Raw genomic sequence first — 72,089 nt, 5'->3', positions numbered from 1 at the left:
CCTGTGCACTAATCATGGTGTCTAATCAGCATCTTGATATGGCACACCTGTGAGGTGGGATGGATTATCTCAGCAAAGGAGAAGTGCTCACTATCACAGATTTAGACTGGTTTGTGAACAATATTTGAGGGAAATGGTGATATTGTGTATGTGGAAAAAGTTTTAGATATTTGAGTTCATCTCATACAAAATGGGAGCAAAACCAGAAGTGCTGCATTTATATTTTTGTTGCATGTGTGTGTGTGTGTATATATATATATATATATATATATATATATATATATATATATATATATATATATATATATATATGTATATATATATATATATATATATATATGTATATGTATTTGATTTTGCAAGTTCTCCCACTTAGAAATCATGGAGGGGTCTGAAAGTTTCATCTTAGGTGCATGTTAGTGAAGCAGATAAGTATGAGTTCTTGCCAGAATTGTTCACTTGGTGATGCAAGCATCAAATTTGGCATGAATGCTCTTCATAAATCAGTGTTTGAGAAAAAAGTACTGGCCACTTGAAAATCCAATATGGCGGCCAGGTAGGGGTCAATGAAGAATTACACGGGGTCAAAATCTAAAAATGCTCCAATCATATTGAAAAGTATAACACATTATTTGTCTGATCATAAATATTCCAAAAAGGTATAGTTTGGACTATCTATGTCTGACTGTTATGGGGTAGAATGTTGACAAAGGTCAGTTTCAGTTTGTATGGGGGTCAAAAGATAAAGTTGCATAAATTTTTGTAAAATGTAACAAATTATTGGTTGAGTTAATTGGGTTTTAAAAAGGAATAGTTTGCACCATGTGTCATGCTCAGTTGTCACTTTACAGGGTAACATCTGTCACATGCCATAAATTCCAGTGGACGTCGACATTGTTTGATAGTTACTTTGCAAACCAAACATTCAACACAGTCAAAACTATTCCATTTATTAATCCTATTAGTTCAACCAATAATTTGCACCACGTTTTACCAAAACTGGGGCAACTTTAACTTTTGACTCCTGTACAAACTGAAATTGACCTTTGTCACCATTCTTGTGTTTTTATCCCATAACTCCAGAACATTCAGTCATAGATCATCCAAACTATACCTTTTTGCAATCTTTGTGACCAGACACATAATGTGGTATAGCTTTCAATATGATTGGAGCATTTTTAGATTTTGACCCCTGTGCAATTCTTCATTGACCCCTACCTGGCCGCCAAATTGGATTTTCAAGTGGCCAGCACGTTTTCCTCAAACACTGATTCATGAAGAACATTCATGTCAAATCTGATGCTTGCATCACCAAGTGAAGGATTGTTTCAGTTATCTGCTGCACTATGTCCACTGTGAGAGACATAATCTAAAAAAAAAAAATCCGGAAATCACAATGTATGACTTTTTAAAAATGTATTTGTATGTTACTGCTGCACATATCTGTGAAAATCAATGTTAATATTTAGTACAGTAGCCTTTAATTTTTTAATTCAATTTAATTAGCTTATAATGCGCCAAATCACAGCAAAAGCCATCTCAAGGCGCCTTACATAAAACAAGTCAACATAAAATTTAATAAATAATTTAAAATGAATAAAAAATTCAAATACATAAATAAAAACAAGTAAAAGAATAAAACAAATAAAAATAAAAACTATCCATAAGAAAGAGAATAAAAATATGTTTTGAGTCTTGACTTAAAAATATCCACAGACTCAGACTACCTCACGGTCACAGGAAGACTGTTCCACAGGGTGGGTGCACGATACGAAAAGGCTCTTTGACCTGCTGACTTCTTCTTCACCCTGGGAATACAGAGAAGTCCCGCATCCTGCGACCGCAAAGCCCGGGCCGGTACGTAGAGTTTCACCAGATCAGCCAGATAAGATTGGTTCAGTCCATGAACAACCCTATAAGTCAATAACAAAACCTTAAAATCTGCTGTCACAGAGACAGGGAGCCAGTGCAAAGATGCCAAAATGGGTGTGATATGTTCAGACCTTCTGCTACGTGTCAGAAGTCTGGCGGCAGCATTCTGAACCAGCTGAAGACCCCTAATGCTGGACTGTGGTAACCCTGAAAATAGAACATTACAATAATCTAGTCTAGAAGAAACAAAAGCATGAATCAGGGTCTCAGCATCAGCCATGGACAGGATGGGGCGGATCCTCGCTATATTTCTCAGATGGAAAAAAGCAGTCCTAGCAACATCCCTGATGTGGTCGTCAAAAGACAACGTGGGATCAAAAATTACCCCAAGGTTCCTCATTTTGTCCGTATGATGTATGACACACGAACCCAGGCTGAGCGCCAGCTGGTCAAACTGATGCCGATGTCTCGCTGAACCAAGAACCATCATTTCAGTCTTATCAAAGTTTAAAAGTAGGAAGTTACTAGACATCCAACTTCTCACTGATAGAAGACAGTCCTCCAAGGATTTTATGGGAGTGAGATTTCCCGCAGTTATTGGCATGTACAACTGAGTATCATCAGCATAACAATGAAAGGCAATCCCAAAACTCTGCAGTATACGCCCAAGGGGTGCCACATACAGGGAGAAAAGCAAGGGGCCTAAAACTGATCCCTGTGGAACCCCAAATCTCATGTCAGCAAGATCAGAGGTAGTGCCATTATACAAGACACATTGAAAATGACTGGACAGATATGACGTCAACCAGGCAAGGGCACTTCCAGTAATCCCCAAAAAATTCTCTAACCTATTGAGCAAAATATGATGTTTGCAATTACAGAGGTTAAACATTTCCTGTAGTTTTTCACCAGGTTTGCACACACTGCAGCAGGGATTTCGGTCCACTCCTCCACACAGATCTTCTCTAGATCTTTCAGGTTTGGAGTTTCAGCTCCCTCCAAAAATTTTCTATTGAGTTCAGGTCTGGAGACTGGCCAGGCCACTCCAGGACCTTGAAATGCTTCTTACGGAGCCCCTCCTAGTTGCCCTGGCTGTGTGTTTGGGGTTATTGTCATGCTGAAGACCCAGCCATGACCCATCTTCAATGCCTTTACTGAGGGAAGGAGGTTGTTTGTTTGCAGAAGAGCAAAAAGTGTTTCCACCCCGATGCTGCATGGTTGGGATGTTTTTCTTGGGGTTGTTCTCATCTTCTAAACATGGTAAGTGGAGTTGATTCCAAAAAGCTCTAGTTTGGTCCCATCAGACCACATGACCTTCTCCCATGCCTCCTCTGGATCATCCAGATGGTCACTGGTGAACTTCAAACGGGCCTGGACATGTGCTGGCTTGAGCAGGGGGACCTTGCTGCCCTGCAGGATTTTAAACCATGACAGCATCATGTGTTACTAATGTAATCTTTGTGACTGTGGTCCCAGCTCTCTTGGGGTCATTGACCAGGTCCTCCTGTGTAGTTCTGAGCTTTCTCAGAATCATCTTTACCCCACAAAGTGAGATCTTGCATGGAATCCCAGACCGAAGGAGATTGACAGTCATCTTGTGTTTCTTCCACTTTCTAATAAATAATCATAACAGTTGTTGTCTTCTACCAAGCTGCTTGCCTGTTGTCCTGTAGTCCATCCCAGCCTTGTACAGGTCTCCAGTTTTGTCCCTGGTGTCTTTAGACAGCTCTTTGGTCTTGGCTATGGTGGACAGGTTGGAGTATGGTTGATTGAGTGTGTGAACAGGTGTCTTTTATACAGGTAACATGTTCAAACAGGTGCAGTTAATACAGGTAAAGAGTGCAGAATAAGAGGGCTTCTTAAAGAAAAGTTAACAGGTCTTTGAGAGACAGAATTCTTGCTGATTGATAGGTGATCAGATACTTATTTGCAGCAGTAACATACAAATAAATTATTAAAAAAAAATCGTACATTGTGATTTCCAGATTTTTTTTTTAGATTATGTCTCTCACAGTGGACATGCACCTAAGATGTAAATTTCAGACCCCTCCATGATTTCTAAGTGGGAGAACTTGCAAAATCGCAGGGTGTTCAAATACTTATTTTCCACACACACACACACACACACACATATATATATATATATATATATATATATATATATATATATATATATATATATATATATATATATATATATATGTTCATTCAGTTGTTTAATTTTGTAGAAAAAAAGCAGATCACAGACATGACACAAAACTAAAGTCATTTCAAATGGCAACTTTCTGGCTTTAAGAAACACTATAAGAAATCAAGAAAAAAATATTATGGCAGTCAGTAACGGTTACTTTTTTAGACCAAGCAGAGGAAAAAAATATGGAATCACTCAATTCTGAGGAAAAAATTATGGAATCACCCTGTAAATTTTCATCCCCAAAACTAACACCTGCATCAAATCAGATCTGCTCATTGACATTGACCCTATGTGTCTTTTTGCAAGGAATGTTTTCGCAGTTTTTGCTCTATGGCAAGATGCATTATCATCTTGAAAAATGATTTCATCATCCCCAAACATCCTTTCAATTGTCCAAAATATCAACGTAAACTTGTGCATTTATTGATGATGTAATGACAGCCATCTCCCCAGTGCCTTTACCTGACATGCAGCCCCATATCATCAATGACTGTGGAAATTTACATGTTGTCTTCAGGCAGTCATCTTTATAAATCTCATTGGAACGGCACCAAACAAAAGTTCCAGCATCATCACCTTGCCCAATGCAGATTCGAGATTCATCACTGAATATGACTTTCATCCAGTCATCCACAATCCACGATTGCTTTTCTTTAGCCCATTGTAACCTTGTTTTTTTCTGTTTAGGTGTTAATGATGGCTTTCGTTTAGATTGTCTGTATGTAAATCCCATTTCCTTTAGGCGGTTTCTTACAGTTCGGTCACAGACGTTGACTCCAGTTTCCTCCCATTCGTTCCTCATTTGTTTTGTTGTGCATTTTTCGATTTTTGAGCCATATTGCTTTAAGTTTTCTGTCTTGACACTTTGATGTCTTCCTTGGTCTACCAGTATGTTTGCCTTTAACAGCCTTCTCATGTTGTTTGTATTTGGTCCAGAGTTTAGACACAGCTGACTGTGAACAACCAACATCTTTTGCAACATTGCGTGATGAGTTACCCTCTTTTAAGAGTTTGATAATCCTCTCCTTTGTTTCAATTGACATCTCTCGTGTTGGAGCCATGATTCATGTCAGTCCACTTGGTGCAACAGCTCTCCAAGGTGTGATCACTCCTTTTTAGATGCAGACTAACGAGCAGATTTGATTTGATGCAAGTGTTAGTTTTGGGGATGAAAATTTACAGGGTGATTCCATAATTTTTTCCTCAGAATTGAGTGATTCCATATTTTTTTCCTCTGCTTGGTCTAAAAAAGTAACCGTTACTGACTGCCACAATCTTTTTTTCTTGATTTCTTATAGTGTTTCTTAAAGCCAGAAAGTTGCCATTTGAAATGACTTTAGTTTTGTGTCATGTCTGTGATCTGCTTTTTTTTCTACAAAATTAAACAACTGAATGAACATCCTCCGAGGCCGGTGATTCCATAATTTTTGCCAGGGGTTGTATATATATATATAATTTTTTTTGTTTTTTTGACACGCGGCATGCTGTTTTAATGCACAGCATGCTGTAAATCACAGATCTGATCATCCATATTCAGAAATGCAGAGTATTGAAAATGGCTCCCAATTTACATGGACATCTGACTGAATTTGAACAATATATAATCAGTATTAAGCTTATAGATGCCCCCAAAAAATATAAATAAAACTGTCATAAAACTGTCCATCTCTATGAGGAAGTTTTTAAAGAGAATTAATGTTGAAGAATCTCTTTAATAAATAAACTGTGTGTGTATATATATATATATATATATATCACGTGGCCTTGTTTGTCTGTTTGTGGCCCTGCGACAGACTGGCGTCCTGTCGTGGGTGTACCACACCTTGCGCCCTATGACTGCTGGGATAGGCTCCAGCTCCCCGCGACCCTTATATATATATAAATTTTAGCGTAGTGGTAATGTCGAGGGAGCGACGTGACCGGGGGGGTGCAGAAAGGGGGAAGCTTTTGAAAATTCAAGGTAAAAATTGGCCATTCTAGGGGTACCCAAAGGGGAAAAGCCAGGTATGACAGCCCAAGTCCCTTCATCATGTCCATAAGGCTGGGGAAGTTTGTTGAGTGGGCAGTCTCATTCTGGGTTAGCCAGTACATGGCCCTCAGTGAGGCAGTCGGAGTCCGTGGACATTTTTAAGTCAAGACTTAAAACCTATTTTTATTCTCTTTCTTATGAGTAGTTTTTATTTTGTTATGCTTTATTCTTTTACTTCTGTTTTAATTAGGTATTTGAATTTTTTTTATTTTTATTTATTTATTTTAATTTTTTTATGTTGAACTGTTCTGTGTGAGGCACCTTGAGACGGCTTTTGTTGTAATTTGGCGCTTTATAAGCTGATTAAATTGATTACAGACGCTGTATTGAAAATAAGCGTAACTGTCCAACATTATAGCATAACGGACCGTAACACAAGTTTGCGCTAGCTAGAACCCTGTATACACACACACTTTGGAATTTATCTGTGCCTCAGTTCTTAACGTTAGCAGCTACATTTCATTCAAACACACACTGAGACGCTTCTCGTAGATACGTTGCCACTGTTGGAAACACACAAGTACTCACAAGTACTTAGTTTTCAGAAGTCTCCGTAGCTTTTTGTTGCGCATGCTGTATAGTTTGAGATCGGTCACGGAAGTGCACAAAGTAATCGCGGTAGATCATCAGATGGTCACGAACAGACGAAATCTAAATTGCTATGATTTCGGTGCAACATGTCCTCTAAAATGCGTGAGTTGATGTTGAGTCAGTTTTCTGAATTAATTATTTCCATTAGGGATGCAAAGGAAGCAGAGACCACAAACTGTGCCAGAGACGGCTGCACACGATCACACTGCAAGTAAGATCTGTGTTTCTCACTGTTCTGGTTTCCATGACGATCATACTGTAGAAATAAAATGATCCTGAGATGTAAGTTTTGGATACTTTCAGCTCAGGTAAAAGTAAATTTGCATAAATTGATTATTCTCTTGCTTCAGGTCATATGTAAGTCGTACCCATAATTTTGTTTTCATTCACTGTGCAAAAACAGGGGTAATTAATGACAATTAATGAATACTAAGAAATGTATGAAAATAATTTGAAAAAAACAGTTATTTAAGAAAAATGTTTTCTAAATTTTGTGCAAAATGTTGGCCTGAGTCTGACTTTTGCTTATCAAGAGAAATAAGGGAGTGTTTGTTCAGCAGCCTCCGTGATGTCAGCGGGTGGATTATAGTACACGTTCTGATCAGACGATTACACACAAGTGTATCAAAAAATTTCACATTTCAAGTGACATGCCGTTGTTTGTCAGTATCTTACAATATATCACATTCAGATTTTTGTTACCAGGAGGGCGTGTGTTGTCCTCCTTGTGATTTTAGGGGGAGAAATGACTTGTACACAGCTGTGTGGGGCCTACCTAAAATCTAAAATTACAGTGCACTACTTGACAAATATATTAAGGAGTATCATTTGTGTGTGTTTAGAAAGTTGGTTTTTTTTTTTTGCACTTTTTGAAACTTATTTCCTCATTTACATTTTCAGATGAGAGGATGTTCACTATCCTTGAGAAGATCATCGAGAGGCTGGACTATCATGAGCAGCTGCTCCTGCAGATTGCAGAGCGCCAGCAGGTGGCACTGCCGGTAGATGTGGAGTTTGGTGAGGAGACTGTTCTGCCACCGTTACCCTGCGAAAGCAGGGAGGCTCTACAGGAGCTCAACACCCTCCTGGAGACTTCTCATGCTGCCAGAAAGCAATTGGTAAGCAAAATGTTTGAAAGTCATGTCTCTTAATGTGTCATTTTTCTGTCCTATTGACTTTTGAACTCTCTAATCCTATTTATCTAAATTATAAAAGCCATGTGGCCTGTATGTGTGTGTTTGTTTGTGTGTGTGTAGGGGGGCTTCAATCACGCAAAAACCGGGGCGAGCTGACATTTGCCGTTTAGTATGCTTGTGTATTTTGGGTCAAGAATGAACACTGTGAAAATGGAAAGTTGATAGGACAAATATTTTTTTAGAAATTGCCAATTTTAGCTAACCAGTAAACAATGGATGTTGTGTTGCAACGCACCATGGGAACTTGGAGTTTTAAATGTTGTTCTTGTGGTTCATGTTAGTTTAACAGTGTTGTTATTGTTATTGATTTGTTGTGTTTTGTAGTTCAGTTGGTTCAGTCAGTTTAGTATCTTGTTGGTACCATGAGTGAAATGTGTAGTGCTTTTAATGTCTTCTGCCACTGTCTCTGTTTGCCAAATTAAAAGCACCTGCATACAGCAGAATGCAGAGAAGACAAACAGCTGTACGTGCGTGCGTGCAAGTTTGATCCCGCACAAACTGGGGACAGGTGACATTTGCCGTTATGGGTCAAATAGGGTTGCGTATCGAGAACCGGTTCTTTTCGGGTATCATTAAGAATTGATTGGATCCACCAACAACAATAGCCTTTTATCTTTTCTTCAGACCGGCCATTGTTTTTGAGGGTGTTTGTCGGGAAAATGATCATTTCTCCACGTTGATTACAGACCCTGCAGCGGGTCTGTAATCAACCGCGTCTGCAGTGCGACTCCACTTTGAACCATTCTAAAAACATTCTGGACTCACAGGCCATCCATCCATCCATCCATTTTCTTCCGCTTTATCCGGAGTCGGGTTGCGGGGGCAGCAGCTCAAGCAAAGCCGCCCAGACCTCCCAATCCACACACACCTCCCCCAACTCCTCCGGGGGAACCCCAATGCGTTCCCAAGCCAGCCGAGAGATGTAGTCCCTCCAGCATGTCCTGGGTCTTCCCCGGGGCCTCCTCCCAATGGGACGTGTCCGGAACACCTCTCCAGCGAGGCGTCCAGGGGGCATCCGGAAAAGATGCCCGAGCCACCTCAACTGACTCCTTTCGACATGGAGGAGCAGCGGCTCGACTCCGAGCTCCTCCCCCTATCTCTAAGGGAGCGCCCAGCCACCCTGCGGAGGAAACTCATTTCGGCTGCTTGTACTCACAGTCTTGTTCTTTCGGTCAAGAAAAGAACGAGACTCACAGGCCATTCCAACTCATTATAGAAACTTTGCATAATTTATTACCACCCTTGAAAAACACAACCCAATCTAGAGCCCGTGGATTCCCACGGACAACACGACAGTTATATGTAATGCAGTAAGTTTGAAGATGACAAACATACTGTGAATATGAAATTCATTGACACAAAAGCTGAGAATATGGTTTGAATTAGTGTGCCTTTATTAGAGAGAGTGGCAACATGATGAGTCAAAAAAAAATTGGTCATGTGACTCGTGTTGCCATCTTGGGTCCAAAATAGCGTTGGCTGTTAATGTGTCTGCATGTAAAGCCAGCTGTTTTATTTATTTATTCACTGAAAATGTCGGGTTGTTGTGTATTTGGACGCACAAATAGACACAACAAGGGCTTCAAGATGTACAGATTCCCTTCAGATCTGAACAGAAGAAAAATTTTGGAAAATAAAGTCACCCATGTGGGATGGAAGCGACTTCGTCATCAAAACTTTGAGAGGTAAATTTATTGTTCAGTCCCATGTACAGTAAAACTCACCTAAACCATCATCGTATAAACCAGATATTCACAGTCACCGGACAAAAAAGTCCAAAAGTTTTTGTAGTGTTTTCCATGTAATAAACATCGTATATAACAGATTTTTTACAACGGATTTTTCGCTCACATCCGATAAAATGTCCCATCTCATCTCAATGTATTTCCATTAAACCCCTCACATGTGGAACTGATTAAAACTGTGATTAAAACTGTGATTCTGTGATTAAAAGCCCGACCGTTTTTTTTTTTCTTTTTTCTTCACACTGTGCTCAGACTCGGACCTGCAGCCTGATGTGCACCTGTTAAATCAGACACAAAAGGCTGTGATTTGACAATTTGCTGCTTTCAGTCCTTTCTCTCTCATCATATTTTAATAGTTTTTACAGTGCGCATGCAGTGCGCATGCTGATTACATTTTGATAATGGATCAAATACATTTGGCAGAAAAAAAATTCAGAGGAAATTTTGACCCGGTCATTAAATGAGGTGCACGTCCCGATTCAGGATTCCCGTAGATGTTTGACACCTCTTGACTAACTAATCTGTTAGATACATCTCGCTCACATTGGATAAAATGTCCCGTCCGATAGCAATGTATTTCCATTAAAAACCCCGAGCAGTCTGGACGTGCACAGTAACAGAGGTACAAATTAAAGTTCAGCTCTGACACTTGCCAATTTGTGGAAAGTGGGATCGTTGTCATTTCCCCGATTAAAAGTCTGACTGTTTAGTTTTTCAAACGGTGTTCAGACTCGCACCCGCAGCCTGACATGCACCTGTTAAATCAGACACAAAAGGCTGTGATTTGACACTTTTCTGCTTTTAATCTTCATCTCCCATCATATTTTATAGTGCGCACACTGATAAATGGATCAGAAAATTCTGCAACTTTACAGCACGAAGTTGGTAAAAGAGGAAATTGTCCAGTTTACCTTTGATTTGGAGGTGATGATTGTAGAAAGAAAAGCTTATTGAGGGTCAGATTAGTCCAGAATAAAGTATAATCCAGAGACGGAGAACTTTAAAACTGTCACGCACGTCATTGTATGACATGGAGTTACAGAGCTACAGCTGCATAAATCAGGCTTTAAATTAATTAAATAAATCATCATAAAATGTAAATTTATCTAAATTTGATAGCTTAACTATTTTTCTATTTATTTTTGATAGTACCTGTACCTGGATGTGTTGCTGTATGTGGGTAAAAGATTTTTAAAAATGTTGAAAACATTAAAGGTTCATTCAGTAGTTCAGCGCAGTTCGACCCAAAATGGCGCCATGTTCTGAGTTGACGCCACTCTCTCTATTAAGGCACTCTAGGTTTGAATTATGATCCAACAGATCAGAAGTCAGTCGTTTGTGGTGCTGATACCTGAGCAGTCAGTCCTCTTATTTAAGCATGTGATCTTTTTGACCTGTGTTTTTCAGGTGCGCATCATCAGCCTCGTTGGTGAGACGGGGCAGGCGGTGTGTGCCAATGCTCTGAAGAAGATCGTGGGCCATGAGGTCAGTAAGACCTACAACCTGATGGGCACCAAGGGGAAAGCTTCATTTGCAGAATTAAGAAGTCTGCATGCTGCAGTCACAGGTACATCCCATCTGCTCTTCACAGTGGGCTTCATTTAAAGTACAGAACCCTTTTTCTATTTACATCTTCAGTGTTTTTTTTTTTTTCCTTTGGTGAGCTATAAATTAAGTACTGACACTACTGAAACCATTTGGTTTTGTTAAACCTGTGGATATGACATTGTCTTCGATGAAAAAAGAATAATAAGTTTAATACAGTGAGAGCTGACTACAATATATAAAAGAAAAGTGGAATTATTCCATTTGGAATTCCCACAGGAGCATTTTTTATGGCTAAGCCATGTTAAGGTGAAAGAGGTATGATGTTGAGTTGTTTGCCATCTGTGTTTAATCATTTGTAATACATGCCGTAATTTAATTATATGTCAAGACATCTTGGTGAGCGTGTGTATCATGGAAATAGAGACCTGGAATGGACGTCACATGACTAGCGGCATGCCGCACGGCGGCCATTACTAAGGGTGGACAGAGCGCCTTTAGCCGGTTAAGGCACCTGTTAAACAGAAGCGAAATGAGGGGGAAAAGGCAGCCAGTGCTTCACCATCAACTGCACCAACTACAAAAACAAATTCTCCAAATACTAAAATGAACTGTACAAGAGCCTTAATGTAATTATGTAAAAGAAATATCTATTTTAAAGTCGTAATTTAATATCGATATACTGAGACTATAACTCAACGCCAGAAGTTCTTTTCATTAAGCTGCGTTCACAAGCATACAAATATGGAAACAAAAATGTTTAAATATATTTATGTCTATGTACTTGCAGTTGTTGTTTAATATGATTTGTACATGGTGGTTACAGGCAGCATTTAAATTTTAACAGTGTGGTTGGAGGAGATGGAGGAGGTACTTTTTACCCTGACTGAGGGTCAAATGTTAGTAAAAATCATATATATAATCATATATATAATCATATATATATATATATATGTTGTTGTCATTAAAAGACTTGCAGTAATATTACAGTGGAAAAAGCAGTAAGGTAAATGAGCACAATGTCAAGACATACTTCAGATTTATATTTTAATACATAAGGATTTTTTATCCAGACATGTTTGGGTTCATTAGAGCTTTTAATCAGCTTGAATACAACTTACAAGGCCTCATTTATAAAAATCCATTGAGAATTATGATGACAAGAAAATAAACATCACAGTAAATGAACAGAATGGCATATTTTCCCCAAATTTCCACACTTTACATAAAACATTTTTTTTTCTGCCCAGACATGTATGGGTTCAGTAGAAAGGGCTTTAAAACAAGCCTACATTTATTAAAATCTGTTAACAAATAGTGACAATAGAGAGAGAAAAGCAGCACAGTTTGTCATAATTTCCCCAAATTTCCGCATTTTACATAAAAGCTTTTTTTCACCCTCACATGCATAGGTTCATTGGAAAGAGCTTTCAAATGGCTTTAAAATCCGTTAAGAAATAGCGACAGTAGTGCGAAAAAAGCATTCAGTTTATTATTGATGATCTGCACATCTCCACCCTGAGTAATGGCGCCTTCCTGTCCTGAGCAACGCTAATAGATTGAGGCGCACACGTGCATTCCAGTCTATATTTCCATGGTGTGTACAACCAAAGGGAGTCGACAAATTGACTCCATTTTGGGGTCATTACAGCTTTTTCTTTTCCTGACGTTCTTGTTCAGTTTGACTTAGAATGTGGACGGATGGATGTCAGATTCAACTGTCCAGTTTGCAACAGTTTTTTTTTTTTTTTTTTGTGGGGCGGGGGGGGGGGGGGGGGGTCCTCTTTCAAAGAAAACAATTTGTACTATTAGGACATGATTAGTTTAACATAGTGAAACCTCAACATCAGATGGACGTCTGGACCAGCCCCCCCCCCACACACTGGGTCTCACTAAGAAATCCAGTGTCATCCATCCGTCCATTTCACTAGCTAATCCTTTTTTAAAAGGGTCGAGGGTCATGTGAGGTCACATATCAATGTTACCATGCGAGTTTTGTAAATCAAGAACTAAGATACTTGTCTGAAAAATTACCATGGTATTTCAGTTTTGGATACACCAGATGTGAATGTACACTGACATCATTTCTTTCTCATTTTCTCCATAACTCCAGAGGGGATACGCACCAACAACGGGATGCAAGATACAAGTGACAGAGACATCGCAAACTGGGCTGGCCGTTGGTTTACAAATGCGCGTGACCGTCAAGGAGACAGACAGGCAAGGAGGCAGGCAAACACGGCGCAAAAGTCACCAGCCAGATATGAAAATTATAGACTGTAACCTAGATGATTCTAGACTGTGTGGTAGGGCATTATTCATTTTTCAGTGATTAGCAGAGGACCCACCCATTGAGTCTGTGACCAGGAACTTGATATTGTAAACTGTGGCTGCTATTTTCTTGAGATGTGTTATAAAGAAATGGAGATTTTGATGATTGACTTACTGTAGTTATGATGGACTCACTATGTAAGAATATCGAACTCACATGACTTGATATATGCCTGATACTGCCATTCTTGTATAAGTTTCAATGCATTATTTTCATTGTGAAATGTGACTTTTCTTGTCATTTAAATCAACTGGAAGTACTGTTATGTATTCAACACACACACACACACACACACATGCATACACACCCATATATGCTGCTTGCTTGCCTCTACTGGTGGTTGGCTCTCACTGCGGTATTGTATCACTTCCTGTTCCGGAGCACAGCGGTGTTTTTCTGTATCTGTTAGCTGTTTAATCTGTGCAGTTAGATTGATCTAGTTATCTAGATTACGATTTGTTTCCCAGTGTAATCTTTACGTGCCTTAACTAAAGCACTCCTTCTGCTGAATCACCTCTAAATTATTTACACATTATTCACTTTGCGTGTTTTTAGGAATCCGCTAGCTTAGCGTAGCTACTAGCTCTTAGCCGATTTAGCATGGCGGCTTCTCCTGTCTCTCCCACACTTTTCTGCTCTGGGTGTGAAATGTTTAGTTATTCCTCGGCCTCCTTTAGCAGTAACGGTACTTGTAATAAGTGTAGCTTGTTCGTAGCTTTGGAGGCCAGGCTGGGCGAATTGGAGACTCGTCTCCGCACCGTGGAAAATTCTACAGCTAGCCAGGCCCCTGTAGTCGGTGCGGACCAAGGTAGCTTAGCCGCCGTTAGTTACCCCCTGGCAGATCCCGAGCAGCCGGGAAAGCAGGCTGACTGGGTGACTGTGAGGAGGAAGCGTAGCCCTAAACAGAAGCCCTGTGTACACCACCAACCCGTTCACATCTCTAACCGTTTTTCCCCACTCGACGACACACCCGCCGAGGATCAAACTCTGGTTATTGGCGACTCTGTTTTGCGAAATGTGAAGTTAGCGACACCAGCAACCATAGTCAATTGTCTTCCGGGGGCCAGAGCAGGCGACATTGAAGGAAATTTGAAACTGCTGGCTAAGGCTAAGCGTAAATTTGGTAAGATTGTAATTCACGTCGGCAGTAATGACACCCGGTTACGCCAATCGGAGGTCACTAAAATTAACATTAAATCGGTGTGTAACTTTGCAAAAACAATGTCGGACTCTGTAGTTTTCTCTGGGCCCCTCCCCAATCAGACCGGGAGTGACATGTTTAGCCGCATGTTCTCCTTGAATTGCTGTCTGTCTGAGTGGTGTCCAAAAAATGAGGTGGGCTTCATAGATAATTGGCAAAGCTTCTGGGGAAAACCTGGTCTTGTTAGGAGAGACGGCATCCATCCCACTTTGGATGGAGCAGCTCTCATTTCTAGAAATCTGGCCAATTTTCTTAAATCCTCCAAACCGTGACTATCCAGGGTTGGGACCAGGAAGCAGAGTTGTAGTCTTACACACCTCTCTGCAGCTTCTCTCCCCCTGCCATCCCCTCATTACCCCATCCCCGTAGAGACGGTGCCTGCTCCCAGACCACCAATAACCAGCAAAAATCTATTTAAGCATAAAAATTCAAAAAGAAAAAATAATATAGCACCTTCAACTGCACCACAGACTAAAACAGTTAAATGTGGTCTATTAAACATTAGGTCTCTCTCTTCTAAGTCCCTGTTAGTAAATGATATAATAATTGATCAACATATTGATTTATTCTGCCTTACAGAAACCTGGTTACAGCAGGATGAATATGTTAGTTTAAATGAGTCAACACCCCCGAGTCACACTAACTGTCAGAATGCTCGTAGCACGGGCCGGGGCGGAGGATTAGCAGCAATCTTCCATTCCAGCTTATTAATTAATCAAAAACCCAGACAGAGCTTTAATTCATTTGAAAGCTTGACTCTTAGTCTTGTCCATCCAAATTGGAAGTCCCAAAAACCAGTTTTATTTGTTATTATCTATCGTCCACCTGGTCGTTACTGTGAGTTTCTCTGTGAATTTTCAGACCTTTTGTCTGACTTAGTGCTTAGCTCAGATAAGATAATTATAGTGGGTGATTTTAACATCCACACAGATGCTGAGAATGACAGCCTCAGCACTGCATTTAATCTATTATTAGACTCTATTGGCTTTGCTCAAAAAGTAAATGAGTCCACCCACCACTTTAATCATATCTTAGATCTTGTTCTGACTTATGGTATGGAAATAGAAGACTTAACAGTATTCCCTGAAAACTCCCTTCTGTCTGATCATTTCTTAATAACATTTACATTTACTCTGATGGACTACCCTGCAGTGGGGAATAAGTTTCATTACACTAGAAGTCTTTCAGAAAGCGCTGTAACTAGGTTTAAGGATATGATTCCTTCTTTATGTTCTCTAATGCCATATACCAACACAGTGCAGAGTAGCTACCTAAACTCTGTAAGTGAGATAGAGTATCTCGTCAATAGTTTTACATCCTCATTGAAGACAACTTTGGATGCTGTAGCTCCTCTAAAAAAGAGAGCTTTAAATCAGAAGTGCCTGACTCCGTGGTATAACTCACAAACTCGTAGCTTAAAGCAGATAACCCGTAAGTTGGAGAGGAAATGGCGTCTCACTAATTTAGAAGATCTTCACTTAGCCTGGAAAAAGAGTCTGTTGCTCTATAAAAAAGCCCTCCGTAAAGCTAGGACATCTTTCTACTCATCACTAATTGAAGAAAATAAGAACAACCCCAGGTTTCTTTTCAGCACTGTAGCCAGGCTGACAAAGAGTCAGAGCTCTATTGAGCTGAGTATTCCATTAACTTTAACTAGTAATGACTTCATGACTTTCTTTGCTAACAAAATTTTAACTATTAGAGAAAAAATTACTCATAACCATCCCAAAGACGTATCGTTATCTTTGGCTGCTTTCAGTGATGCCGGTATTTGGTTAGACTCTTTCTCTCCGATTGTTCTGAGTTATTTTCATTAGTTACTTCATCCAAACCATCAACATGTTTATTAGACCCCATTCCTACCAGGCTGCTCAAGGAAGCCCTACCATTATTTAATGCTTAGATCTTAAATATGATCAATCTATCTTTGTTAGTTGGCTATGTACCACAGGCTTTTAAGGTGGCAGTAATTAAACCATTACTTAAAAAGCCATCACTTGACCCAGCTATCTTAGCTAATTATAGGCCAATCTCCAACCTTCCTTTTCTCTCAAAAATTCTTGAAAGGGTAGTTGTAAAACAGCTAACTGATCATCTGCAGAGGAATGGTCTATTTGAAGAGTTTCAGTCAGGTTTTAGAATTCATCATAGTACAGAAACAGCATTGGTGAAGGTTACAAATGATCTTCTTATGGCCTCGGACAGTGGACTCATCTCTGTGCTTGTTCTGTTAGACCTCAGTGCTGCTTGTGATACTGTTGACCATAAAATTTTATTACAGAGATTAGAGCATGCCATAGGTATTAAAGGCACTGCGCTGCGGTGGTTTGAATCATATTTGTCTAATAGATTACAATTTGTTCATGTAAATGGGGAATCTTCACAGACTAAAGTTAATTATGGAGTTCCACAAGGTTCTGTGCTAGGACCAATTTTATTCACTTTATACATGCTTCCCTTAGGCAGTATTATTAGACGGTATTGCTTAAATTTTCATTGTTACGCAGATGATACCCAGCTTTATCTATCCATGAAGCCAGAGGACACACACCAATTAGGTAAACTGCAGGATTGTCTTACAGACATAAAGACATGGATGACCTCTAATTTCCTGCTTTTAAACACAGATAAAACTGAAGTTATTGTACTTGGCCCCACAAATCTTAGAAACATGGTGTCTAACCAGATCTTTACTCTGGATGGCATTACCCTGACCTCTAGTAATACTGTGAGAAATCTTGGAGTCATTTTTGATCAGGATATGTCATTCAAAGCGCATATTAAACAAATATGTAGGACTGCTTTTTTGCATTTACGCAATATCTCTAAAATCAGAAAGGTCTTGTCTCAGAGTGATGCTGAAAAACTAATTCATGCATTTATTTCCTCTAGGCTGGACTATTGTAATTCATTATTATCAGGTTGTCCTAAAAGTTCCCTAAAAAGCCTTCAGTTAATTCAAAATGCTGCAGCTAGAGTACTGACGGGGACTAGAAGGAGAGAGCATATCTCACCCATATTGGCCTCTCTTCATTGGCTTCCTGTTAATTCTAGAATAGAATTTAAAATTCTTCTTCTTACTTATAAGGTTTTGAATAATCAGGTCCCATCTTATCTTAGGGACCTCATAGTACCATATCACCCCAATAGAGCGCTTCGCTCTCAGACTGCAGGCTTACTTGTAGTTCCTAGGGTTTGTAAGAGTAGAATGGGAGGCAGAGCCTTCAGCTTTCAGGCTCCTCTCCTGTGGAACCAGCTCCCAATTCAGATCAGGGAGACAGACACCCTCTCTACTTTTAAGATTAGGCTTAAAACTTTCCTTTTTGCTAAAGCTTATAGTTAGGGCTGGATCAGGTGACCCTGAACCATCCCTTAGTTATGCTGCTATAGACGTAGACTGCTGGGGGGTTCCCATGATGCACTGTTTCTTTCTCTTTTTGCTCTGTATGCACCACTCTGCATTTAATCATTAGTGATCGATCTCTGCTCCCCTCCACAGCATGTCTTTTTCCTGGTTCTCTCCCTCAGCCCCAACCAGTCCCAGCAGAAGACTGCCCCTCCCTGAGCCTGGTTCTGCTGGAGGTTTCTTCCTGTTAAAAGGGAGTTTTTCCTTCCCACTGTAGCCAAGTGCTTGCTCACAGGGGGTCGTTTTGACCGTTGGGGTTTTACATCATTATTGTATGGCCTTGCCTTACAATATAAAGCGCCTTGGGGCAACTGTTTGTTGTGATTTGGCGCTATATAAAAAAATGTGATTGATTGATTGAGATATATATATATATATCAAACCATGAAAAGTCAAAAATTGTATTACTGTCAAACACATTCTACAGTGCCCTCTTTTGTAACAGATATGTCATTTTTATGGTCATATTTGACTTCCTTGACCCCAAAAACATAGATTTAGACACCAAAATAAAGTGGAAAGTATGCCATATTGACTTTGGCCACCATTTTGTTGAACACCCCCTGGTGGAGTTAGGCCACACTTAGAAGAAAATGATCCCACCTAAAGTTTCATTTTTTGGGGACAATCTTCAAGAACCTGCATTCTAAGCTTAGGACTGGAAAATTGGTCATGGACTCATAGGCCAGTCAGTCTAGCTCATTTAGGGGGTGAACACTGAAAAAAAAAAGTCACATAAAACCCTGCTCCAATCAGTTTGGTGGAAATAGGTCAAAGGCAGCCATCTTTAAAGATGGCCGCCTTCAATAGATAGGGTGTACAGTGCAAAATATATTTTGGTCTGAGAGGTGCCCACATGATACTCAGATATTTTGTAGCTGTCCTGAGACCCGATGCCTGATAAGTGGTTGAAGATGAGATATCTACTGCTGTTTTAGAGAAATTAATAAGATTCACAATTTTTGTGCTTGTGTTCATGTTTGCTAAAATAAGTCATATTTTTATATTAAATTGAACTTATTTAACGTTTTGTGATGCAGTCTGCCTTTCTCATACATTTTCAATTTAAATCACCCTAAAGTGTCTTTGACTTTATTACTGAAGCCTTACAAGTAAAACTAGAGACATTCATCACGAAATGCTCCGCCCACAGTATTTTCCATGCAAAGTACAGTAATATGTACTTGTATGGGGTGGGTATTTGGTTGAAGCCTTATGTGTTTGATGTAAACTGGGATATACAATGAAAAAATTGGAGATTGGCATAATATTTATTTAGAGGATGTGACAAACAGTGACCATAAAAAGTCAGTCACGGTCACCAGCCTTCAAAACAAATGCAGCCACTGGTGACCTTGAAACAGAGGTCAAGGTCACCGGCCTTCGAACTCATGCGAAGTACTCCTCCAAGGCATGTACCTACCAAATATTAAGTTTCGGCAAGCAATAGGTGCCGAGCTACGTTGCGGTGAAGGATTTGACAGCTGTGACCACTGGTGACCTTGAAAAGTAGGTCAAGGTCACTGGCCTTTGAACCCATGCAAAGTACTCCTCCAAGGCATGTACCCACCAAATATGAAGTTTCTGCGAGCAATAGGTGCTGAGCTACGTTGCAGTGAAGGATTTGACAGTTGTGACCACTGGTGACCTTGAAAAGTAGGTCAAGGTCAGTGGCCTTCGAACCCATGCGAAGTACTCCTCCAAGGCATGTACCTACCAAATATTAAGTTTCGGCAAGCAATAGGTGCCGAGCTACGTTGCGGTGAAGGATTTGACAGCTGTGACCACTGGTGACCTTGAAAAGTAGGTCAAGGTCACTGGCCTTTGAACCCATGCAAAGTACTCCTCCAAGGCATGTACCCACCAAATATGAAGTTTCTGCGAGCAATAGGTGCTGAGCTACGTTGCAGTGAAGGATTTGACAGTTGTGACCACTGGTGACCTTGAAAAGTAGGTCAAGGTCAGTGGCCTTCGAACCCATGCGAAGTACTCCTCCAAGGCATGTACCCACCAAATATGAAGTTTCTGAGAGCAATAGGTGCCGAGCTTCGTTGCGGCGAATGAATTGTGGATGGACGAACTGACGGATGGATGGACAACCCGGATGCTATATGCCCCGCCTAGCGTCGTGAGGTGGGGCTTAAAAAACAAAAAACAAATCCTAACTCCCCCCTAGACATGACTATGTACAGGTCACACGGGTTTAAATGGACTGCATTTATATCGCACTTTTCCATCTGCATCAGATGCTCAAAGCGCTTTACAATAATGCCTCACATTCACACTGATGTCAGGGTGCTGCCATACAGTGATTTTCCAGTCAGGCTGGGATTTGAACCAAGGATCTTCTGGTCTAAAGCCCTACGCTTAACCACTGGACCATCACCTCCCCATTTAAATCAAACTGAACATCACTGGAAAACATGAAACTGGTCAAGCAGAAAGGAGATGGTGGAGCTCATGTTAGTGGAGAGACAAACATCAGTGTCAGGACAGACTTGGAGGCATCTATCAGCATATTTAATGGGAACAGGGTCATTCAATAGGATATAGTACAGTGTAATTCCTCCCACTTCCATTTTTGTCCCTCCCCTGCCTTATTGTTTTTTGTTTTGTTTTGTTTTTTATTTGTTATTTTTATTATTATTATTATTATTTTATTTATTATTATCCCGTTCCTTATTGCTCCATTTCCTCATTAATATAACATGTCAGACTCCATTAATGCTCCACACCCAAACAGTTGGTGGCAGTAATGCACCCTGTCGGTTTGCAAGCTGCCAATAAACTCAACAGAAGAAGAAAAACTCCGCTACGAACAGGAAGTATTTTAGTATTGACGGCGTTTAAGGATAAATTTGCCTTTTTTTTTACGGCGTTTGGTGACTATGAGAGTTTTAATAGGTACGTCGAACGACACAAAGTTGAGTCTGTCGCGTCTTTCCAGTTAAAAGCTAAATAAGTTACAAACAGTAGATGTGCAGTGTTCGATTTTATGCGCACTCTGGCTTTAAGGATTTAATTTAGTAAAATGTTAATTTCATAAAAATTAAAAATACACAAACTGATTAGTGGCTATTTTTTTTCAACTTTATTCTTTTTCTCCCATTTTCCCCGGTCTCTCTACAAATATAAATTGATTTTTAATTACATTATTGTAGGATTTTTTTTTTTACTTATTAGGGTCCGGGCCCGGATGTTGTTCTTACCAGCTATTTTTCCGGCATTTTCGATGATATTTTAAACTGTTTATAGTCCCCGGATTATAACCATATTCTATAGCTCCTTTCATGCATGGGGGGGGGGAGGGTAAAGAATCACCATAATAAACAGTCTACAGGCCTGCGTGCGTCATAAAGCAGCATGACATCTGTGAGATATTAATGCAGATAAAAGCAGTACTTTTCTGTCATCTAGGTTTCTTCTCCGTGCATGTCTGCTATGTGTTTGCACTTTGCAGGAGGATCTGGTTTTGTTGGCCGTGCACTGACTCAACAACTCAGAGACAAAGGCCACGAGGTCACAGTGATTTCTCGTCAGCCTGGTCCAGGGAGAATAACGTGGGTACGATGGTCTCATTCAGATGACGATCACTTGATTCTGATTGGAAAGCAGATCATAAGATTTATATTTAATGAAGTACTTCTTGCTCATTGAATAATTTATTCTGCTCCTCTTGAGGAAACGCTGACCACCAGAAAGTGAGTTAGAGTCACAGCTGAGGCGTTTCGGCTCATATTTTGCAGCTCCATGATGCATTATGTCATATTTTGGTATCACTAGAATGTAATATTTTTTTCTTAGTCTTCATGATCCCTGCTTTCTGCTGTGCTGCTAATTTTGTCTTCAAATCCAGTTTATTTCATCACGTTGTTCTCTTGATGCAGGATGAGGTTGACTCTCGTGGCCTCCCACCATGTGAGGGCGCCGTCAACTTGGCTGGAGAGAATCTCATGAACCCACTGCGATGGTTAGCAACAGCTGCATAATATACAATTTAACATTTTTGCAGCTCTCTTCCCGTGAATCAAACTTGTTTGTTTCAGGTGGAATGAGAGCTATAAGAAGGATCTGTTCTCCAGCCGCATCAATACAACAAAGACTTTGGCTGAGGCCATTACGACTTCTCCCAGTCCTCCTCAGTCCTGGGTCCTGGTGTCAGGTGTAGGTAAGTCAACATCATGCTGCCATGTGGACGGTTTACCAGATAAGAACAAATTTCTTACGATTGTACCACAGAAAGTCATTGCCAGACTTACCAGAAGGAAGGTTGTAATTCCATTACCTGTCCATTTGATGGTGCCAGAGCAACCGCCCCATTTATCAGAGCAGAATGAAGGATTTTAAGCCTTTTTAAAAATGCAGAAACAAAGTATTGTTAAGTGTTGGACGAAACTCGAGATGAGGGGTGACAACCCTGCTGCTGAAGATCACCCGTAACTTGCGTGTTAATTAACGAAGTCAGGTGTGCTCATCCGCATATGAAGCATTCTGGAGACCTTTGAAGGAAGGGAAGTCTCCTGTTGCTGTGTAGTAAAGCAAGAAAAGAAGAAACCTCGAAGAAATTGAGATTCCGAAAGCAGCCCATAAATGTTTGCAAACCCAGTTGTGCTGGAGCCTCTGAGACTACAGCAGCCAATTTACCCCCCCCCCAAGTCGTTGAGCTGTTATTATTGTTGTTATTGACAAATTAACTCGTTATCGGTCATTTACAGTTTGAAACCAGTTGCTCCCTAAAAATTTGTGTCCCTTAAGGTTCAGATCACATTTTTTCTGCAGCACCTGAGTTTTGACTTCACAATAATCAGTTCTAGAAGAAACACAGGCATGAATCAGTTTGTGCTGATGGTCCTGGGTCAGATCCAGGCTTTCAGTGACTGTCAGCCATCAGAGGTGTGATGCTGATACCTTTGAAAGAGAACAGAGGTCCAAGTCTTCAGGGTCCTGGTGCTTCCTGGCTTACTGTATGGCTGTGCGACTTGAACCAGTGATCTAAGGCAACAACTGGATGCCGCTGGTACTGGGTCTCTTTGGAGAGACTTGGATCAGTATCACTTAGGGGAGGTGATGGTCTAGTGGTTAAGGCGTTGGGCTTGAGACTAGAAGATCTTCGGTTCAAATCCCAGCCTGACCGGAAAATCACTAAGGGCCCTTGGGCAAGGTCTTTAATCCCCTAGTTGCTCCAGGTGTGTAGTGAGCACCTTGTATGGCAGGACCCTGACATTGGGGTGAATGCGAGGCATTATTGTAAAGCGCTTTGAGTGTCTGATGCAGATGGAAAAGCGCAATATAAATGCAGTCCATTTATTTATCACTTGCACTGTGACGGATTGTCCACTGTGACATTTTGGACATGTGGCTCGTTTCTCTGTGATCGATCCAGCACACAGGTTCCTCAGTGTTGAGGACCCCAGCGGCTGGAAAAGGTTAAGGACATATCCAACTTTCACCTTGCTACAGCACGACAGATGGTTACTTTTGAGAGGAAAATGGACCAGCTGTCCTGGATGTCATGACCATGTCAGGACCTAAACTGGTTCCATTGTGTAGTGGATGTGGTGATGAAAAGTCAGCAGGATCGAAGCATCTACGTGTAAATGAATCCCCTTTTGCCTGTGAATGGATTAGAAACAGAGTTCAGGATAGTTTTATAATCTCGTATTTGTTGCCTTTTCATGAGCGTCACGTGTGCTTTTTGACCCACAGCGTGCTACAAGCCCAGTCTGACAGCCGAGTACACAGAAGACAGTGAGTGGGAGCCGTTTGACATCCTCTCAACGCTCGTCAAAGAGTGGGAGGCCGCGGCACGTCTTCCTGATCACGCGGCAAAAACCACGAAACAAGTCGTCATCCGGCCGGGTACATAGATAAGTAAAAGTAATACATCGAACGCCAGCCTCTGATCACATCTTTAAAATATTTCAGATTTGTTCATAATGCTTCTGAGGGGATTTGGCACCTTCTGACTTTCTTCACATTGTGACTGAGCCATAGTGAGCTCGGAGACCCCGAGTCCTGGGTCTCCGAGGCCGAGGCGGAGTCACAAGAACTCGAGGTAGAAGCCAAGTATTACACAAAGTGTATTGTAGTTTTTGCAGCCCGTTCCCATCGACCTGTGCAGAATTTCAAACCCCAGTAAATCAGATGTGGCCTTAAATAATCTTTAGTTTGCTTTCATGACACAATGTTTTGGGATCACACACATCAATATATTACCTGGGTGAATTTCAATTTACACACACACACACCTAACAAACCGAAGGAATAGAGTAATGCTTACATGGTGACAAAGCTTTTTACATTTGCAGCTGAAAACGTAACGTAGCACATGTCTGTGTGCATCTGGTACTGTGGTGACGAGAAAACAGTGCATTCAGGCATCGTGCTCACAGACTGTCCAAGTGGACGTTTGCAGTCCAACTTTCAGTCTAAATTCAGATTAAAGACAAATCTGTTGAGTCCAATCTTATTTGTTTTAATATTCGGGGTAGAACTTTACACTGGCGCCACAATACGATACATAATTACATCACTGTTTAATTAGGGCAGCACAGTGGCTTAGTGGTTAGCACTGTGGTCTCACAGCAAGGTCATGGGATCAATTCCCAATTGTGGCCTTTTGTGTGTGGATTTTGCATGTATTCCCAGGGTTTGTGTGGGTTTCCTCCGAGTGTTCCAGTTTCCTCCCACATTTAAAGACATGCAGGTTGGGTGGACTGGAAACTTTTATAATTGTCAAAGGTCTCCCTTGTGAAAGAAGTCTTGATCTCAAATGGGATGGGGATGGGATCAATCCCATTGTCGTGTCTTCCGAAGAGGAAGCAGAGACTGGGGACTCAGAGGCGGACTCATCCATTACCCAGGCTGAAGTCACCGAGGTGGTTAGAAAGCTCCTCGGTGGCAAGGCTCCTGGGGTGGATGAAAGCCGTCCTGAGTACCTTAAGTCTCTGGATGTTGTGGGACTGTCTTGGCTGACACGCCTCTGCAACATCGCGTGGCGATCGGGGACAGTGCCTCTGGATTGGCAGACCAGGGTGGTGGTCCGTCTGTTTAAGAAGGGGGACCGGAGGGTGTGTTCCAACTATAGGGGGATCACACTCCTCAGCCTCCCCGGTAAGGTCTATTCCAGAGTACTGGAGAGGAGAATTCGACCGATGGTCGAGCCTCGGATTCAGGAGGAGCAGTGTGGTTTTCGTCCTGGTCGCGACACACTGGACCAGCTCTACACGCTCCATCGGGTGCTCGAGGGTTCATGGGAGTTCGCCCAACCAGTCCACATGTTTTGTGGATCTGGAGAAGGCGTTCGCCCGTGTCCCTCGGGGCACCCTGTGGGGAGTGCTCCGGGAGTACGGGGTCCGGGGTCCTTTGCTAAGGGCTATCCGGTCCCTGTACGACCGCAGCAGGAGCTTGGTTCGCATTGCCGGTAGTAAGTCAAACCTGTTTCCAGTGCATGTTGGCCTCCGCCAGGGCTGCCCTTTGTCACCGGTTCTGTTCATTATTTTTATGGACAGAATTTCTAGGCGCAGCCAGGGTGTAGAGGGGGTCTGGTTTGGGAACCACAGAATCTTGTCTCTGCTATTTGCGCACAATGTTTTGTTGGCTTCGTAAAATCAGGCCCTTCAGCGTGCACTGGGGCGGTTTACAGCCGAGTGTGAAGTGTCCGGGATGAAAATCAGCAACTCCAAATCCAAGGCCATGGTTCTCGACTGGAAAAAGGTGCTTTGCCCTCTTCAGGTCGGTGGAGTGTCCTTGCCTCAAGTGGAGGAGTTTAAGTATCTCGGGGTCATGTTGACGAGTGAGGGACGGATGGAGCGTGAGATCGATAGACGGATTGGTGCAGCATCTGCAGTGATGCGGTCGCTGTATCGGACCGTCGTGGTGAAGAGAGAGCTGAGTAGGGGGGCAAAGCTCTCGATTTACCATTCGATCTAGGTTCCGATCCTCAACTATGGTCATGAGATTTGGCTCATGACCGAAAGAATGAGATCGCGAGTACAAGCGGCCGAGATGAGTTTCCTCCGCAGGGTGGCTGGGCGCTCCCTTAGAGATAGGGTGAGGAGCTCGGTCACTCGGGAGGAGCTCGGAGTCGAACCACTGCTCCTCCACGTCGAAAGGAGTCAGTTGAGGTGGCTCGGGCATCTTTTCCGGATGCCCCCTGGACGCCTTGCTGGAGTGGTGTTCCACGTCCCATTGGGAGGAGGCCCCGGGGAAGACCCAGGACACGCTGGAGGGACTACATCTCTTGGCTGGCTTAGGAACGCCTTGGGGTTCCCCCGGAGGAGCTGGGGGAGGTGTGTGTGGATCGGGAGGTCTGGGCGGCTTTGCTTGAGCTGCTGCCCCCGCGACCCAACTCCGGATAAAGCGGAAGAAAATGGATGGATGGATGATCTCAAATGGGACTAACCTGGTTAAATTAAAAAAATTAAAAAAAAATCACTAATTATAAAGCAATCAGTGGCAAATGTTTAAAGAAACTTTATTATTCTGTTTTCTAAATAATTATTTAAAAAACATCATTTATTTTGCAACACATTATTTCTTCTATACGGTTGTTGACTTTTTATGATGTCACAAAATTCTTCCATACAGACTACATGTTATGATTATCACTGGACACAATGTCTCGTCCCACTCCAAAAATGTGTACTTTTCCTTTTTGGTGATATTCAGTATTTAAGTTTTACAAAGTAAATGTCACTTTTTTCTTTTTTTTACGATATAATCTCCGTCCACCAGGGGCAGTGTTGGGTCGAGATGGTGGCGCCATCAAGCAAATGTTGCTGCCTTTCTGGCTCGGCCTTGGGGGAACTTTGGGGTCTGGAACACAGCCGTTCCCGTGGATCCACGTCTCAGACCTGGCGGGAATCATCACCCACGTCCTGGAGTCTCCCGCTGATAGCTCCGCCCCTTTGCCCCAAGTGTTGAATGGTGTCGCTCCTGTTCTAAATACCAACTATGACTTCACAAAGGAACTGGGGCGGGTCCTGAGGCGGCCCACTGTTTTGGCCGTGCCTGCGTTTGTCATGAACGCCCTGCTGGGCTCGGAGAGGGCCATGGTCCTCACCCAGGGTCAGAAAGTCCTACCCAGGAGGACTTTAGAGGCTGGATTCCAGTACCAGTACCCAGAGTTGAGCTCAGCCCTGAAACAGATTGTTGGGGGCTAACGAGTTAGAAATGGAGTACGAATTTAATTACTGTGATATACACTAAGTTTGCAGATCTTAATCATGTGTTTTGAACTCACACGAAGGAAAGGATCCATTAAATAATCCACGTGTGGGACAGGACATTCTAGACGGATACACAATGATCCAGTGGCACAAGCTGTTATAAAATCAGAATAACTGCATTTATTTCCTCGCTGATGTGTGTAAAATCCAAACCGCACCTCAGCTGTTGAAGAACTGATTTGAAGGTTTTGCAGAATAAACATCTGCACTTTACAACTGCTGAATGAGTGCAGACTGATTTCTGTTTTTTAACTGAGGTGTTTGTGAGATGAAAAAAAGGAGTCTGTGGTCATTTATTTTTGTTGCATGTTTGATTCTCATCTCTGTGTTGTGGTAAAATTCCAGACTTTCAACAATGTTTGAAATCCTCCGTCTTGTTGAATCTTTACTCTGAATCAGACTCAACGTCGCCTTCGACTTCCTTCATGACTGGGAGTTGATCTCCCCAGTCGCTGGTCCGGGCGCAGCGGTACACCTCTCTGACAAAGAACAAAACCAAAGATTTTTTTTTAGCAAAATGTACAAAAGGATGACAAAATTATTTTATGGGAGCAAGAAATTCCAATTTCCAGCCCAGTAATTCTGGAAAAACTTTCCAACTCCCACTTTGATTTTATATTATTTCCCAAAATACTTTTGAGTACATTGTGCTGCTTTGGTAATGTCATCGTGATGTGTTTTCAGCACATCGCTGCCAAAACAATCAAATCTTTCTTATTCTTAAAGCGGTATAATGGACTTTGACACCATCTAGCCAGAAAGGTGTCAGGTTGTAAATGACCTAATATGTTCTCTAGAAGGTTGCGGGTCCCATGATGCAGGAAAATCCATGTTTATGCAAGACTAGAGTTCTTGGTGAAATTTTATTGCACCTGCATTAATGGTAAATGTCCACCAGGTGGAGATATTGCTCCATTTCAAAAACCTTGAGCATAGGCTGCTGTGGGACACAACAAACCTGTTGCTTATAATAGAAGATGCATATTTATGCGTGCGCCCAAGTGCTGCTTCCTGTTCAGCAAAGCAAGTGAGGCAGTGCACCGAACTTAAGCCCAACATATAACACACACACATTTTTATATATATATATATATATATATATATATATATATATATATATATATATATATGCACACACATACACACACCACCAATGGGAATGGTTCACAAACCTAACAGCATTGCCATTTTTGCCATTATGAAACCTTTTATTTTCCCAAACACAAAAACTACATACAAAGATAGAAACATTAACCATGTACATTTTCATTTATGATTTTTGTTGTCTTTTTATGCAAAGGCAGTTTTACCTGCTGTTTTTTCGAGCCGTCACCACCTTGTGTTGCAGCTGTCCGTCGGCGCAGCACATGTGACAGTGGACGTGTCTCGACCTGCGCAGCACCGGAGCGATCAGCCTGGCCCAGACCACGCTGCTGCTTTTTACCTCCGAGGGGTCTGAGGGTTCAGAGCGAGCTACGATCAGGTAGCTGAACTTCTCTGTCTGACGATCTCTGCGCTGGAGACACAAACACATCAGTCTGGAATCTGAACTTTACAAACCTCAGATCTACATCACTGATGGGAGAGAGGACTGATTTTGTTGGTTACGTCCTGTCAGTGTGTGTTGTCATTTCGGCTGATCCCGTCTCAGGACGGTGTCGCCGCAGTGGATACAGCCAGATCCGCATTGTAAATGGCACAAGTTTTATGCCGAATGCTCTTCCTGACGCAAATCTAGTTTCACCCGAAGAAACACACACAGCCGCTGGTGTATTCCGAAAAGAGGTCTCCCATCCAAGTACTAACCAGAAGCTGCACTGCTTAGCTTCTGAGATCTGATGGGATCAGACTGACACCGAGCAGACTGGCTGCTGGCTACGTTCTGTCAAACCAGATAAAGCGGCAGAGCCTGGACTTGGTGAGTGCGTTTTTGGGTCCATAAGAATTTAATGACTTCCCCTCCCCACCCCTGGTGACCATGCAAGCAGTGTGAGGGGAGCCACCAAGACCCCCATGACAACAAGGTGTCACGGGCTTCTGTGGCTGTGACTGAAGAAACTGTGCACAGCTCAGATTTCACGGTAAATTACATTAGATATGATTATGTAGATGCCTTTTCATTCTTGTCACTTTTTAAGTTGGGAATTTTTAGCATTTAGATACTCCTGATTAATTGTTGCAGATTTCTGACAGACACTTTCTCTTCTGCACAGGGAGGAGATCTCGTTGTTTTGCCAAAGTCGGGTCAGTAAACTGATGTTTGTGGAATGGGCGGTGTGACCGTTGGGAGCGGTGCCGTTACCCCCGGCAGTGGCAGAGGGTGGTAGTGCTGCTGAAAGTTACAGGGGACGACGTGCTCCTGCATCAGTTTGGGACACGTCAGCTCATGAGGACACTGAAAGACCAAGACACAAGAGTCAGGACGACATTACACACAACTGAGAGTAATTACCTATATTAGAAATTATTCTGGTGATTAACTTTATGATTAATCAATTCACAAGCAAGCAACCAACAGAACAAACTTTGAAAAGCAATTTCACCAAATTAACTCGTTTCCAAATGATTTACAAACACAAATCAGAAAAATTTGTGACAGTACGAAAAATGCTAATTAAAAAAATAATTAAACTTCATTTCATTTCTACCTGAGGCCATAATATGGCCATCAGGTATTGCAAAGACTTTGTATCTGTCTGTCTGTGCTCAGCACAAGTCCAGTCCTGTTACTGCCGGAGTCTGCAAATTCACCTGGAACATTCTTGGGACACAGAACTTGGACAAGTCAAGGTCACATTCTTTCTCCACACTCTTTCATTGATTACACAGTCATATGGGCATTTTAGCATTGGATTATATTTTTAATACACATCCATTGCTGCATTTAAGGCCTGAACACATTCCAAAAAAAAAAAAAAAAAAGATACTACCACTTTTGTAATGTTTCCATTCTGTCTCAGAACACTAAGATGTTTTGGAGTTGAGGATACCAAGCAATGAAGTGTTTCTGGTGTTATTTTGTTCCATTCTTCCTGCAAACACATCATCACTGTTACTTTTTCATTTCAAAATTCACCACACATTCTTTACTGGAGGCAGATCAGGACTGCAGGCAGGCCAGTTCAATACCTGAAGCTGCTTCTGCAGCTGTGCCTTTGTAATGTGTGCAGAATGTGGTTTTGTATTGTCCCTTTTTGGACGTCCCAAAAAAATGTCTCCTTGAAGGCAGTGTACCTTTCTGCATTAATACTGGCGTCACAAAAATGTCAATGACCTTTGCCAAGGTCATTGACAACCCCAGACCATGACATCCTGGCTTCTGGACTTGTAGCTGATAACGCTCGAGATGGTCCTTTCCATCTTTGGTCCACAGCACCCATTTTTCCCCATAAAGATGTGGGCCAATATTCACAAAGCACCCTGACGCTAAAAGTAGCGCATAGTGATGTCATTCAAAGAAAAATCTTAGCATTCCTCCATTTCTTAGATCTTTCTTAGAATTTTCCCTTGGTAAAATAAAAGTTATTCACAAGGCACCTTAGGCCTTAAAAGAGTTCCTAAGGTCTCTGGCTACGGGAAAACATTCATACAATTATTAATATCAATCTCTGCTCTTGCTTTGGACTGCAGCATGTACCAGCGCTTCTCACACTTGCCGTTTATACGCAATTACCAGCGTGGAGAGTAAACTTAACAATAAGCTAATCAATCGGCATGTGAATGAGGCATGTTCAAACATTTTGAAGCTGTGTAACAATTCATTTAATTGTGCTGCGTTTCATCATCATAACATTAAATTATTTTCACAATGACATTTCTTATAGTTGAGTTTACTGTCCATTCATAGCTAGGAGCACGGAGAGCATTAGTTTTTTCTTCTTGGCCGTTTTTTGACAACACAGGTCTTAGAGGACCGCGTCATACCTAGCAACATGGTCAACCCCGCCTCCTCACAAAGATAAAAGTTTCTGTCCCCTCCTTGCTCAAAGTTTCTCTTAGACACTTCCTGGATCACTCTTAGCCTAAAGATTTGGGCTCATATCCGCAAAGCACTTCGAGGTCCTCTCAAAGAGCTCCGAACTCAGCCTAAAAATTCCTGGCAAGGAATCTTAGCCTAAGAGTGAGCCAGGAGGTGTCTGAGAGCAACTCTGTGCAAGGGGGAGACAGAAACTGCGATCTTTGTGAGGAGGCGGGGTTGACTCTGTAGTCCTCTAAGAGGAGTAGAAGATCCACTTAAGTTCCACTTAAGCTTCATCATTTAATGGTATTATATGCACTGTAGCGGGAGAAATGTGCAAATGCTCATTTTATTCCTCTTCTCATGCATTTGTTGACCAATTGGAGGTCCTCTGCCAATCTCTGCTTATCAAATAATCAACATTTTGATTAGCATCACCTGATAACATCCCCCGTTTGAAACAAAGTCATTATTAATTTTTTTTAACCTTATTACTAGCCTGAAATGGCCCCATCTCACATTTCTTTGGAGAAATAGATTTTGTTTTTTCATTTGCAATTTCCATATGTCTCAACTTTTTCTGATTTGGTGTCTTACTTGTTTTCCTGTTTATTCGAGATAACCTGTTTTTAAAATGTGTCACACTGTTGAACTTGTTTAAACTGGTTTCAAACCACTTGAAAAATCCTTTAATCCTCTAATCCACAAGCAGTTTTTGGGTGTTCTTTAACCGGTCACATTTTGAATGACTGAATGAATGAATGATTTATTCAGCACGCACGAACAAAATCTCTCATTTACAAAAAAAAAAAAAAAAATCACTCACTGGGCTCATTTTTCACTCCACCTGCACCTTGATGGAAACAATCCAATCATTCCGTTCAACTTTTTCTGATTTGGGGTTGTAAATTCTGACATTTGAGAAAAAGAACAATTTGGCCTTGTGTCTTGATAATTGATCTACAAGATTCATTGATTATCAACATAAGTGATGGTTGTTCTTTGGGTAATTGGCTTATTGTTGAACTGAATGATCTTTCAGTAATATTTTAAACCAGTAAACTGTTTGACTTACAGGAGCAAAAACAGATGGCGCTCTGGTATCATGGATGATCTTCTCTTGTTTCTAAAGTTTGAGAAACATCAGCCATGAGGCTGCTGGAAAATATGTTTTCACAACACAAACATGCACATGTAGAGAAGTCTAACGTCAGCACTTCGACTTGATCAGCAGACCTTCAGTAAAGTGTCTCTGGCCTCCATGAGTATCTGATGGCCCTCTTTTGTCCCATTTTCCACCAACACCTACATGAAAAACATAATCACATGTCAATCATCAAGAGAAAAGTCATTTTTAATCACAGATTTTAAAATGGCACAAAGAAAAACGAGCTAACATCTGTCCGACAATGAAAACAGTACACCAGCGTTGCCAGATCTCCAGAGAGAATCAAGCTGCCATGTCTGAGGAAAAAAGTCCCAAAGAAACTACTTGCAAATAGCAATGAGGCTGCTCAATTTACAACCCCAATTCCAATGAAGTTAGGACGTTGTGTAAAATGTAAATAAAAACAGAATACAATGATTTGCAAATCCTCTTCAACCTATATTCAATTGAATATCCAATCTAATTTATTTGTAGAGCACATTTAAAAAAACAAGTTTGACCAAAGTGCTGTACAAAGACATAAATAATCACATGGTAAATAACAGTGGCAACAATCTAAGTTTTTAAAACAGTAAAATCATCAACCCTCTAGTCAAAAGCCAAAGAAAACAAATATGTTTTAAGGTGAGATTTAAAGACTAGAGGTGAATCCGCCTGCCTGATACAGAGAGGCAGGTCATTCCACAATCTGGGACCAACAACAGAGAAAGCTCTATCATCTCTAAGTTTGAGCTTGGTCTGACCAACTACAAGCAGAGCTTGATCTTGTGACCTAAGAGAACATGATGGAGAATAAAACACGAGCAGGTCAGACAAATACTGTGGGGCAAGATCACTGAGACATTTAAAAACAAACAAGAAAATTTTAAAATCAATACGATAACAAACTGGCAGCCAGTGAAGGGAAGAAAGAACGGGTCACACTTCCGGAATCCAGTCAAAATAGTCCAACAGTTTATGGACTACTTTTTCCACACAGTTGTTCACAAAGTGGTGATCCTCACCCCATCTTTGCTTGTGAATGGCTGAGACTTTTGGAGATGCTCATTTTATACCCAATCATGACACTCACAATTAGTGTCCTCAGTTCCCAAATGCATATTGAGTGTTGTCAGAAGGAAAGCTGATGTAACACAGTGGTAAACATACCACTGTCCCAGCTTTTTTGAAACGTGTTGCAGGCATCCATTTCAAAATGAGCAAATATTTGCACAAAAACAATAAAGTTTATCAGTTTGAACATTAAATATCTTGTCTTTCTGGTGTATTCAATTGAATATACAGTAGTGTTCAGAATAATAGTAGTGCTATGTGACTAAAAAGATTAATCCAGGTTTTGAGTATATTTCTTATTGTTACATGGGAAACAAGGTACCAGTAGATTCAGTAGATTCTCACAAATCCAACAAGACCAAGCATTCATGATATGCACACTCTTAAGGCTATGAAATTGGGCTATAAAGCATTGGAGATCATTGTAGATGAACAGCTTATAATTTTTTGCACCTGCGTATAAGTTTTCCCCTCTCCAATCAACTTTTTAATCAAACTACGCTGTTCTTCTGAACAATGTCTTGAATGAAAGCCTGAGGAAAATGGGACAAAGAGAAAAGCATGTTCAACAGGTGCTGGCTTCATCCTTAAATAGGGGACACCTGATTCACACCTGTTTGTTCCACAAAATTGACGAACTCACTGACTGAATGCCACATTACTATTATTGTGAACACCCCCTTTTATACTTTTTTGTTTTTACTAATAGTCCAATTTCATAGCCTTAAGAGTGTGCATATCATGAATGCTTGGTCTTGCTGAATTTGTGAGAATCTACTGAATCTACTGGTACCTTGTTTCCCATGTAACAATGAGAAATATACTCAAAACCTGGATTAATCTTTTTAGTCACATAGCACTACTACACAATACGTCAGACTCAGTAACTGCACCTCAGACACAGTGATCAGCAGCACTGGAGCACCACAAGGAACTGTGCTCTCTCCAGCTCTGTTCACTCTGTACACATCAGACTTCAATTACAACTCGGAGTCGTGCCACATGCAGACGTTTTCAGACAACACTGCTATTGTGGGATGTGTGCGAGAGGGACAGGAAACAGAGTACAGGGACCTGATACAGGACTTTGTGGAGTGGTGCAAATCCAACCACCTGCAGCTGAACATTGCCAAAACAAAGGAGATGGTAGTGGACTTCAGAAGGTCCGGGCCCACTCTGCAGCCAGTCTCCATTGAGGGGGTTGATGTGGAGGTGGTCCAGACTTACAAATATCTGGGGACACTTATGGATGATAGATTGGACTGGTCAGCCAATACTGACACCCTCTACAGGAAGGGACAGAGCAGACTGTACTTCCTGAGGAGGTTAGGGTCCTTCAGGATCTGCCATAAACTCCTGCGAATGTTCTAACAGTCTGAGGTAGCCAGTGTCCTCTTCTCTGGTGGTCTGCTGGGGGAGCAGCATGAAGAGGAGGGACGCCGGGCGACTGGACAGGCTGGTGAGGAAAGCTGGTTTAGTGCTGGGAACAGAGCTGGAGACACTAACATCAGTGGCAGAGAGAAGGACCCTCTGTAAACTGCTGGCCATCATGGACAATGTTGAGCATCCTCTGCACAGCGCCATCATCAGGCAGAGGAGCTCATTCAGCGGCAGACTGCTGTCCCAGTCCTGCCACACGGACAGATTCAGGAAGTCTTTTGTCCCTCAGGCCATCAGACTGTTCAACTCTTCCCATCTCAGTAAGAAATAATCCTGTGACACATCTGTTTGACTTCTTATTGCTTTCTTTTGCACTACCAACACTGTTTACACTGCTTACTTCTTTGCACAACCTACACTGTTCACATTGTGTACTGTTTACATCTGTGCTACCTCCTCACTACTGCACTACTACATTTACTCCTCCGTCATATTCTCTGAGACTGGATGCTGCACTTGCACACAAATTTTATTTTTATTTTTAGTTAGTAGCTTTTATTGATTAGTCCATTTTCTTTTATTTACTTAACCCTACTTTGTGTGTCTGGTGCAGTGTGTGTGTCTTGTCTAATGTGTAAGCTGCTGGATGCCTTGAATTTCCCTCTGGGATCAATAAAGTATCTATCTATTATTATTCTGAACACTACTGTAGGTTGAAGAGGATTTGCAAATCATTGTATTCTGTTTTATTTACATTTTACACAATGTCCCAACTTCATTAGAATTGGGGTTGCAATTAATCTATTATTAATTGATAGTGGTTTCACGTCACGTCACGTTTTCCTGAACTCAATCCCTACAGTGGACTACACAGGTCAATAGAAATGAAAAAGCCACACATTCGTGTTGTGCCTGTTGTATCCATCTTGATCTGTCTGGGCCACCGTACCAGCCAGCACAAAGGCTCCTCGTTGCCAGGAGCACGGCAACTCGACAAAAATACAGCAACACCCAGTTAACTTGCGACTGCAGCAGGGAGATACAGTCAGGTCAGTTCTGGGAGCATGCTCTGCTGCCACACATCAACACTTCCACCACACCACTGAGCCACCCTGAGACCTTGATGCCACCCTTCCAGGCAGGCAACCGGTCCACCACTCAAAAGTAACTGTGCATTTACTGCAGCCAGGTGAAGCATGGATGAGTCCCTGGCCTTCTCCAGCTGCTGAGGCCCTCATCACTGATACATCTACATGTTGGATCATTCACAGGGAAACGCACCACATGACCAAAAAACCTGATTACAGTGTCATTCGAGTGGTACCCAGAGATCTTCCATAGATACCTGCTACCAAAGACATCCAGTCATTGCCTTAGGTTACTGAAAGCGTCCAGGTCAGAAAGCCATACACAGACAGACAGGAAGCACCAAGACCACATCAGCAAAACACTTCTGATGGCCGAGGTCAGAGAGCCATTGAAAGTCTGGATGTTTTTCCTAATCCAGGATAAACACAAACCCAGAAACTCGGATTCCTTTAGTGCAGCAGATAACTGAAACAATCATGCAAATGGTGATAAAAGCATCAAATTCGGCAGAAATACTCCTTAGACGCTCCTCTTTTGAAAAAAACGAATGGCCACTTGACTTTTCAATTGGTGGTCAGGTAGGGGTCAATTGAAGAATTACACAGATGTCAAAATTAAAAGATGCTCCAATCATACTGAAAAATATTCCACATTATTTGCCTGATCATAAAGATTCCAAAAAGGTATAGTTTGGATGGTCTGTGACTGAATTCTATGGAGTTACAGGATAAAAACAGCAAGAATGGTGACAAAGGTCAGTTTCATTTTATACAGGGGTCAAAAGTTAAAGTTGCTCCAATTTTGGTAAAAAGTGATGCAAATTATTGGTTGAGCTAATAGGATTAATAAATGGAATAGTTTTGACAGTGTTGAATGCTTGGTCTCCAAAGTAAAGGTCAAACAAGGTCTATGTCTATTGGATTCTATGACGTGACAAATGTTACCTCGTAACATGATAAGTAAGGATGATGCATGGTCCAAACTATTCCTTTTTAAAACTGTGTTAACTCAACTAGTAATTTGCATCACTTTTTTACCAAAATTGGAGCAACTTTAACTTTTGACCCCTGTACAAACACTGACCTTTGTCACCATTCTTGCTGTTTTTATCCCATAACTCCATAGAATTCAGTTACAGACGGTCCAAACCATACCTTTTTGGAATCTTTATGATCAGGCAAATAATGTGGAATATTTTTCAATATGATTGGAGCATCTTTTAATTTTGACTCCTGTGTATTTCTTCAATTGACCTCTACCTGAATGCAGACTGAAAACTCAAGTGGCCAATCCGTTTTTTTCAAAAGAGGATTGTCTGAGGACTATTTCTGCTGAATTTGATGCTTTTATCACCATTTGCGTGATTCCCCTCTAAATATTCTCTTATCTGCTGCACTATTTCTCTGCTTCTCAAGTGTTGCAATGGAGTATTAACTGAATCAGTAAAGATCGGTGGTACATACAGCAAAGCTGAGCTAAACTTGACCTAATTAGGGGACTGCTGGGCATGGGCAAAGGTACGCACGCTTAAACAGAGCGTCCTCTAGTTATCAAGATGTACAGCACAAGCCCAGACATGTCTTTATACAAGCGCGAGCACAACCCGCAGCATGCAAAATTAACGTGACCCCCCCCCAAATAAGCCCTAAGTCTCTTAAAATAAACAGATCTGGCAACACTGATCCCGACTTACAAGATATGAGCTGGTCTTCCTCCACAGAGTGAAGATGGCTTCTTCACGGTCCTTCCTGTAGGGAATTTCTGAGAGGGTGAAAGCTGCTGTCACCAAATCAAACTGCACCTGAAAAGAGAAACACACGACTATCAGAGCACCTCATAGTGGACATTTACATGCACTGTTACTAAAAACACAGAAAAGGTCCAAGAACTAAAGAAAATAATGTTGTGTTTTGGCCTTGAATGTTCACTCCGGTGTTTCTGTTTGGATCTGGATCCAGGGACAGATCTGGAAGTTGTCTTACTTTACAAATTAATCTGGTTTGGTTCAAAGAACAGCTTGTTGAATGAAAGACCTGTTGTGCCTCAGCAGAAAAAAAGCGCTCTGCTGAGTGCCCCTTTAGTTCATACTATTCCTTCCTCCTCTGTACACAAAATTAAAAAAATGACAAATGGACCATAATTATGAGAAAAGTCTTACCTTTGGAGAGACGGGGAGGAACTGTCTGAAATAGACATGTTTGATGGAAAGTTCAGCTTGTTTATCATCACCTGCACAACAAATCACAAAACATTTGCTGGAAAAGAGAAAAGGAAAAAAAACAGCGTTTTGCTGCAGTAAACAGATGGAAATAAATGCTGCCTTTGAGAAGTCGCTCTGCCAGAGTGTTCATGTGTCCAGAACTATCCACGCACACCTTCTCCTTCAATGTGTCGCCCCAGTGCTGGTGTGCCGCCCTGTCAGACCAAACAAGACGCAGGATTTATCACAACTCAGGCCCAGAACTGATTTAACAGTCACACTGACACAAACTAACCAGACGACGGTTCCCAGCCCTGAACCGAAATCCAGTAGAGAGTAAGGAGCGAAAGAAGGATCTCGCTTCTTTATCTGGGAAGAAAAAGGAAACTGTGTCATTTAGGAAAGAAAAGAACCCTGAGATCTAAAACCTGGCAACAAACTGGGTGTTAGCACCCTGACGTGTGCACGTAGCAGTTCAAACAATTTCTATTAAAGATTTATTGAAAAAGAAGAAACTCATTTGCTGAAACAGTGATTCAATGAATCCTGTAGTGGACAAACAAGAAATTAATCAATCAATCAATCAATTTTTTTTTATATAGCGCCAAATCACAACAAACAGTTGCCCCAAGGCGCTTTATATTGTAAGGCAAGGCCATACAATAATTATGTAAAACCCCAACGGTCAAAACGACCCCCTGTGAGCAAGCACTTGGCTACAGTGGGAAGGAAAAACTCCCTTTTAACAGGAAGAAACCTCCAGCAGAACCAGGCTCAGGGAGGGGCAGTCTTCTGCTGGGACTGGTTGGGGCTGAGGGAGAGAACCAGGAAAAAGACATGCTGTGGAGGGGAGCAGAGATCGATCACTAATGATTAAATGCAGAGTGGTGCATACAGAGCAAAAAGAGAAAGAAACAGTGCATCATGGGAACCCCCCAGCAGTCTACGTCTATAGCAGCATAACTAAGGGATGGTTCAGGGTCACCTGATCCAGCCCTAACTATAAGCTTTAGCAAAAAGGAAAGTTTTAAGCCTAATCTTAAAAGTAGAGAGGGTGTCTGTCTCCCTGATCTGAATTGGGAGCTGGTTCCACAGGAGAGGAGCCTGAAGACTGAAGGCTCTGCCTCCCATTCTACTCTTACAAACCCTAGGAACTACAAGTAAGCCTGCAGTCTGAGAGCGAAGCGCTCTATTGGGGTGATATGGTACTACGAGGTCCCTAAGATAAGATGGGACCTGATTATTCAAAACCTTATAAGTAAGAAGAAGAATTTTAAATTCTATTCTAGAATTAACAGGAAGCCAATGAAGAGAGGCCAATATGGGTGAGATATGCTCTCTCCTTCTAGTCCCCGTCAGTACTCTAGCTGCAGCATTTTGAATTAACTGAAGGCTTTTTAGGGAACTTTTAGGACAACCTGATAATAATGAATTACAATAGTCCAGCCTAGAGGAAATAAATGCATGAATTAGTTTTTCAACATCACTCTGAGACAAGACCTTTCTGATTTTAGAGATATTGCGTAAATGCAAAAAAGCAGTCCTACATATTTGTTTAATATGCGCTTTGAATGACATATCCTGATCAAAAATGACTCCAAGATTTCTCACAGTATTACTAGAGGTCAGGGTAATGCCATCCAGAGTAAGGATCTGGTTAGACACCATGTTTCTAAGATTTGTGGGGCCAAGTACAATAACTTCAGTTTTATCTGAGTTTAAAAGCAGGAAATTAGAGGTCATCCATGTCTTTATGTCTGTAAGACAATCCTGCAGTTTAGCTAATTGGTGTGTGTCCTCTGGCTTCATGGATAGATAAAGCTGGGTATCATCTGCGTAACAATGAAAATTTAAGCAATACCGTCTAATAATACTGCCTAAGGGAAGCATATATAAAGTGAATAAAATTGGTCCTAGCACAGAACCTTGTGGAACTCCATAATTAACTTTAGTCTGTGAAGAAGATTCCCCATTTACATGAACAAATTGTAATCTATTAGACAAATATGATTCAAACCACCGCAGCGCAGTGCCTTTAATACCTATGGCATGCTCTAATCTCTGTAATAAAATTTTATGGTCAACAGTATCAAAAGCAGCACTGAGGTCTAACAGAACAAGCACAGAGATGAGTCCACTGTCCGAGGCCATAAGAAGATCATTTGTAACCTTCACTAATGCTGTTTCTGTACTATGATGAATTCTAAAACCTGACTGAAACTCTTCAAATAGACCATTCCTCTGCAGATGATCAGTTAGCTGTTTTACAACTATCCTTTCAAGAATTTTTGAGAGAAAAGGAAGGTTGGAGATTGGCCTATAATTAGCTAAGATAGCTGGGTCAAGTGATGGCTTTTTAAGTAATGGTTTAATTACTGCCACCTTAAAAGCCTGTGGTACATAGCCAACTAACAAAGATAGATTGATCATATTTAAGATCGAAGCATTAAATAATGGTAGGGCTTCCTTGAGCAGCCTGGTAGGAATGGGGTCTAATAAACATGTTGATGGTTTGGATGAAGTAACTAATGAAAATAACTCAGACAGAACAATCAGAGAGAAAGAGTCTAACCAAATACCGGCATCACTGAAAGCAGCCAAAGATAACGATACGTCTTTGGGATGGTTATGAGTAATTTTTTCTCTAATAGTTAAAATTTTGTTAGCAAAGAAAGTCATGAAGTCATTACTAGTTAAAGTTAATGGAATACTCAGCTCAATAGAGCTCTGACTCTTTGTCAGCCTGGCTACAGTGCTGAAAATAAACCTGGGGTTGTTCTTATTTTCTTCAATTAGTGATGAGTAGAAAGATATCCTAGCTTTACGGAGGGCTTTTTTATAGAGCAACAGACTCTTTTTCCAGGCTAAGTGAAGATCTTCTAAATTAGTGAGACGCCATTTCCTCTCCAACTTACGGGTTATCTGCTTTAAACTACGAGTTTGTGAGTTATACCACGGAGTCAAACACTTCTGATTTAAAGCTCTCTTTTTCAGAGGAGCTACAGCATCCAAAGTTGTCTTCAATGAGGATGTAAAACTATTGACGAGATACTCTATCTCCCTTACAGAGTTTAGGTAGCTACTCTGCACTGTGTTGTTATATGGCATTAGAGAACATAAAGAAGGAATCATATCCTTAAACCTAGTTACAGCGCTTTCTGAAAGACTTCTAGTGTAATGAAACTTATTCCCTACTGCTGGGTAGTCCATCAGAGTAAATGTAAATGTTATTAAGAAATGATCAGACAGAAGGGAGTTTTCAGGGAATACTGTTAAGTCTTCTATTTCCATACCATAAGTCAGAACAAGATCTAAGATATGATTAAAGTGGTGGGTGGACTCATTTACTTTTTGAGCAAAGCCAATAGAGTCTAATAATAGATTAAATGCAGTGTTGAGGCTGTCATTCTCAGCATCTGTGTGGATGTTAAAATCGCCCACTATAATTATCTTATCTGAGCTAAGCACTAAGTCAGACAAAAGGTCTGAAAATTCACAGAGAAACTCACAGTAACGACCAGGTGGACGATAGATAATAACAAATAAAACTGGTTTTTGGGACTTCCAATTTGGATGGACAAGACTAAGAGACAAGCTTTCAAATGAATTAAAGCTCTGTCTGGGTTTTTGATTAATTAATAAGCTGGAATGGAAGATTGCTGCTAATCCTCCGCCCCGGCCCGTGCTACGAGCATTCTGACAGTTAGTGTGACTCGGGGGTGTTGACTCATTTAAACTAACATATTCATCCTGCTGTAACCAGGTTTCTGTTAGGCAGAATAAATCAATATGTTGATCAATTATTATATCATTTACCAACAGGGACTTAGAAGAGAGAGACCTAATGTTTAATAGACCACATTTAACTGTTTTAGTCTGTGGTGCAGTTGAAGGTGCTATATTATTTTTTCTTTTTGAATTTTTATGCTTAAATAGATTTTTGCTGGTTATTGGTAGTCTGGGAGCAGGCACCGTCTCTACGGGGATGGGGTAATGAGGGGATGGCAGGGGGAGAGAAGCTGCAGAGAATTAATTAATTAATTAATTAATTAATTAATTAATTAAATCACTTACCAAATTAATCACTTACTATTCTGATAAATGATTAAATTATTTGTTAAGCAAAAATGCCAACATTTCTCTCCGGACCACCATCTGAAATATCCCAATTTGCTCAAGTTCCCAGGAAATATGATGAAGATTGTTTCATTATTTTATGACACGTTGTACAATAAACAGTTTATGGGTGTGCTCAACCCCCCCTCATTTTTTCACTGCACCTGCAAGTCCTGCACCTCTGTGGGAATCATGGCCAGAATTAGGTAGAATTTAAAAAGGTGTAGTAATAGTTACAATTTCATCAATCAGATGGGAAGGAAAAAGCAAGGTGACTTTCTTTGATCATTTATTTGATAGAAATAGAAAAAAAAAGGAGGAAGCAGACGATTATACACAGCCCACGTGTCACTAACACTGGGGGAAAAGGGGAGAACTCTCTATCGAGAGAGAGAGAGAGAGTTATCAGCAGTTAATTAAGGCTTGCAAAATTATTTTTTATGTAACAGAATCTGGATTGAGCAAAGGTCTGCTTTTTTTTTTTTGGTGCAAATTTTTAAATAAGACTAGTACACCAGATATATTTTTACTACTTTAAGCTTTGTTTTGGTTATTTTTCCCGATGGACGTGTTCAATGCACGATTAGTTCAAGCACAGCTGGAAATTTGCATTTCCAATGATAACTTCTGTTTTATACAGATTTTGGCTGTGATGTAATTTTGGTGATTTTGGTAAAGAAAATACACAATTCAAACTTCTCGGCAGGTTGTGGGATCTAAAGGATTAATTAATTGAAATAAATAAATAAAAATAATGAAGACAACCTTCAACTGTCTTTGGGAAAAGCTTTGTTTTGGGCCGTCTGTCCGTACCTCATTCAGAGCCCTCATCACCGCCGCGTACCCTCCGGCCAGCCGAGCAGCCATGTACAACATGCTGAGCTCCTCATCATACCTGAAACACAATGTCGGCAGCATGTGAACGCACCATCATCCTGAGTCAAATAAAGAGAAGAACCTCCAGATACAAGCTCCAAAATCAAAGTGAAACACCTGCTGTTCTTTTTGTGCCCTTTGCTCAAAGGATTATAAAAGACAATTGATTTGCATCCAAAAAGGCTAAAGTTCCTTCAGCATTCCACAATGACCTTTTTGGTGTCTGAAGATGATTTGATGCAGATTCGCTAAATCGACATCATTACGTGGACACTTCCGGGTGTTCATAGTCTTAACAGCTTCAATCATGTTCAAACATCTTTAAATGGAAGCGATCGAAGATGAGTGAGTGAGTCCAGCTTGATACTTGTTTGTGCTTCATCTGGGTAAAAAACTGAATCAAAAGCAGTATCTGTTGCGGTTCTGGCTGAGAACGCAGCCGGGCGCAGCTTTACATTTGTTTTCCAGTGAATTGCCAGATTTGCATTTTATAAGCCAGCCCGTTGCCAGGTCTGCACAGCCTGACAGGAGGCATGCTGGAGTCAGCCGTTTCATCCCGTTTTTGCAACTTGTTCTGGATGGTGGGGGATTGTAATAGAACGGTGCTGTGTGGAACAGGGTGTAAGATTCAGCAAGGTAGCTGGAAACATTCCTCAGAGATGTTGGGCCAAACTGATATGACGGCATCACGCAGTAACCCATTTAACCAGTCTGCCCATTCTCCTCTGACTTCTGACCTCAACAAGACATTTTTGTCCACACTGGACAGCTTCTCTTTTTCAGAAAATTGTCTGTAAACCACTAGAGATGTCTGGGTGTGAAAATCCCAGCAGATAAGCCGTTTCTGAAATACTCAGACCAGTCCGCATACTGTAAGCTATGAATAAAAACATCTATATACATAAAGGGCTAACTCTGTCTGTCTGTCCGGGATAAACTCCCAAACTCTAGTATGTAGCACCTGACTGTTAAGCACCTGACTGTCCTGTACAAACCAGTTTGCCTTCCTGTCTGAATACATTCATTTTATGTTTGTAAAATTACAATTTAAAAACAGTGAAATACACCACTACCTCAGTTTTGATTCATTGATATTTACATTTACTGTTACCTTCCTTTTGTGTGTAATTTTGTTAGAAATTTGATTGCAAAACAAAGTCTGCATGAAGGACTTCAAATGTGTTTGTCTTTTAACCAAGTATTTCCACTTAGTTTGGGGAGTCCACCTCTTATAGTTCTACTAGACAAACTTTAGCCCATTAACTATTATATTTACAACCCCTGGCAAAAATTATGGAATCACCGGCCTCGGAGGATGTTCATTCAGTTGTTTAATTTTGTAGAAAAAAAGCAGATCACAGACATGACACAAAACTAAAGTCATTTCAAATGGCAACTTTCTGGCTTTAAGAAACACTATAAGAAATCAGGAAAAAAAAAAAATTGTGGCAGTCAGTAACGGTTACTTTTTTAGACCAAGCAGAGGGAAAAAAAAATATGGAATCACTCAATTCTGAGGAAAAAATTATGGAATCATGAAAAACAAAAGAACGCTCCAACACATCACTAGTATTTTGTTGCACCACCTCTGGCTTTTATAACAGCTTGCAGTCTCTGAGGCATGGACTTAATGAGTGACAAACAGTACTCTTCATCAATCTGGCTCCAACTTTCTCTGATTGCTGTTGCCAGATCAGCTTTGCAGGTTGGAGCCTTGTCATGGACCATTTTCTTCAACTTCCACCAAAGATTTTCGATTGGATTAAGAGCCGGACTATTTGCAGGCCATGACATTGACCCTATGTGTCTTTTTGCAAGGAATGTTTTCACAGTTTTTGCTCTATGGCAAGACGCATTATCATCTTGAAAAATGATTTCATCATCCCCAAACATCCTTTCAATTGATGGGATAAGAAAAGTGTCCAAAATATCAACGTAAACTTGTGCATTTATTGATGATGTAATGACAGCCATCTCCCCAGTGCCTTTACCTGACATGCAGCCCCATAATCATTAATGACTGTGGAAATTTACGTGTTCTCTTCAGGCAGTCATCTTTATAAATATCATTGGAACGGCACCAAACAAAAGTTCCAGCATCATCACCTTGCCCAATGCAGATTTGAGATTCATCACTGAATATGACTTTCATCCAGTCATCCACAGTCCACGATTGCTTTTCCTTAGCCCATTGTAACCTTGTTTTTTTTCTGTTTAGGTGTTAATGATGGCTTTCGTTTAGCTTTTCTGTATGTAAATTCCATTTCCTTTAGGTGGTTTCTTACAGTTCGGTCACAGACATTGACTCCAGTTTCCTTCCATTCGTTCCTCATTTGTTTTGTTGTGCATTTTCGATTTTTGAGACATACTGCTTTAAATTTTCTGTCTTGATGCTTTGTCTTCCTTGGTCTACAAGTATGTTTGCCTTTAACAACCTTCCCATGTTGTTTGTATTTGGTCCAGAGTTTAGACACAGCTGACTGTGAACAACCAACATCTTTTGCAAAATTGCGTGATGATTTACCCTCTTTTAAGAGTTTGATAATCCTCTTCTTTGTTTCAATTGACATCTCTCGTGTTGGAGCCATGATTCATGTCAGTCCACTTGGTGCAACAGCTCTCCAAGGTGTGATCACTCCTTTTTAGATGCAGACCAACGAGCAGATCTGATATGATGCAGGTGCAGATGCAGGTGTTAGTTTTGGGAATGAAAATTTACAGGGTGATTCCATAATTTTTTCCTCAGAATTGAGTGAGTCCATATTTTTTTCCTCTGCTTGGTCTAAAAAAGTAACCGTTACTGACTGCTACAATTTTTTTCCTGATTTCTTATAGTGTTTCTTAAAGCCAGAAAGTTGCCATTTGAAATGACTTTAGTTTTGTGTCATGTCTGTGATCTGCTTTTTTTCTACAAAATTAAACAACTGAATGAACATCCTCCGAGGCCGGTGATTCCATAATTATTGCCAGGGGTTGTATAAGACATCAGCATTACAAAAACAAATGTTGGGCAACTGTTTTGATTAAAATGACTGGCATTTGGCTTATGTCTAAAAGAGGTTAACCCAGGCAGCGCCGGGTACCCAGCTAGTAAATAAATAAAATAACAAACAAAAACAGCAACTTGTAAGCATCAAAGGTCAAAAATGTTTTGTTTTAGGAAGCTCAAGTCCACTTTTAGTTTTGTGTGAATCTTTTCTAAGTTTGGATAAAGGAACACACACAGGTCTCCGTCTTAAAGAGCTTTATGCACACGGTGAAAGTGCATTTGGGACCGTGTCCAACTCCACTTGACTATTTGCATGGTGCATATACTGAGTGCAAAGTAAGATGCAGGGAGCGAAGGTTTTTTTTTTGGTCGTTAAGTAGACACAGGTATTTCTATAAACCAATCCAAATCTCACATATCAACAGACAGGTGCACCAGAAACTAGTGCAATGCTAGATGGAGAATTCAGAAGTAAGAGGTTTTCTGGTGATAAAAGGGTTTCTGCACACAAAAGTGCTCAAGCAAGGAATTAAACCCGTTCAAATAAAAACACTGTACAAGCCAGCCCGTTGGAGTTTACTATTTTTAATTTATGTTTTTTGTTGAGGTTTGATATGCTAAAGTTCATCTCTGTATACAAATTAGAGCCCAATCAATATGGATTTTTCAGGTGCTGATACAATACCAATATTAGAGGGCGAAAACTTTACCAATATATCTGTCAATATGAACATAAACAGGTAATTATGGCTCACACTTCATTATCAATCAATCAATTTTATTTATATAGCGCCAAATCACAACAGTTGCCCCAAGGCGCTTTATATTGTAAGGCAAAAGCCATACAGTAATTACAGAAAAACCCCAACGGTCAAAACGACCCCCTGTGAGCAAGCACTTGGCGACAGTGGGAAGGAAAAACTCCCTTTTAACAGGAAGAAACCTCCAGCAGAACCAGGCTCAGGGAGGGGCAGTCTTCTGCTGGGACTGGTTGGGGCTGAGGGGAGAGAATCAGGAAAAAGACATGCTGTGGAGGGGAGCAGAGATCAATCACTAATGAGTAAATGCAGAGTGGTGCATACAGAGCAAAAAGAGAAAGAAACACTCAGTGCATCATGGGAACCCCCCAGCAGTCTAAGTCTATAGCAGCATAACTAAGGGATGGTTCAGGGTCACCTGATCCAGCCCTAACTATAAGCTTTAGCAAAAAGGAAAGTTTTAAGCCTAATCTTAAAAGTAGAGAGGGTGTCTGTCTCCCTGATCTGAATTGGGAGCTGGTTCCACAGGAGAGGAGCCTGAAAGATGAAGGCTCTGCCATGAACCATGAACAAATGATAAATATGATTCAAACCACCGCAGCGCAGTGCCTTTAATACCTATGGCATGCTCTAATCTCTGTAATAAAATTTTATGGTCAACAGCATCAAAAGCAGCACTGAGGTCTAACAGAACAAGCACAGAAATGAGTCCACTGTCTGAGGCCATAAGAAGATCATTTGTAACCTTCACTAATGCTGTTTCTGTACTATGATGAATTCTAAAAACCTGACTGAAACTTTTCAAATAGACCATTCCTCTGCAGATGATCAGTTAGCTGTTTTACAACTACCCTTTCAAGAATTTTTGAGAGAAAAGGAAGGTTGGAGATTGGCCTATAATTAACTAAGATAGCTGGGTCAAGTGATGGCTTTTTAAGTAATGGTTTAATTACTGCCACCTTAAAAGCCTGTGGTACATAGCCAACTAATAAAGATAGATTGATCATATTTAAGATGGAAGCATTAATTAATGGTAGGGCTTCCTTGAGCAGCCTGGTAGGAATGGGGTCTAATAGACATGTTGATGGTTTGGAGGAAGTAACTAATGAAAATAACTCGGACAGAACAATCGGAGAGAAAGAGTCTAACCAAATACCAACATTACTGAAAGCAGCCAAAGATAACGATATGTCTTTGGGATGGTTATGAGTAATTTTTTCTCTAATAGTTAAAATTTTATTAGCAAAGAAAGTCATGAAGTCATTACTAGTTAAAGTTAAAGGAATACTCGGCTCAATAGAGCTCTGAATCTTTGTCAGCCTGGCTACAGTGCTGAAAAAAAAACTGGGGTTGTTCTTATTTTCTTCAATTAGTGATGAGTAGTAAGATGTCCTAGCTTTACGGAGGGCTTTTTTATAGAGCAACAGACTCTTTTTCCAGGCTAAGTGAAGATCTTCTAAATTAGTGAGACGCCATTTCCTCTCCAACTTACGGGTTATCTGCTTTAAGCTGTGAGTTTGTGAGTTATACCACAGAGTCAGGCACTTCTGATTTAAGGCTCTCTTTTTCAGAGGAGCTACAGCATCCAAAGTTGTCTTCAATGAGGATGTAAAACTATTGACGAGATAATCTATCTCACTCACAGAGTTTAGGTAGCTACTCTGCACTGTGTTGGTATATGGCATTGGAGAACATAACAAAGAAGGAATCATATCCTTAAACCTAGTTACAAGATGACAACTGCGTCAAAAGAAAAATAACGAAGATACTGGGCAATTCTATGTTAACAAAATTACACTGTCAGCAAAATCTGGACATATTTTAGCTCATTAATAAAAAATTTGCTCAGATTATAATTGCGTTACTAGAGTACTACTTGCACTTCTATGCACTGGGTGCAAAATAGGGCCCACAATGGCAGCAGCTCCCGTGATACATTAGTATTTATCAGTGGAGACAAAAATGTATGTTTTTGTTGTTGTTTTTAAAGTGTACTAATTCTACATATAGACTTAAATGACAAACAGCCATAAAATACAAAGACGATGAGGGTGTTCTTGTATAAAACCAGTGTAATATCAGAAGTGTTACTTCATAGGGGTCCAGTGGTAGGTGGTTCTTCTGAGTTCTGACAGCACTTTTTTCGTGATGCGATCATTCAGTGTTTCGTCGTCTATGTCTGCAGCATAAAGCAGAGGTATGTAAAATCAGCAGCTGTGGGACAAACCAGGTCTTGATCTGCTTCTTGTACATGCTTATATTATATGCTGATTAGTGTGTCGCACCTCCTCCCTTCTGCAGCGCTTCCAGCCAAAGTTCATTCTCCAGACTCTTGGCTTTCTGCTGCAGGTCTGAATCCTCCACTGCTCTTTTTCTGCTCCACAGAAAGTTTGTGAAGCTATCAGCGCGTTCAGGTAGCTGCTTGATTACAGCTCCTGAAGGTTTTGAAGAAAAAGAAGCACATCGTAGACAGGATAAGATGAGAACATGCACAGGCCGTGGGGTCCACTGGCAACAACCCAAACATCTTAACAAACTGAGGGTCCTTGGAAATGGGATTGTAACAGTTAGAAAATTGGGATGCAATAGTTCTAGGCGTATATCTATAAGAGCCCATACGACAGTTTGGCTTAATGTTTCAGCCAATATAATAATTTTTTCTTCTGTTTTATCTGGATACCACAAGATAGCTGATATAAAGAGCTTTATTATAACACATTGGCTCAATTTTAATGTTACAATTCCATTTCATATTTGAGACACCCAACAGCTTCCAAAAAAAACCTTGGCTCGATAAGATTTTTTTTGGGGGGGGGGGGGGGCTACTTAGCCCATGGCCTAATAGTAACTCTCAGATTGAAGCTTACTCTGGATAATGAACTGTGCAGTCTTCTGGAGCTCCACGGGCAGGTGCAGAGTTTTCAGGTTAGTCAGCCCTGGGTGCCTCCTGGGTTTCTCTCCATTAAAGACCTGCGTCTGGACCTGCGGGTTCGCTGATGCACTCATGCTCTGAAAAAGAAAAAGAAATAATGATTTTTTTCATGCCATCCCTTTAATAATGGACACATGAACATCTCCAAGTCAGTTCATGGAGGAGTGGAACAGAGAAGGACTTTTTTGATACGACAGACGTGATCAGTTGTCATACTCTGTAAGTCATGACTGGTGTTCAGCACCCATGCTGTGAAAAGCATCCCCTTCGCAGGAACACGCATTTGAACCTTAAACTCACATTTAACAGCACAGATACACAGTTTGCGCTGAAAAAATGTACACGAATCAATATGAATCTTATTCTGTATCACGTTGTCTCCAGATATGTGGGAGTGAAGAGAATATGTTCATATTCACGAGCACTAATTGGCTGCTTTTGTTTAGTCGGAACGAAGCATCTGCTATTATATTTATTTTATGACGTTTCATCACACATGATGGTGTCTGTTTTAGTGTTTATTTGTTAAAATGATTTTAATTTTATTCACTGATGTTATGAATGAATATGCAGCTTGAATCACTGTGTAACATTTGAGGATGCTGTTGAAATTAGCGTCCATTCCTAGATGTCTGTATATGTATTATATATCTCTATATAATATATTAATGCAGATACAATCCACTTGACGTGGAATTTGGCCAAGCACCTCAAGTGGATTTTGGCTCCTCTAGTGGGTAACTCAGACCACCATGTGGAGAACACACAAGATTTCATGAACAAGATCAAGGACCTTCAGCTGGAGACAGATGAAACTATGGTGTCATTCGATGTGACATCTTTGTTCACCTGCATCCCCACTGCTAAGGCCGTCACAGCTGTGAGGCAGAGGCTGCCGGAGGACGGGTCTCTACCTGAAAGGACCAAACTTACACCAGACCACATCTGCCAACTCTTGGAGATCTGTCTTAACACCACGTATTTCCAGTTTAGGGGTAATTACTACAGGCAGATCCACGGTTGTGCGATGGGGTCTCCGGTATCCCCCATTGTGGCCAATCTGTACATGGAGCTAGTGGAGAAGAGACACATGGGTTAAAATTAGAGCCCGACCGATATGGATGTTTTGAGGCCGATGCCGATAACGACATTTGGATGAAAAAAAATGCTGATAATTTATAAATCGGCTGATTTGCCAATAGCAGATAAATCAGCCAATATTATTATTATTTATTTTAAATGAATAAAATGTTCTTTTTTGGACCCTTAACAAAAAAGGTATAAGCTAAAAGCTGAAGCTTTGTCCTCATATTGATTAACTTTATAACAGAAGAATTTTCAAGTTCAAAAAACATGCAATAAAGAATTAAACCTTTGTGAAATTAGCAAATAGATATCCTTAAAAAGAGTTGTGAAATACATCTGATCTTGTACCTCTTGTTGTTGTAACTTTGGATATAGGTTCAGGATAAGGATATAGATCCTTATAAACTTACTTGTATGCTTTTGTCAGCCGAACAGTGCAGTGTGATGGCGAACTACAGGGGCCGGTGAAGTACACATTTTAGCAGGGGTGTAAACAGCTCTCAGTTGAATGGAGTCAGAGCTCCATCTACTGGACAAATGGTGCAAGGACATTTTACATTGCCGACACAAACATTATTTCAGTAACTGTTCTGTTTATGAGAAATTATCAGGGTTCTATCGGCAAAATTTCGGCCCATAGTGAGTACTTTGAAAAGGGCTTATATTGGCTGATAATATTGGCCGGCCGACATATCGGTCGGGCTCTAGTTAAAATCAAGCAACAGGAAGTTGAGGACTTTACAGAGCACATCAACTCGGTGGACTCCAATATCAAGTTCACACGTAAGGATGCCAGAAACAATCATTTAGCCTTCTTGGACTGTGATGTTACGATTGGAGAGAACAGGCAGCTCCAGACAGGGGTTTACAGAAAACCCACTCACACTGACCAATATCTGCTTTTTGGCTCAAACCACCCCCTTGAACACAAGCTCGGGGTGATCAGGACTCTTCAACACAGAGCCCTATAGGTGCCCACAACTACAGAGGGAAGGGCTAAAGAACAACAACTTGTCCGGAAAGCCCTCACAGTATGTGGGTAAGTCCCAGAGAACAAAGAGACCAGACAGACAGGAGACGGAGACAAGAAGAGGAGTGTCAAGAAGAGGAGTGTCTCTCCCTTATTTAGCAGGAGTAGGGGAAAAACTACAGAGGATCTTAAGACAGCACAAAATCCCAGTTTACTTTAAACCTGTCAGCACCTTGAGACAGAAATTAGTTCATCCTAAGGACAGGATCCCTAGTTACAAACAGAGCAATGTAGTGTATTCTATCAGATGTCAGGAAAACTATAATGAATAGGTGAGACGAAGCAGCCGTTGCACAAAAGGCTATACCAGCACTGCAGAGAGGGCGCCAGTGGACCTCAGTCTGCAGTTCATCTCCACCTTAAAGACAGTAACCACACATTTGAGGACAAGGAAGTTAAAATCTTAGCCAGAGAAAAGGTTTGAGAGGGGAGTGAAGGAAGCACTGTATGTGAAACAGTTGAAACCCAGCCTTAACCGGGGAGGGGGTCTGAGACATGCTTTGTCCCGTTTACAATGGGGTACTCAGATCAAAGCAGTTTCACTCTTTTCGCGGTAATGAGTCATTCACGTCATCAGGAGAGGCGTCAGCCCCACCGTTAGGAGGGACAGCTATCCTGTCATTAGGAGGATGCTAACTAGAGTACAATAGGTGCTAATTAGAGCAATTGTTAGTCACTGCCAATAGCAGTCTGCCTCTCGGTAGGAGGGGTCTTGTTAGGTTTAAAACTCCAGCTTTTGCTGGCTTCTGTTTTTTCTTCTCTACAAGAGTCAAGGCATAACTCAGACTACCAGAGCAAGAAATTTAGCTGAGGAAGCTTCTGCGAATAGAAGCAAAACGTCCTCGCGTCAAGAAACCCAGTCCAGTCGAAGATTCATGCTTCTCTACTACTCTCCCCAGTGGGAGGAAAAAAGCCATTGTCACGAGCGCCACTAGGTTAGCTTATTACAAGCTAAAAGTGGATGCTCTCCTTATGGCCGAACAACTGTCCAGTTTCTGTGTATTCTGTGTTAGTGCGCGCCCGCGGCCGACATGCTTAATGAATTCCTGCTCAAAAAGTAGTTCCCAGATAATTGTGATATATTCCTGTGAGATAATGAATATATCTCATCTAAATCAATTTACCAAAATTTACCAGTAATAAAATTAGAAAGATAACTGAAGTTTTAAGAGTGGCCATAATAAATACTAAAGAAACTTAAAAGTTTATGAGCAACTTCACCTGTTATTGCTCAACCACATTATAAACATTGACACAATCAATGGAGTTTGATGCGGAAGAAAAACTGGCTTTTTATACACTGTAAAAATGAGTTTTGATGAGGTGAGAAAGAAGCTAGCTGTAGCTCTTAGCAGAAAATCGTACAAGCATACTCACTCTGCTGATCGTCCTGAAGGAAACAGGCCTCCGACAAAGCGCACACGTCGCACAGCTCAACGGAAACATGACACCGGCTCCAAAACTCTCAGTTACTGTGCTTCAAAACACTGAACTATACTTCAGTGGCTTCAAAACACCAAAAGTTTAAACTTCCATCCACGCGAACACGACGCTAATTATTCCAGCAGCAAAACAATTCCGACCATTCACGAAAACGGAACCTTTAGCGCCGAAGCAGAGTTCCTACAGGGTAAGAAAGAAAGATGTTAAAAAATTATATTTTAAAGATTTTTTTTCAGCTTTATTGTCCAGTTTAAAACATTTTTAAAGTAATCAAAAAGTAATGTTATTTTACTGAGCTATGCTATGTCCATTAAATATTACTGTTTTTAATCGTCTGGGGCCGACGCCGGCATATACAACGGCTGGGACCAAGCGTGACTAAATTATAAGTAACTTTTTAATGATATGAGATAGAAACTTACTTTTTTAAACTTTACTTTTTCTTTTTCTTTTTTTTCTTTTTTTTTTTTTTTTTTTTTGCTGAAAAGTTAACTCCGCAGACTTTCGATCCACCATCGGCCATCTTTGTACTCCTCATAGAAGCTGTGTGATGATGTGCGGAATGTGAGTGTCCAATCGGAATTGGGTCACTGTCACATGGTTTCCAAAATCTGGCGTAAAGCACTACTTACCATATTAATGAGGTGAGGGAGAGGGGCCGCTCCTCAGACTGCAAGAAGCCAAAGTGTGAAATGAAAGCTGCTTGCAGAGTCAGACAGAAGACTCCAAAACACAATAGAAATAGAAATTAGTGATGTGACCTTTGTGTAATAGCAGACAGAAATTGCTTTGAGTTGAAGACAAAAAAAACGCATAGACCATTTTGTATATATTGTTCAAAATGTGCATTTATGTTTATTGTTTGAACTTTTTGTTGTCCAGTCTTTCACACAAGACCTCATATTACCTTTATAAAGGGTCAAAACAGTTGTTTATTATAGTTTGCTGGGTGTTTTGAATAAATGTGTGTGGAAAATTATTTTCCGCTTTATTTTTCCTTTCTTATTTCTGATTGTAAACCTTTATTTTGCACTTATAAAACACAACAAAAGCATATATATTATGAAAGAACAGGTTGTCCTGAAAAGAAGAGACATAAAACTTGATTGTGGGATGCAGGGAGAGCTGTTAACAGCAATAATAAAACATTTATGCCAGGCGAGTGAACTGTCCAAAAAATGCCCTCGGACCCCAGAGGGTTAAACTTTTCAGCGTAATTTATTTTCTTAACTTAGACAGAAAAATGCAAAAAAGAACTTTGATATTACAACATAATTGTCAATTTTTTTTTTGTCTATTGTTCTTGCTTTCAGTGCATCTAAAACCAGTCAAAATGACTCACAATTTGCTCCGCCTCAGGTAATAATTTCCAACAGCACCGCAATACTAAAAATTTCTAGGGAGAACCCCGATTAATATTTGCTCTCAGGACCCGTCACACTTAGCATGAACGAAGGCGAATCGGGGGTGGAGGGGGGAGCCAAAATTCAAAGTGCAGTCGGGAGGGACAGGCATTCAGACAGCTAAGTACGAATGCTGTACAACCACCTAGAATGTGGGCGGATCTCACCTCGACTGATTCATGCGCACTCCGTGTGTATGCTTACAAATGCTGTTCAAATGTGGTTTGAATACAGTACGAATACCCAGACTGCTGTTAGAATACAGTAAGAATATGAAGAATGCCCTTTGAATGACATACGTGTGCGCTCTGATTGCCGTCTGGAAGGCAAACACAGGGAGAGGAGGGGGAGAGCAGCGCTGTCGTCTGCCCTTCCTCCAAGACTTGCCATGTCACTCCACTGGACCCGGAATGTCATTGTGTAATGCAGGTCCCCCTGATGTCCGCATCACTGTGGTGCATGAGAGATCAGTTTATCACAGTCACCAGATCACCTCTGTGCTCAGCCGCCATCACCAGTGCATGCACCTGTTATAACAAGCAGTTCGTGATGTGGCCTGACATGCACGTGTCAACGCTCCACGTGCCCAAGTGCTGTTGTCCAACAGCCCACAATATGTGCCATGTGCGATATGTGATAGATCTGTCATTTGCCTGCCGTCTCCCTCACTCTCTCACTGTCTGTCAGCATGACACGTCTCCTCAGGATGGACAGTTCCTTCCCACACAGAACGGACCCTCTGCACTGTGCGATCAGAGTTTAGGAGCCCCCCTCCCCCACAAGGTAGTGCTGTGATCGGACCTCACAGCTCCACGGGGCTGTGCGCGATCGAACCCCACAGCTGCACGAGGCTGTGCGCGATCGGGCCCCACAGCTGCACGAGGCTGTGCGCGATCGAGCTCCACAGCTGCACAAGGCTGTGCGTGATTGAACTCCACAGCGCAGTCCTGGTGTCCGGCTGGAGATGACAGGTGAGTGCAGTCTGCTTCTCATGTGCTGTTCTGGTGGGAGTGCACTTGTCCAGGATGCCACAAACACCACCATAACATATGTACAATACATAATATACAGTAACACATTACCAGAGGCAGTGTGGATCATCCTGACTCAGTCTGAGCAAGTCCTTGCTGGTGCTGTCCGTCAGCTCCGTGCCACATTCAGGCCATGCCGGCAGGATTTGACATGCCTGACTGTGGTGAATGACTTTCCCTCAAACGCGATCAGACTGTCTCAAATGCTGGTTTTGATGCAGTCAGAACATTTAGAATGCAGTCGGATTGTGGTCAGACTGCATATCGACGCCGTTCCATATTTTTCCACTTCGACTGCACCACGTTTGAACACAGGCAAAACAGTTGGGGCGGCCACCCAACCATGCCCGACTGTTTAGACTGTACTGAGAACGCTGTCCGGCTTTTCCGAATGCACCTCAGCGCTTCCAGAATGTGGGTCGAATTTTCATTTGGAGGGGATTTGGGCTAATTCTGTTGGGGTTTGGTTCTTTTGGGGTTCGGACAGGGTTTGGTTCTTTTAGTTGTCTCCGTGTCGTTTGGTTGTAGTCCTGTCCTCTTGTGGTGTGTGGATGTGTGGGAGAGTTTGTGTGTGAGTGTGTGTAAGTGTGCCATGCGTATGTGAGTGTCTGCCTCATACTTTACTTTACTTTATTTCATTCAGTTCCAACCACACAACCAAAAATCATTCCAAAAGAAAACATAACAAACGTAACAATACACCTGAATGAAAGGGGGTAGAAAGAAGCGAACTTATACAACCCCTGGCAAAAATTATGGAATCACCGGCCTCGGAGGATGTTCATTCAGTTGTTTAATTTTGTAGAAAAAAAGCAGATCACAGACATGACACAAAACTAAAGTCATTTCAAATGGCAACTTTCTGGCTTTAAGAAACACTATAAGAAATCAAGAAAAAAAGATTGTGGCAGTCAGTAACGGTTACTTTTTTAGACCAAGCAGAGGGAAAAAATATGGAATCACTCAATTCTGAGGAAAAAATTATGGAATCACCCTGTAAATTTTCATCCCCAAAACTAACACCTGCATCATATCAGATCTGCTCGTTAGTCTGCATCTAAAAAGGAGTGAACACACCTTGGAGAGCTGTTGCACCAAGTGGACTGACATGAATCATGGCTCCAACATGAGAGATGTCAATTGAAACAAAGGAGAGGATTATCAAACAATTAAAAGATTAAAATTAAAATCATCACGCAATGTTGCAAAAGATGTTGGTTGTTCACAGTCAGCTGTGTCTAAACTCTGGACCAAATACAAACAACATGGGAAGGTTGTTAAAGGCAAACATACTGGTAGACCAAGGAAGACATCAAAGCGTCAAGACAGAAAACTTAAAGCAATAGTGTTTCTTAAAGTCAGAAAGTTGCCATTTGAAATGACTTTAGTTTTGTGTCATGTCTGTGATCTGCTTTTTTTCTACAAAATTAAAGAACTGAATGAACATCCTCTGAGGCCGGTGATTCCATAGTTTTTGCCAGGGGTTGTATTATCTACCCCTTTTTACAGAAGATTAATTTACAAATTAAATAATAATCACATTATTAACATTACAATCAGAATATCAAAAAAGGAAAAGAAAAATAAATAGTAAAAATATACATGTGGTTTCATTGTGTTAGCACGTTATGATCTGAACTGGTATTTGCTGCACTCTCATGTTTTTTTGTGTTAGGACATGTTCTGATCTGAACTGGTATTTGCTGCACAGTCATGTTTCTTTTGTGTTAGCACATGTTCTGATCTGAACTGGTATTTGATGCACTCTCATGTTTCTTTTGTGTTAGCACATGTTCTGATCTGAACTGGTATTTGCTGCACTCTCATGTTTTTTTTTTTTGTATTAGCACATGTTCTGATCTGAACTGGTATTTGCTGCCTTCTCATGTTTCTTTTGTGTTAGCACATGTTCTGATCTGAACTGGTATTTGCTGCACTCTCATGTTTTTTTGTGTTAGGACGTGTTCTGATCTGAACTGGTATTTGCTGCACAGTCATGTTTCTTTTGTGTTAGCACATGTTTTGATCTGAACTGGTATTTGCTGCACTCTCATGTTTTTTTGTATTAGCACATGTTTTGATCTGAACTGGTATTTGCTGCACTCACATGTTTTTTTGTATTAGCACATGTTCTGATCTGAACTGGTATTTGCTGCCTTCTCATGTTTCTTTTGTGTTAGCATATGTTCTGATCTGAACTGGTATTTGCTGCCCTCTCATGTTCCTTTTGTGTTAGCACATGTTCTGATCTGAACTGGTATTTGCTGCCCTCTCATGTTTCGTGTTATCACGTTCTGATCTGAACTGGTATTTGCTGCACTCTCATGTTTCTTTTGTGTTAGCACATGTTCTGATCTGAACTGGTATTTGCTGCCCTCTCATGTTTCGTGTTATCACGTTCTGATCTGAACTGGTATTTGCTGCACTCTCATGATTCTTTTGTGTTAGCACATGTTATGATCTGAACTGGTATTTGCTGCCTTCTCATGTTTCTTTTGTGTTAGCACATGTTCTGATCTGAACTGGTATTTGCTGCCCTCTCATGATTCTTTTGTGTTAGCACGTTATGATCTGAACTGGTATTTGCTGCCTTCTCATGTTTCTTTTGTGTTAGCACATGTTATGATCTGAACTGGTATTTGCTGCCTTCTCATGTTTCTTTTGTGTTAGCACATGTTCTGATCTGAACTGGTATTTGCTGCACTCTCATGTTGTTTTTGTGTTAGCACATGTTCTGATCTGAACTGGTATTTGCTGCCCTCGCATGTTTTTTTGTATTAGCACATGTTCTGATCTGAACTGGTATTTGCTGCCTTCTCATGTTTCTTTTGTGTTAGCACATGTTCTGATCTGAACTGGTATTGCTGCCCTCTCATGTTCCTTTTGCATTAGCACATGTTCTGATCTGAACTGGTATTTGCTGCCCTCTCATGTTTCTTTTGTGTTAGCACATGTTCTGATCTGAACTGGTATTTGCTGCACTCTCATGTTTCTTGTGTGTTAACACATGTTTGATCTGAACTGGTATTTGCTGCACTCTCATGTTCCTTTTGTGGTAGCACATGTTCTGATCTGAACTGGTATTTGCTGCCCTCTCATGTTTCTTTTGTGTTAACACATGTTCTGATCTGAACTGGTATTTGCTGCACTCTCATGTTTCTTTTGTGGTAGCACATGTTCTGATCTGAACTGGTATTTGCTGCCCTCTCATGTTTCGTGTTATCACGTTCTGATCTGAACTGGTATTTGCTGCACTCTCATGTTTCTTTTGTGTTAGCACATGTTCTGATCTGAACTGGTATTTGCTGCCCTCTCATGATTCTTTTGTGTTAGCACATGTTATGATCTGAACTGGTATTTGCTGCCTTCTCATGTTTCTTTTGTGTTAGCACATGTTCTGATCTGAACTGGTATTTGCTGCACTCTCATGTTGTTTTTGTGTTAGCACATGTTCTGATCTGAACTGGTATTTGCTGCCCTCGCATGTTTTTTTGTATTAGCACATGTTCTGATCTGAACTGGTATTTGCTGCCTTCTCATGTTTCTTTTGTGTTAGCACATGTTCTGATCTGAACTGGTATTTGCTGCCCTCTCATGTTTCTTTTGTGTTAGCACATGTTCTGATCTGAACTGGTATTTGCTGCCCTCTCATGTTCCTTTTGCATTAGCACATGTTCTGATCTGAACTGGTATTTGCTGCCCTCTCATGTTTCTTTTGTGTTAGCACATGTTCTGATCTGAACTGGTATTTGCTGCACTCTCATGTTTCTTTTGTGTTAACACATGTTATGATCTGAACTGGTATTTGCTGCACTCTCATGTTCCTTTTGTGGTAGCACATGTTCTGATCTGAACTGGTATTTGCTGCCCTCTCATGTTCCTTTTGTGTTATCACGTTCTGATCTGAACTGGTATTTGCTGCCCTCTCATGTTTCTTTTGTGTTATCACATTCTGATCTGAACTGGTATTTGCTGCACTCTCATGTTTCTTTTGTGTTAGCACATGTTCTGATCTGAACTGGTATTTGCTGCCTTCTCATGTTCCTTTTGTGTTAGCACATGTTCTGATCTGAAGTGGTATGCTGCCCTCTCATGTTCCTTTTGTGTTAGCACATGTTCTGATCTGAACTGGTATTTGCTGCCCTCTCATGTTTCTTTTGTGTTAGCACATGCTATGATCTGAACTGGTATTTGCTGCACTCTCATGTTTCTTTTGTGTTAGCACATGTTCTGATCTGAACTGGTATTTGCTGCCCTCTCATGTTTCTTTTGTATTAGCACATGTTCTGATCTGAACTGGTATTTGCTGCCCTCTCATGTTTCTTTTGTGTTAGCACATGTTCTGATCTGAACTGGTATTTGCTGCACTCTCATGTTTCTTTTGTGTTAGCACATGTTCTGATCTGAACTGGTATTTGCTGCCCTCTCATGTTTCTTTTGTGTTATCACGTTCTGATCTGAACTGGTATTTGCTGCCCTCTCATGTTTCGTGTTATCACGTTCTGATCTGAACTGGTATTTGCTGCACTCTCATGTTTCTTTTGTGTTAGCACATGTTCTGATCTGAACTGGTATTTGCTGCACTCTCATGTTTCTTTTGTGTTATCACATGTTCTGATCTGAACTGGTATTTGCTGCACTCTCATGTTTTTTTGTATTAGCACATGTTCTGATCTGAACTGGTATTTGCTGCACTCTCATGTTTTTTTTGTATTAGCACATGTTCTGATCTGAACTGGTATTTGCTGCCTTCTCATGTTTCTTTTGTGTTAGCACATGTTCTGATCTGAACTGGTATTTGCTGCACTCTCATGTTTTTTTGTATTAGCACATGTTCTGATCTGAACTGGTATTTGCTGCACTCTCATGTTTCTTTTGTGTTATCACATGTTCTGATCTGAACTGGTATTTGCTGCACTCTCATGTTTTTTTGTATTAGCACATGTTCTGATCTGAACTGGTATTTGCTGCACTCTCATGTTTTTTTTGTATTAGCACATGTTCTGATCTGAACTGGTATTTGCTGCCTTCTCATGTTTCTTTTGTGTTAGCACATGTTCTGATCTGAACTGGTATTTGCTGCACTCTCATGTTTCTTTTGTGTTAGCACATGTTTTGATCTGAACTGGTATTTGCTGCACTCGCATGTTTTTTTGTATTAGCACATGTTTTGATCTGAACTGGTATTTGCTGCACTCGCATGTTTTTTTGTATTAGCACATGTTCTGATCTGAACTGGTATTTGCTGCCCTCTCATGTTCCTTTTGTGTTAGCACATGTTCTGATCTGAACTGGTATTTGCTGCCCTCTCATGTTCCTTTTGTGTTATCACGTTCTGATCTGAACTGGTATTTGCTGCCTTCTCATGTTTCTTTTGTGTTAGCACATGTTCTGATCTGAACTGGTATTTGCTGCACTCGCATGTTTTTTTTTGTATTAGCACATGTTCTGATCTGAACTGGTATTTGCTGCCTTCTCATGTTTCTTTTGTGTTAGCACATGTTCTGATCTGAACTGGTATTTGCTGCCCTCTCATGTTTCTTTAGTGTTAGCACATGTTCTGATCTGAACTGGTATTTGCTGCCCTCTCATGTTTTTTGTATTAGCACATGTTCTGATCTGAACTGGTATTTGCTGCCCTCTCATGTTTTTTGTATTAGCACATGTTCTGATCTGAACTGGTATTTGCTGCCTTCTCATGTTTCTTTTGTGTTAGCACATGTTCTGATCTGAACTGGTATTTGCTGCCCTCTCATGTTTTTTGTGTTAGCACATGTTCTGATCTGAACTGGTATTTGCTGCACAGTCATGTTTCTTTTGTGTTAGCACATGTTTTGATCTGAACTGGTATTTGCTGCACTCTCATGTTTTTGTGTATTAGCACATGTTTTGATCTGAACTGGTATTTGCTGCACAGTCATGTTTCTTTTGTGTTAGCACATGTTTTGATCTGAACTGGTATTTGCTGCACTCGCATGTTTTTTTGTATTAGCACATGTTCTGATCTGAACTGGTATTTGCTGCCTTCTCATGTTCCTTTTGTGTTAGCACATGTTCTGATCTGAAGTGGTATTTGCTGCCCTCTCATGTTCCTTTTGTGTTAGCACATGTTCTGATCTGAACTGGTATTTGCTGCCTTCTCATGTTTCTTTTGTGTTAGCACGTGTTGATCTGAACTGGTATTTGCTGCCCTCTCATGTTTCTTTTGTGTTGTCACGTTCTGATCTGAACTGGTATTTGCTGCACTGTCATGTTTCTTTTGTGTTAGCACATGTTCTGATCTGAACTGGTATTTGCTGCCTTCTCATGTTTCTTTTGTGTTAACACATGTTCTGATCTGAACTGGTATTTGCTGCACTGTCATGTTTCTTTTGTGTTAGCACACGTTCTGATCTGAACTGGTATTTGCTGCCCTCTCATGTTTCTTTTGTGTTGTCACGTTCTGATCTGAACTGGTATTTGCTGCCCTCTCATGTTTCTTTTGTGTTGTCACGTTCTGATCTGAACTGGTATTTGCTGCACTGTCATGTTTCTTTTGTGTTAGCACATGTTCTGATCTGAACTGGTATTTGCTGCCTTCTCATGTTTCTTTTGTGTTAGCACATGTTCTGATCTGAACTGGTATTTGCTGCACTCTCATGTTTCTTTTGTGTTAGCACATGTTCTGATCTGAACTGGTATTTGCTGCACTGTCATGTTTCTTTTGTGTTAGCACATGTTCTGATCTGAACTGGTATTTGCTGCACTCTCATGTTTCTTTTGTGTTGTCACGTTCTGATCTGAACTGGTATTTGCTGCACTGTCATGTTTCTTTTGTGTTAGCACATGTTCTGATCTGAACTGGTATTTGCTGCCTTCTCATGTTTCTTTTGTGTTAGCACATGTTCTGATCTGAACTGGTATTTGCTGCACTCTCATGTTTCTTTTGTGTTAGCACATGTTCTGATCTGAACTGGTATTTGCTGCACTGTCATGTTTCTTTTGTGTTAGCACATGTTCTGATCTGAACTGGTATTTGCTGCACTCTCATGTTTCTTTTGTGTTAGCACATGTTCTGATCTGAACTGGTATTTGCTGCACTGTCATGTTTCTTTTGTGTTAGCACATGTTCTGATCTGAACTGGTAATTGCTGCACTGTCATGTTTCTTTTGTGTTAGCACATGTTCTGATCTGAACTGGTATTTGCTGCCTTCTCATGTTTCTTTTGTGTTAGCACATGTTCTGATCTGAACTGGTATTTGCTGCACTCTCATGTTTCTTTTGTGTTAGCACATGTTCTGATCTGAACTGGTATTTGCTGCCTTCTCATGTTTCTTTTGTGTTAGCACATGTTCTGATCTGAACTGGTATTTGCTGCCTTCTCATGTTTCTTTTGTGTTAGCACATGTTCTGATCTGAACTGGTATTTGCTGCACTCTCATGTTTCTTTTGTGTTAGCACATGTTCTGATCTGAACTGGTATTTGCTGCCTTCTCATGTTTCTTTTGTGTTATCACGTTCTGATCTGAACTGGTATTTGCTGCACTCTCATGTTTCTTTTGTGTTAGCACATGTTCTGATCTGAACTGGTATTTGCTGCACTCTCATGTTTCTTTTGTGTTAGCACATGTTCTGATCTGAAGTGGTATTTGCTGCCCTCTCATGTTCCTTTTGTGTTTACACATGTTCTGATCTGAACTGGTATTTGCTGCCCTCTCATGTTTCTTTTGTGTTAGCACGTGTTGATCTGAACTGGTATTTGCTGCCCTCTCATGTTTCTTTTGTGTTATCACGTTCTGATCTGAACTGGTATTTGCTGCACTCTCATGTTTCTTTTGTGTTAGCACATGTTCTGATCTGAACTGGTATGCTGCCCTCTCATGTTCCTTTTGTGTTAGCACATGTTCTGATCTGAAGTGGTATTTGCTGCCCTCTCATGTTCCTTTTGTGTTAGCACATGTTCTGATCTGAACTGGTATTTGCTGCCCTCTCATGTTCCTTTTGTGTTAGCACATGTTCTGATCTGAACTGGTATTTGCTGCCCTCTCATGTTTCTTTTGTGTTAGCACGTGTTGATCTGAACTGGTATTTGCTGCCCTCTCATGTTTCTTTTGTGTTGTCACGTTCTGATCTGAACTGGTATTTGCTGCACTGTCATGTTTCTTTTGTGTTAGCACATGTTCTGATCTGAACTGGTATTTGCTGCCTTCTCATGTTTCTTTTGTGTTAGCACATGTTCTGATCTGAACTGGTATTTGCTGCACTCTCATGTTTCTTTTGTGTTAGCACATGTTCTGATCTGAACTGGTATTTGCTGCACTGTCATGTTTCTTTTGTGTTAGCACATGTTCTGATCTGAACTGGTATTTGCTGCACTCTCATGTTTCTTTTGTGTTAGCACATGTTCTGATCTGAACTGGTATTTGCTGCACTGTCATGTTTCTTTTGTGTTAGCACATGTTCTGATCTGAACTGGTAATTGCTGCACTGTCATGTTTCTTTTGTGTTAGCACATGTTCTGATCTGAACTGGTATTTGCTGCCTTCTCATGTTTCTTTTGTGTTAGCACATGTTCTGATCTGAACTGGTATTTGCTGCACTCTCATGTTTCTTTTGTGTTAGCACATGTTCTGATCTGAACTGGTATTTGCTGCCTTCTCATGTTTCTTTTGTGTTAGCACATGTTCTGATCTGAACTGGTATTTGCTGCCTTCTCATGTTTCTTTTGTGTTAGCACATGTTCTGATCTGAACTGGTATTTGCTGCACTCTCATGTTTCTTTTGTGTTAGCACATGTTCTGATCTGAACTGGTATTTGCTGCACTGTCATGTTTCTTTTGTGTTAGCACATGTTCTGATCTGAACTGGTATTTGCTGCACTCTCATGTTTCTTTTGTGTTAGCACATGTTCTGATCTGAACTGGTATTTGCTGCACTGTCATGTTTCTTTTGTGTTAGCACATGTTCTGATCTGAACTGGTAATTGCTGCACTGTCATGTTTCTTTTGTGTTAGCACATGTTCTGATCTGAACTGGTATTTGCTGCCTTCTCATGTTTCTTTTGTGTTAGCACATGTTCTGATCTGAACTGGTATTTGCTGCCTTCTCATGTTTCTTTTGTGTTAGCACATGTTCTGATCTGAACTGGTATTTGCTGCCTTCTCATGTTTCTTTTGTGTTTACACATGTTCTGATCTGAACTGGTATTTGCTGCCCTCTCATGTTTCTTTTGTGTTAGCACGTGTTGATCTGAACTGGTATTTGCTGCCCTCTCATGTTTCTTTTGTGTTGTCACGTTCTGATCTGAACTGGTATTTGCTGCACTGTCATGTTTCTTTTGTGTTAGCACATGTTCTGATCTGAACTGGTATTTGCTGCCTTCTCATGTTTCTTTTGTGTTAGCACATGTTCTGATCTGAACTGGTATTTGCTGCACTCTCATGTTTCTTTTGTGTTAGCACATGTTCTGATCTGAACTGGTATTTGCTGCACTGTCATGTTTCTTTTGTGTTAGCACATGTTCTGATCTGAACTGGTAATTGCTGCACTGTCATGTTTCTTTTGTGTTAGCACATGTTCTGATCTGAACTGGTATTTGCTGCACTGTCATGTTTCTTTTGTGTTAGCACATGTTCTGATCTGAACTGGTAATTGCTGCACTGTCATGTTTCTTTTGTGTTAGCACATGTTCTGATCTGAACTGGTATTTGCTGCCTTCTCATGTTTCTTTTGTGTTAGCACATGTTCTGATCTGAACTGGTATTTGCTGCCTTCTCATGTTTCTTTTGTGTTAGCACATGTTCTGATCTGAACTGGTATTTGCTGCCTTCTCATGTTTCTTTTGTGTTTACACATGTTCTGATCTGAACTGGTATTTGCTGCCCTCTCATGTTTCTTTTGTGTTAGCACGTGTTGATCTGAACTGGTATTTGCTGCCCTCTCATGTTTCTTTTGTGTTGTCACGTTCTGATCTGAACTGGTATTTGCTGCACTGTCATGTTTCTTTTGTGTTAGCACATGTTCTGATCTGAACTGGTATTTGCTGCCTTCTCATGTTTCTTTTGTGTTAGCACATGTTCTGATCTGAACTGGTATTTGCTGCACTCTCATGTTTCTTTTGTGTTAGCACATGTTCTGATCTGAACTGGTATTTGCTGCCTTCTCATGTTTCTTTTGTGTTAGCACATGTTCTGATCTGAACTGGTATTTGCTGCCTTCTCATGTTTCTTTTGTGTTAGCACATGTTCTGATCTGAACTGGTATTTGCTGCACTCTCATGTTTCTTTTGTGTTAGCACATGTTCTGATCTGAACTGGTATTTGCTGCCTTCTCATGTTTCTTTTGTGTTATCACGTTCTGATCTGAACTGGTATTTGCTGCACTCTCATGTTCCTTTTGTGTTTACACATGTTCTGATCTGAACTGGTATTTGCTGCCCTCTCATGTTTCTTTTGTGTTAGCACGTGTTGATCTGAACTGGTATTTGCTGCCCTCTCATGTTTCTTTTGTGTTATCACGTTCTGATCTGAACTGGTATTTGCTGCACTCTCATGTTTCTTTTGTGTTAGCACATGTTCTGATCTGAACTGGTATGCTGCCCTCTCATGTTCCTTTTGTGTTAGCACATGTTCTGATCTGAAGTGGTATTTGCTGCCCTCTCATGTTCCTTTTGTGTTAGCACATGTTCTGATCTGAACTGGTATTTGCTGCCCTCTCATGTTCCTTTTGTGTTAGCACATGTTCTGATCTGAACTGGTATTTGCTGCCCTCTCATGTTTCTTTTGTGTTAGCACATGTTCTGATCTGAACTGGTATTTGCTGCACTCTCATGTTTCTTTTGTGTTAGCACATGTTCTGATCTGAACTGGTATTTGCTGCCCTCTCATGTTCCTTTTGTGTTAGCACATGTTCTGATCTGAACTGGTATTTGCTGCACTCTCATGTTTCTTTTGTGTTAGCACATGTTCTGATCTGAACTGGTATTTGCTGCCCTCTCATGTTCCTTTTGTGTTAGCACATGTTCTGATCTGAACTGGTATTTGCTGCCCTCTCATGTTCCTTTTGTGTTATCACATTCTGATCTGAACTGGTATTTGCTGCACTCTCATGTTTCTTTTGTGTTATCACATTCTGATCTGAACTGGTATTTGCTGCCTTCTCATGTTCCTTTTGTGTTAGCACATGTTCTGATCTGAAGTGGTATTTGCTGCCCTCTCATGTTCCTTTTGTGTTAGCACATGTTCTGATCTGAACTGGTATTTGCTGCCCTCTCATGTTTCTTTTGTGTTAGCACATGCTATGATCTGAACTGGTATTTGCTGCACTCTCATGTTTCTTTTGTGTTAGCACATGTTCTGATCTGAACTGGTATTTGCTGCACTCTCATGTTTCTTTTGTATTAGCACATGTTCTGATCTGAACTGGTATTTGCTGCACTCTCATGTTTCTTTTGTGTTAGCACATGTTCTGATCTGAACTGGTATTTGCTACACTCTCATGTTTCTTTTGTGTTAGCACATGTTCTGATCTGAACTGGTATTTGCTGCACTCTCATGTTTCTTTTGTATTAGCACATGTTCTGATCTGAACTGGTATTTGCTGCACTCTCATGTTTCTTTTGTGTTAGCACATGTTCTGATCTGAACTGGTATTTGCTACACTCTCATGTTTTTTGTGTTAGCACATGTTCTGATCTGAACTGGTATTTGCTGCACTCATGTTTCTTTTGTATTAGCACATGTTCTGATCTGAACTGGTATTTGCTGCACTCTCATGTTTTTTTGTATTAGCACATGTTCTGATCTGAACTGGTATTTGCTGCCCTCTCATGTTTCTTTTGTGTTAGCACGTGTTGATCTGAACTGGTATTTGCTGCCCTCTCATGTTTCTTTTGTGTTATCACGTTCTGATCTGAACTGGTATTTGCTGCACTGTCATGTTCCTTTTGTGTTAGCACATGTTCTGATCTGAACTGGTATTTGCTGCCCTCTCATGTTTCTTTTGTGTTATCACGTTCTGATCTGAACTGGTATTTGCTGCCTTCTCATGTTTCTTTTGTGTTAGCACGTGTTGATCTGAACTGGTATTTGCTGCCCTCTCATGTTTTTTGTGTTAGCACATGTTCTGATCTGAACTGGTATTTGCTGCCTTCTCATGTTTCTTTTGTGTTAGCACGTGTTGATCTGAACTGGTATTTGCTACACTCTCATGTTTTTTGTGTTAGCACATGTTCTGATCTGAACTGGTATTTGCTGCACTCATGTTTCTTTTGTGTTAGCACATGTTCTGATCTGAACTGGTATTTGCTGCCCTCTCATGTTTCTTTTGTGTTAGCACGTGTTGATCTGAACTGGTATTTGCTGCCCTCTCATGTTTCTTTTGTGTTATCACGTTCTGATCTGAACTGGTATTTGCTGCACTGTCATGTTCCTTTTGTGTTAGCACATGTTCTGATCTGAACTGGTATTTGCTGCCCTCTCATGTTTCTTTTGTGTTATCACGTTCTGATCTGAACTGGTATTTGCTGCCTTCTCATGTTTCTTTTGTGTTAGCACGTGTTGATCTGAACTGGTATTTGCTGCCCTCTCATGTTTCTTTTGTGTTATCACGTTCTGATCTGAACTGGTATTTGCTGCACTGTCATGTTTCTTTTGTGTTAGCACATGTTCTGATCTGAACTGGTATTTGCTGCACTGTCATGTTTCTTTTGTGTTAGCACATGTTCTGATCTGAACTGGTATTTGCTGCCCTCTCATGTTCCTTTTGTGTTAGCACATGTTCTGATCTGACTAATCATGACACCCGTATCAGTTAAAGTAGACCTGCATTGAAATTAATGCAGTCAGATCTTTGGACCAAAAAATGACTTATATTTACACATAAGATCCTTCTGAATGTAGTAAAGTAAATCTGCAAGTCCAGATCTGTCATTCAACAGAGAAATCTTCATTTAAAAATGAGAAATTTACAGCTAAAATTTAGCCCTCCCCAAGCCTGTCAGCACGTCAGGGAGAAGACCCTCTCCCAGCATGTATTGCGCGCGCCAACTGTAATTTGTGGATTTACGTCAGTTTGCATCTGCACCTTTTTCTTGTCTTATACGGAAGGATCTACTTTTTTAAAATTTCATATTGTCTTGCGGTACACTTGGTGAGTACACATTTCTTTTATTTGTGCTTGAAAATTATTTTTTGGGACTTTTTCATAGGCCCGTTTGATTGAGTGGTGTTGCATTGAAAATCGACTGTCTTTCACCTCCGGTGTTACTGTCGCGGGGTACAGAGGCGGGGCCCGCAAAGAATTCAAGTCATTAAAAAGATATAAACCTCTCTCAGCGGCCACGGAGCTCTCTGGCTCCGATTACTGAGACGTGCGGCGCTGCGGATTTTGCCACAAGAAGTCTGTCCTTGTGAGCAACAGGTGTCACCGGCCGCTCCGCATCAAAACGGCGAGCGTAGTCTCTGGACTTGTGCCAAGTTGGCTGCACCTCCATTCAGTAGACAGAGCCGTGTCTGCAGCTGCACAGCAGACAGGGGTGTGAGTGGCCCGCGGCGGCATTTAACGAGCGCATGCACTCGGTAAATGCATCGGAGGCAGTGAGAGCGGCGTTGGGGAAGAACGTCTCCCGCTGTCGATGCCGCTGCTGATCTGAGCATGCAGAGCTGTATCTCGCATTCATTGCAGCTTACATTTGGATGTTGAAACCAGGATGTGTATAACAGTAACATTACTAACAGATAAAATCAATTTCAATGCGGGATCGGACTGAAGGCGGGAGCGCGTCGTCTTGTCCCCAACATCCGGATGTACAAACTGTTTTCGCGGAGGGCTAAATTTTAGCGTCAAATTTGTCATTTTTAAATGAATATTTCTCCGCTGAATTACAAATTTGGGCTTACAGATTTACTTTACTGCATTCATAAGGGTCTTATAAATACATATCAGCTATTTCTTTCTGAAATTTGACCACATTTATTTCAATGCAGGTCTACTTTAAAGTTATTTAAGCCATGCCCTCCTCACTGTTTGTTTGCTGATCGATTACACTCAGTTCCCTGCTCCTGTCAGATATCTGGTATTTTGTAAGTGTCTTTATACTGCTATAAATTTGTTTAGTGTTTTCACCTTTTTAGTCAGTCTGTTTGCTTTATTTTGGAATCTTTTTTGGGAAAGTGAAGTACACGGACCCATGACAGGGGGCATGAATGAACGGCCAATAGGAAGTCAGAATAAATAACAATTTATTCTGCAAATGTGCTCAAACAACCAAATATGCTTTTAGTCTGTCAATCACAAAACTCAGTGACGCGTGGGCAGGCCCAAGGGTAGGAGACGCCTATCCAGAGAAGAGCCGGGACCCACGATGTTCCACCGCCAGCGGAGACCTGCAATACACCGGAGCTGCCAAGTCCTGAGTCCCCAGGTGGCCACCGCTTCCAGCTGTCAGATCCGGTACTGCTGGCAGGAACAGACACAAGTGAAAAGGTGGGTGTGTGAACACCCAGCAAACAATCAGCTACGATACAGTTCCTTTCTGAGGGAAAATCCACCACCTGCAAACACAGGAACACAGAGTATGTGCAGTGCCTTATGTATCACTTAATCAAGTCTGAAGTGAGGAGTGGAGACGCCAACTCCTCCAACTTCCACAAACTCGGCTACAAGCCGCAAGTGTACAGAAGGTTAATCGACTGCAAAACGTTTACAAGCAAAAACGTGTGCGTACGGCACAAAACAGCTGAGTAGTTTACCTTTAGGGTAAGCAGATAACTCGGCAGAGTTCTGATGTCTCTCCCAGGCTTTTATGGGTGGTGGTGATGATGGAAGATTTGTGACAGCTGTCAGTTCCGGGCTCCTGGTGGACTCCTGCGGCAACTGCGCCCTCTAGTGCCTGAAACCTGACAACAGGCAGGGCGCCCTCTGGTGGTGAGCCAGCAGTACCTCCTCTTCGGGCGGCCCACACAACAGGACCCCCCCCCCCAACGGGCGCCTCCTGGCGCCCGACCCGGCTTGTCGGGGTGTCGCTGGTAGAAGGCTGCCAGGAGGGCGGGATCCAAGATGAAGCTCCTCTTCACCCAGGGGCACTCTTCTGGTCCGTAACCCTCCCAGTCCACCAGATACTGGAAGCCCGATGCACATCCAGCTTCTTCACAGTCCAGGCCGGCTCGCCGTCAATGATGCAGGCAGGAGGCGGCGCTGGTCTGGGGGGGCAGAGGTCCGAGGTGTGGTGTGGTTTGATCTAGGAGACATGGAAGACTGGGTGTATCCGCAGTGAAGCTCCAACTCCCAGCTTCACTGCGGTGGGACTGATGATCTTGGTGATGGGAAAGGGTCCGATGTACCGGTCTGTTACCTTAGGTGAGTCCGTTTGCAGAGGAATGTTTTTGGTTGAGAGCCACACCTCCTGCCCGAGCTGGTAAGCTGGGGCCGGGGCTTGTCGGCGATCTGCATGGCTCTTCGCCCACGTCCAGGCCTTGAGGAGAGCAGAGCGGGGCTGACTTCCACACCCGACGGCACCTCCTGAGATGGGCCTGGACCAAGGGGACCTCGACCTCTCCCTCCACAGCTGGGAACAATGGGGGCTGGTACCCCAAGCAGACGTCGAAGGGGGAGAGGCCGGTTGCTGACGAGATCTGGCTGTTATGAGCATACTCGATCCAGGCCAGATGTTGGCTCCAGACCATCGGGTGCGCGGAGGTAACACACCTCAGGGTCTGTTTCAGATCTTGGTTCGCCCGCTCTGCTTGGCCGTTGGTCTGGGGGTGGTACCCGGACAATAGGCTCACGGTGGCCCCCAGTTCCCTACAGAAACTCCTCCAGACTTGCGAGGAGAACTGGGGACCACGATCCAAGAGGATGTTCGCTAGGATACCATGCAGACGCACGACGTGGTGGACCGGGAGGTCTGCGGTCTGGGCCGTCGGGAGCTTCGGGAGGGCCACGAAGTGGGCCGCCTTGGAAAACTGGTCCACTATCGTCAGGATGGTGGTCATTCCCTGGGACGCAGGGAGGCCCGTGACGAAGTCCAGGCCGATGTGGGACCAGGGGCGATGAGGCCGGGAAGTGGCTGGAGGAGTCCTCGTTCGGGTTTATGGTCCGCCTTGCCCCTGGCACAGGTCGTACAGGCCCGGACATAATCCCGGGTGTCACCTTCGACTGACGCCCACCAGAACCGCTGCCGTACCACTGCCATGGTTCTGCGCACCCCTGGATGACAGGAGAGCTTGGAACCGTGACAGAAGTCCAAAACTGCTGTC

The 72,089-nt window shown here is 41.4% G+C and overlaps 3 protein-coding genes across 4 annotated transcripts in view; 2 read left to right on the top strand and 1 right to left on the bottom strand.

Annotated features, from left to right (window-relative positions):
- LOC117505857 overlaps positions 1-13,850 on the top strand; it is a 15,899-nt gene extending 2,049 nt beyond the window's left edge. The window contains exons 3-6 of the mRNA XM_034165386.1: positions 6,835-6,897; positions 7,587-7,804; positions 11,035-11,194; positions 13,286-13,850. Coding sequence (XP_034021277.1) covers positions 6,837-6,897; positions 7,587-7,804; positions 11,035-11,194; positions 13,286-13,455 — 609 coding nt within the window. The 5' untranslated portion in view covers positions 6,835-6,836 and the 3' untranslated portion in view covers positions 13,456-13,850. The remainder of the gene's footprint in view (positions 1-6,834; positions 6,898-7,586; positions 7,805-11,034; positions 11,195-13,285) is intronic.
- A 7,064-nt stretch (positions 13,851-20,914) lies between these two features.
- Positions 20,915-27,356, top strand: sdr39u1 (short chain dehydrogenase/reductase family 39U, member 1). Of its 2 annotated transcripts, XM_034165382.1 has the most exons (6): positions 20,915-21,016; positions 21,570-21,675; positions 21,999-22,081; positions 22,158-22,279; positions 23,818-23,970; positions 26,848-27,356. In XM_034165382.1, exons 1-6 carry the CDS (start codon positions 21,000-21,002, stop codon positions 27,273-27,275), a joined length of 909 nt encoding a protein of 302 aa, XP_034021273.1. In that variant the 5' UTR covers positions 20,915-20,999; the 3' UTR covers positions 27,276-27,356. The 2 variants fall into 2 exon arrangements, with proteins under 2 accessions (XP_034021273.1, XP_034021272.1); XM_034165381.1 differs by lacking the exon at positions 20,915-21,016 and having other exon boundaries at positions 21,431-21,675.
- A 362-nt stretch (positions 27,357-27,718) lies between these two features.
- mettl17 (methyltransferase like 17) lies at positions 27,719-53,609 on the bottom strand. Its single transcript, XM_034165380.1, has 14 exons — positions 53,354-53,609; positions 49,796-49,937; positions 49,214-49,363; positions 49,020-49,107; positions 43,119-43,200; positions 38,485-38,558; positions 38,310-38,404; positions 38,148-38,218; positions 37,683-37,790; positions 32,536-32,604; positions 32,375-32,425; positions 29,644-29,736; positions 28,652-28,857; positions 27,719-27,820 (listed from the first exon to the last, which is right to left on the bottom strand). The coding sequence occupies exons 1-14, from the start codon at positions 53,420-53,422 to the stop codon at positions 27,727-27,729; spliced, it is 1,392 nt and encodes a 463-aa protein (XP_034021271.1). The 5' UTR covers positions 53,423-53,609; the 3' UTR covers positions 27,719-27,726.
- Positions 53,610-72,089: the final 18,480 nt, after the last annotated feature.

Source organism: Thalassophryne amazonica, unplaced genomic scaffold, assembly GCF_902500255.1.
Source record: "Thalassophryne amazonica unplaced genomic scaffold, fThaAma1.1, whole genome shotgun sequence".
NCBI lineage: Eukaryota > Metazoa > Chordata > Actinopteri > Batrachoidiformes > Batrachoididae > Thalassophryne > Thalassophryne amazonica.
Note: the sequence above shows the minus strand (reverse complement) of the source record. Positions and strands in the feature narration are given on the sequence as shown.

Coding starts and splice junctions, on each gene's coding strand:
- sdr39u1 (XM_034165381.1), top strand. CDS start 21,544: ATGTCTGCTATGTGTTTGCACTTTGCAGGAGGATCTGGTTTTGTTGGC. Junction 21,676..21,998: donor GTCCAGGGAGAATAACGTGG/GTACGATGGTCT, acceptor CTCTTGATGCAG/GATGAGGTTGACTCTCGTGG. Junction 23,971..26,847: donor ACAAGTCGTCATCCGGCCGG/GTACATAGATAA, acceptor TCCGTCCACCAG/GGGCAGTGTTGGGTCGAGAT.
- mettl17 (XM_034165380.1), bottom strand. CDS start 53,422: ATGTTTCCGTTGAGCTGTGCGACGTGTGCGCTTTGTCGGAGGCCTGTT. Junction 32,426..32,535: donor CCAGAGACACTTTACTGAAG/GTCTGCTGATCA, acceptor CTCAAACTTTAG/AAACAAGAGAAGATCATCCA. Junction 28,858..29,643: donor ACCCTCTGCCACTGCCGGGG/GTAACGGCACCG, acceptor TTGTGTCTCCAG/CGCAGAGATCGTCAGACAGA.